The sequence below is a fragment of the Platichthys flesus genome, chromosome 11, assembly GCF_949316205.1.
Source record: "Platichthys flesus chromosome 11, fPlaFle2.1, whole genome shotgun sequence".
Taxonomy (NCBI): Eukaryota; Metazoa; Chordata; class Actinopteri; order Pleuronectiformes; family Pleuronectidae; genus Platichthys; species Platichthys flesus.
The window spans coordinates 406,059-478,147 of record NC_084955.1 but is presented as its reverse complement, the minus strand read 5'-3'; the positions used below and the strand labels follow the sequence as shown (position 1 = coordinate 478,147).

Here is a 72,089-nt window from a genome sequence, read left to right as displayed (position 1 = left end):
CCACGTAGTTTGTTCGGGCTATGCCCGACCGGGCTCCGTGGCAAACCCGGCCACCAGGCGCTCGCCATCGAGCCCTCCGTCTGGGCATAGCTCCAGACGGGGCCCCCGGGCTTCCTCCGGGCCGGGTCACATCTCCTCTCCTTCCGTTATTCATTGAAGTTTTTTGAGCCATTTTTAGTCTGGCCCCTCACCTGAGACCACTCTGCCATGAGAGACCCTACCAGGAGCACAAGGCTCCAGACAAGACAGCCCTCAGGTTCATAGGGACACGCAAACCTCTCCACCACGATAAGGTGACGGTTCCATAAACACATGCGCACCGATAAGGTGGTGCACAGACGCTTCCTAAACATCAACTGTTTGGTCCAAAGAAACCAACTGATACAAAACAATGTTGGTATTACGCCTGTGGTCTGTCCCCTCGCTCATGAATGAAAATGGCTTTGAACAGGGTAAGAGGCCAGAGCTCACCTTTCTCATCTCTCATTCAGCCACACTCTTCCAGACTTTTGTCCAGTCTTGCACTGCTGATAATAGATTGTGACATCTTCAGGCTGCTTAAGTATATTTTATAAGGAAAGTATGTTCCATGTTTTTCCTTTTCATTACCACAATGTAATTAAACTTAACAAACTAGGTGTAGAAATCTGATTTAGTGCTTACTTTGGACTTGGTAAAATGAGGCTCCTTCATTGTTGTGTCTTGGCCACTGCCAATAGCACAACAACCCATGTTGTTGTGCTCATTGATCTTTCACAAGTTACCTCAATCTGTTTATTGCTAAATAATATTAGCAGGTATACAAATCCTACTAATATCTCAAATAAAGTGAAAACCGCTTATAATGATCATGGATATAGTTATCAATTATTTATATGGATACAAAATATATACAAATATAAAGTTCATTTATCGGCAGTAAACTGAAGCAACAAAACGTTACGAATCTTTCCGTTTTGTTAAATAGCCTTTAACCAAAAATCTTTATTAATATGACCCTAAAGAAATGTTTGTCAGGTGAGAAAGTAAGGTCAAATGTTGTTACCTGCTGCATTGAGCAAAGCAACCCAATACTTAATTAGAATGCAGAAGATTCACATAGATTCACATCTTCATACCTCATATCGAACTGTAAATTCTTTGGTTGTTATGTTTCCCATCTGTTTGACAGTACAAAGAAGGACAGAAGACAATAGAGAGACAGAGATGGAGAAGGGGTTATGAATGGACAGAGAAAAAGAGAGCAAAGCCAGGTGAACATATATTCAATTCCACACAGTTATAAATCCCTGTTAGCCATTTTTTTACCTACAGTCATTACAGTGGACTTATCAATGATTTTATGTAACTAAACAATTTGGCTTCTCCCCAACCTCTTCTTAAATGTTTTTACTTCATAAATATTGTGCTTTATTCATGACCAGACTACTGGTATATATTTTTTTCTATTTCCATGCAATATGTTTATGTGTTATTGTCAGCAAAGAGCAGGAGAGGAGAATGGAAATAGAGCAGGATGGACAGAGAAAAGGAGAGCTTGAACCAGGTAAAAAAGTGGACCGATAGTCAGGATCACATCGTAAAGGTCACCTAAGTGCACTTTATGTATCAAGAAAATGTACATATTTCATGAGTCAGTCGCCTTCAAATTATAAGGATGAGGGAAGGGATCTTTGTATGTATTTGTTAATTATATGTGTTATGATGTACATTTGGGTTTCTGTAACGGCAAATAGGATAATATGGGGGAAGTGACGTCCCGCGGGGGGTTCTTTTGTTTTTGGTGCGGGTTGGCGGAGCGACCAGAGGTTCGAGGGATCGGCGACCACTTACAACCTTCATGGGATTTCCTGAAGAAGCGGGATTATTGCCTGAGGGATTTTTAAGGGATTACGGCAAGAATTGAACATTTTCTGGGCTCCTGGAAGGGGTGAGGACATCGTGGACACTGTTGGGACGGTTTGCGACAACTCACCACGCCACACCTGCTTATCTTTTGTTTGGGGCGACGTCGCTTCGGGATTTTGTGATGAACTTGGGGTGGGGAAGTATTGATTGGTGGCGGGTTATGTTATGATCCGGTGGTGGGGAAATATTGATGTTTGGGTTTTGTATTAATAGCGTGTTTATGTTTTCATGTCCGACTTTGTTTGCGGGGACGTGTCGAGGTGATATGTGGGGTGTTGGTAAATACAGATAATCGTACGCAACTTGTCTTGATTTATTTCGTTTATATATATATTACTTTAAGTGTGCTGGGACCTCTGACAGGAATATTGCTCTAACCAGGGAGTATTCGTTTGTTATAAGTTGGGCAGGCGGCGCGCGCCGTAAGCACCGGGACTAATCCACCCGTGCCTTGAAAATAATGCGTAGTAATTTAATTTTCCCCTGGGGTTTTAAACAGGGCGAATTGTTACAACATTGTCATAAAGACACGTTAGCTACTGTTGTCCATACATTCTTTGCAGTGGATATCACAATAATTGTTACAATACTAAGCAGTGTAATGATAAACTGTCAGCTAATGTGGATTCTTCCCAAACACTTACATATATTTATATTATAAATGCTCTATGTGTTGGCTTCATTTATTATCACATATGTTGTTTTGTATTTCCATACATTATATTTATGTATTATTGTTAGGGCAAAGAGGGAAAAGGTAGATGGAGAGTATGAAGCTACAAGCTTGGCACATCTATTTTTTCCCATCCTTCTTTGCAGGACGTCTCAAGCTCCATCAGGTTGGATGGGGAGCGGCAGTGCACAGCCATTTTCATATCTCTCCAGAGATGATCAATCGGTTCAAGTCTGGGCTCTGGCTGGGCCACTCGAGGACATTCACCGAGTTGTCCTGAAGCCACTCCTTTGTTAGCTTGGCCATTTGCTTAAGGTGGTTGTCCTGTTGGAAGATGAACCTTCACTCCAGTCTGCGGTCCAGAGCGCTCTGGAGCAGGTTTTCGTCAAGGATGTCTCTGTACATTGCTACATTCATCTTTCCCTCGATCCTGACTTGTCTCCCAGTTCCTGCTGCTGAAAAACACCCTCACAGCATGAAACTGCCACCAACACTGTTGTGATGGTATTGGCCAGGTGATGAGCGGTGACTGATTTCCTCAAGACATGACGCTTGGCATTCATGCAAAAGTGTTCAATCTTTGTTTCACCAGACCCAAGATTTTTTGTTTCTCATGATCTGAGAGTCCTTCAGGTGACTCTTGGCAAACTCCAGGCGGGCTGTCATGTGCCTTTTACTGAGGAGTGTCTTCCGTCTGGCCACTCTACCATACAGGCCTGATTGGTGGAGTAATGCAGAGATGGTTGTCCTTCTGGAAGGTTCTCCTCTTATCACAGTGCAACACTTCATGGCTTGGTTTGTGCTCTGACTTGCACTGTCAGCTGTGGGACCTTATATAGAAAGGTGTGTGCTTTTCCAAATCATGTCCAATCAACTGAATTGACACAATTGTGGAGTCCACTCAAGTTGTACAAACATCTTAAGGATGATCAGTGGATACAGGATGCACCTGAGCTCAAATTTGAGTGTCACAGTAAAGGCTGTGAATACTTATGTACATGGGATTTTTTCGTTTTTTATTTTTAGTAACTTTGCAAAAATATCTTAAAACACTTTTTTACTTTGTCATTATTGGTTATTGTGAAGGAAATAAATGAATTTAATCCGTTTGTGAATAAGGCTGTAATATAACAAAATGCGGTAAAAGTGAAGCACTGTGAATACTTTCCAGATGCACTGTACATTATGTCAGTGGACTTCATTCTAAACAGGAAATGGCATATGCAAAAGAAAATTCAGATTCATAAAAGAATGCGCACTCACACCTGAAGGCAATGGTCACTTCATAAATCACAATCTACTTGGAAATGTTCTTACTTGGATTTGCCTCTGTAACTATCTGGCAGTTTAGATTTTGTAAAACTGTTTTCTGTTTAACTGGTAGATCGCTGTTATTTTATGTTTGAGTTGTTTTCATGTTTGCGTTCTGTGTTTCTGTTTCCTGCTTTATTTTGTAGTCTCTGTTCCTTGTGTGTTATTTCTTTCTTCACTTCCTGTTGGTGATGGTCTTCCCAGTCCTCATGTGTTTCACCTGTGTTTAATTGGCCCTGCCTTCCCTCTCTGTATATAAGCCTCTGTCCTTCCCTTTGTCCGTGTTGGATTGTTCTTGTGTTGTTGCTGTTGTTGCTGTTCTTGTTCTGGTTCCGCTTCCGCTTCCGCTTCCGCTTGTCATTCTTGTCGGTGTTTCTTGGTGTTTTCCTTTCCGGAGTTCCTTCCCTCTCCTGATCTCCTGAGCCTTGTGTAAGTTTCCTTGGGTTTTTGTCCTCTTGTTCTTGTCTTTGCAGTTTTTCCACTTTATTAGTGTTTGTTTTGTGTTTTTGGCTAGTTAAGATTATTTTTATATTAGATACTCTTTTTGTTAGATACCTTTTGCTCCTGGGTCCATCTCCTTTCCTCAAACCGTAATAGCCTCATACTTTACATATTACGTGCTGACCAGTGGGTTTCCACGGTGAGTCATTACAGAGTCACGGCATTGCGAAACTTTCTCACACTGACATCATCGTGTTTATTGATCAGGTGGAGTTGAAGAGCTATATTTAAGGGTCAGCAGTGATGTCAATATTAAAGAAAATGCACTGATATTCTGCTGCGGCTTTGGATAATGCAGTGAGTGGGAGTGAGGACGATAGAAAGAAAGGAGCCTGTGTAACAGAGTTAAAAATGTACTGTGTTTATTTTTATTTATAATTTGTATTTGTGAATTTTATTTTGTTAACATTACCTGCGGAAGTGATGTTGCTGTGCACCACCTTTTGTTCTCCCCGAAGTTTTTACTTCCTGTCGGCTTTTTTTTTTCCCTCAGTGTATTTTTTTCTAAGTGAGGGTAAGTCACCTGTGGATAACCTCCGTGCTGTTTTAGTTTCTTCGATAAATGGCCGGTGTAAATTTCATGTGTGTGTATATATAAGTACATTGCGCTGTTTTGAGTGTTTATATGTTTTGGCAAATGCTGTAATTTAACGTTCACGGAGATGTAATGCAGCTGCCATTTTGTTTTTGCGCCAATTAATTTGGCAGCCTTTGAAGTAAATTTATTTTATTTTGTAGATTGTGTAACTGAGAAAAAGGTTTTCACAGCGACTCTATTGGTTTCTGCAGGTATCTGGGTTTCCATTTTGATTTAATTACTGTTACCCAACAATATCTTACTGGTGTGTGTATTTTATGTAATTGATAAGGGTGTGTATACTGTGTTTTATGTATTGTAAGAAAAGTAGGAGTGTATTTGTCTCACTGAAGATTGTTGAACAGAACGGTTTTCACAGCGACTCAGTTAGTTTCAGCAGGTGAATAAAGAACCTCAAACAGAGTTCTAAATCACGTGTCCACATCTGTTAGACCGGGAAAAAAAAAAAGATCCAATTCAAAGCCGGAGGCAAAAAAAAACACGGCCTCAGAATATGTGGGAACTTTTTGTATTTTATGTTCATGTTTTAATCATCCAAAACTGCAGGATTAATAAATTCAGAGACAGCTGTGATGTCCTCAATCTGTAGAATTTTACAGAATTATTATAATATACTCGTGTTCGTCGGCCGATCTTTGTGATACTCAGCTCAGCACACAGATCACTAGAATCTATATTAGCTGATCCGACAACAATGAACCCTCGCATCATTCTAATCCTGCCAGTTGCGTGCATCCATCACGCAGAATAACGCATCAGTGTCACAAAAGTATTTATTTATTTAGAGCAACCGAACCGATTACCTCACATCAGTGGATCCAAACCTCCACTCTGGGATATTATTTAGAAAGTGAATAGGATTTCTTGTAAGTGATCTCCAGTGCACTGGTGTGATTTGATGATACACGCACAGTGTTAGAAGATAATATAAAAAACTGTTAATGACTCAGCTCTGCAACTCAGCTGTTTAATGGAATCTGAACATGATTTGCTGTAAGTTGTTTTATATATTTTTCAATTAAAAGGTTTGTGTGGAACAGAGGTTGCGCGAGCACAATTAAAGCTGTTGGTTTTAATGTAAATTATGAATTGGATCAAGAATCTGCTTCAGTTCACCACCTCACGTCTGAGTTTGTTTTTATAAATCCCAATGTTTGCGTGGGAAGTGGCGTACGCACTTTTTCAGGCCACGTTTTGTGTGTACGCAACGGTTATAAATGAGATCCCAATTCTACAGGAGTTTGTGGATTGGTGGGACAGCTCTTGCTTGGAACCAAAGGTCAGCCAAACCAAGAGATGTTTTAACCTTTTCAAACAGGCAGTTGGAACTGGCAGCAGCTGTAATCACCAGAGCAGAGCTACAGGCCAACAGTTATGTATCAATCAATAAATCTGACTTTATTTGTTTAGCAGGTTTTCAATATTGGTTATACAATCAAATTTGATGGATTGATTGAACATCGCAGGAACTGGACTGAGGAAACGCAAGTAAACTTTATATCCTGAAGGTCACATGTGGGTGGCTCTCTTACAGCTTAACTCCGCCCTCCAGGAGCCGGTTTCTTATAGTCGTTAATGTAGACAAAGATCTATGGCACTGTTCATCCAGGAGGCTGATTTCACACTATCATAGCCCACCACCTGCCACACTGCACTCCTCCACTGAGCAGCTAACTGCAGGGGAAAGTTTGACAGCAGGCTGGCGAGTTGGAGCTAGAGCCTGTGGCCATAGCTAGGCTCTCTACCTGATCCACTGGAGACAAGCTGAACAATACTCAGCTACTCTGATAAAAGAGGTGCAAAAACGTAAAGCGCAAAAGGACAGAAAATAGACAAAACAAGAGTTTGTCTGTTACAAATTTACAAAGACTCTTCAAACACTCTCCACAATGAAACACCACCAGACTACAGTGTAAACAGGCAAAGGTTTACTCCTGATGAACTTTGATGATAAATAATTTAACAAGCAATATAAATCAACCCTGAGAGGATCACAAAAAGTCAGTTTTTTTTTATTCATGGGAAATTATAAACTTACAACGTGACATAATTTCCATCACAGGCCGTCATTCTCTCATTTGGTTTTACTGATTCCCAAAGCAAAAGTCCTAACACACATCAAAGAGTGCAACAGAGACAAAACTTCAACTAATATTCCACAAGCAGCCTTAATAGTGTGAGCTGTCCTACCTTGAAACTGCAGTTTATTCCTGCATTTTTAGAGACAAAACATCAAAAGCTCTGGCCACAGCTACGTATCTAGTTAACTAATGTGACTGAATGGTCTCATAGGGTGATAATGATTTTAAAACTCACCTGACTTTGTTTTGCCTTATTATAACATTATCATCTGTGCTGTTTTATGCCAAAGTCCCAAATGAATTGTTGTGACTGCTGTGCAAGATAAAGGCCAAATACCCCATACTTTGTATTCTATGGCTAAATCTGGTAAGTGAGAGTAGTTGCCAAGGATCATTGCTCTCTTATAGAGAATCAGAAGCAGAAGTATTTTATTGCCAAGTAGGTTTACACCTATAAGGAATTTGCTCTGGTTGTTGGTGCATACAATGAACATGAACATAGAAACATCAAAACGCAATAAATACAACATACATAGGAAAAGCAATAAAAAATATAAACCAGTATATATTTACTCACTATTTACTTCTTATTTACTCACTTTTTTCCAATATTTATACAAAGTGAAATTTATTTTGACATAAACATTTCTGAATAAAAATATACAGAAGTTAAAGGATGAAAAAGTGAAAAGTGAAATGTAAAATGCAAACAGTGAACAGTGTCAGATGCAATATGTGTAATGCAATATAATATAATGTGATATAATGTGTTAATCTCTCACATCCTTGAGGTGTGGGGGCGGAATAAAAGTCTGAGTCAGGTGGGGTCCCGGGCCTTGTTAATAAGGCCAACTGCAGCCGGGAAGAAGCTGGTATTGTGGCTGGAGGTTTTGGTCCTGATGGAACGCAGCCTCCTGCCCGAGGGAAGAACCTCAAAGAGTTTGTGACCCGGGTGGGAAGGATTAGCCACAATCTTGCCTGCACGCCTTAGGGAACTAGAGGCAAACAGGTCCTGTAGAGATGGCAGATTGCAGCCGATCACCTTCTCAGCAGAATGGATGATCCGCTGCAGCCTCCTTTGGTCGTTAGCGGTGGCAGCAGCGAACCAGATGGTGATGGAGGAGGTGAGGATGGACTCGATGATGCAGGTGTAGAAGTACACACCATCATTGTCTTTGGCAGGTTGAATTTCTTCAGCTGCGGAGGAAGTACATCCTCTGTTGACCTCTTTTGGTGATGGAGCTGATGTTCAGCTCCCATTTGAGGTCCTGGGAGATGATGGTGCCCAGGAAGCTGAAGGACTCTGCAGTGGCGACTGGGGCGTCTCTCAGGGTGATGGGGTTGGGTGGTGGAGGAGTCCAGGTGCTGGAGGATGAAGTGAGGGCCATGTTGACTGCATCGTCTACAGACCAGTTGGCTCTGTAGGCAAACTGCAGGGGGTCCAGGAGAGGGTCAGTGATGGCTTTGAGGTAGAAAAGCACGAGGCGCTCAAATGCCTTCATCACCACAGAGGTCAGGGCGACAGGTCTGTTATCGTTGAGTCCAGCGATCTTAGTTTTTTTTTGGGACAGGGATGATGGTGGAGGTCTTGAACCAGGCTGGTACGTGACATGTCTCCAGTGAGGTGTTAAAAATGACAGTAAAAACCGGAGACAGCGGATCAGCACAGTGCTTCTGTCTCCTGAAGAGTCTGTCCTGAAGAGTCTGTTGACGTCCCTCTCCAGGATGGAGAGAGTCGTCACTGTGGTAGAGGAGGGGGGGGGGGGGGGGGGACTCAGAGATTGGAAGTTGTGGAGAGGCGCAGGCCCTTGCTTTGGTTGGGGAGCTGCAGCTGATGGGCTGGAGTGTGGTGTCATGGGGGATGGTTTCAGGACTTTCCCATTGTCTTTTGTAATGGAATATTTAATTACATTTCACAGCAAAGACAATTATCAATTCTGGTTCATACAATTCTACCTAGCTGCGGCTAGGTGCCAGAGCACCCTTGTCACTTAGTCAAACTTGGGTCAATGGCACAGAACAATGGAATCACATTTGATTTATACTAAATAAGCCCCTCCTTTCACAGAGGTAGAATGTCCAACCAATCAGCTCTCTGCGTGTTGTCTTCAGGCTTAGATTTGGTCACCTTCAATCTGAATGAGGACCCCTTCGACAATCTCACTACACATTTACATCAGGCTCTGCTTAGACTCAGTGAACCCCCGTCTCTGCTGGATGACCCATAAAAGACTCTAGGTGTGAAAACCTTCGTCTCAACAGAGGCACAGAGGAATCTCCAACGAATACACATCTGAGTCTGCCAAGCTGACCCCCACATGTTTTCAGTCTTAAACACACAGGAACACATCAGAATAATATTTCCATCTATAACTGTCATTCCTTGCATGAAACTTAACTAAATATAAAATCTCCCATCACAATCCTCCCTTTTGAGACTATAGTCTCAAACATCTATATAACATCTTATCATTATATTTAGGAAGAGTCCAGGATACATAGAACATGTTGTCCAATCATAGACTTGATTAAGGAAGTAACCACAGTCTTAAAAAAAACAAACAATATAACAGTTTGTAAGCTTGTACATAATTGAAAAAACAATTATTCAAAAGAAACCATGACCCTTAATTCCCACCCATCAGGAATATGTCCTTGTTCTCTCTCTGGACAATAGATCATTTTACATTTTTAAACAATATGCACCATATTATCGAATGTTCACTGTGCCACACTTCATATGTGTCGAAGTCCTCCTTCAGCTGACGTACATCTTATTTCAGAGCTTCCTGTAGATGCAGAGTTTCATTTCCTAATGTCCTTGAACTAACTCTTAGAGCCAGCTCATCTGTGTGTGTGTTCTTCACAGTGCCCCCCCATGGGACGAGCTCTCCAGGCTCTTCCTTGTGGAGACTCTCAACTGTGGAATGCTTATCCCGCACACAATGAATTGCATCTTGTAAAAGAGCTCTGGTCTGTTATCATCATGGTCGCCTACCATGAAGCTCTTCAGGCTCTGTCAGTCAATCAGGAAAGTCAAACATAAGTTCTATTTGCTCTAACTTAGATGCTCAGGAATTTTATTATTCCTCCTGCCAAAGTAACAAGTTGGTGGCAAGACGGTAATGAAACATTCATAGTAGGGAAACCATTTTTCCCTGAACTGCTCCTCAGTCGTCCAAATCATCTGTCGTTGTTCCCCTGTCTGTGCGGTTGTGACAGCAGTGACCCTCTTCAATGTGTTTTCCTCACATTGCAACACCAATCAATTGAAGGCTCACACACTGGCACAAGCACTATCCGTCCTGTAGAATCCACCCGTGGCTATTGAAATCCTCCTGCGTTGGCTCGCATGTCTCCAGGTTGCCCTCTCAGCGACCTTCTTTTGTAATCCGTCTGGTGAGAAGCATTTGGCTTGCACTTGTTCCATCAACGTCCTCTTCCAATCTTTTCTCCTCACGTCCTTCAGTACAATCCAGTCTCCTGGTTCCTTCGCATGCAGCTCCCTTTCCATGGATTTCCAATAGATTCTCCTTCATCTGCCTGTGGATTTTAAAGAGTACAGGGAACGTTCACAAAATATCAACCAGTTCGTTTTTCAATGTACTGTTAAGTTTTAATTTCACTGCCATCTCTATCCACTGTTTCATCCCTGGCGGGATGTGGCACGATGTTGCCTTGTGTTGATACCCCGATACTCACCAGCATCCTTAATGCTGCGCTTACAAATTGGGTACAATTATCAGTGGACATTCTTTGAGACTCTCCCATCATGGATAAGTTCTCCCGAGCAGTGTCTCTTTCACTGCTGAAGAATCCTGTTTAGATGTAGGGAACACTTCTGCTTGCATAGAAATCATTTCAATGGAAATAAAACAGTATATATTTATTTCCCTTAACTTTACCTAATTAAATTTAATCTTTATCAAATCTCTTTATGAATGATTCAATTGTTTATTTGGAGTTGGATGTTCACCTTGTGGGATCCAGATTTCTTACCTATTTATTATGTAACTCAAATTACACAACTCTGCTAAAAAGTTAAAAAAAGTTTTAGTAAATATTATTAAGTGTTACTTCTGTACACTCAATACACCTATATCTAATTTATTTCATATGTAACTCCTCCCTTTTGACACTTAGACACCAGTCTTGTGTCAATCCAACCTAATAAAGAAACATATTCAAAATTAAATTATCAAAATCATCTTTATGACCCACATTGAAACCCATCAACAACCAAATAAATTCTTGTTAATCAAGACCACTTAATTCCTAAATGTATTAAATCTAAATTCTAAAAAAATGTAAGTTCCTATGTAACTTTGCTTACAGCTCCTATAAGCCATATTAAATGTCAATATTCAAAATTGTGTGAAATGAAGTCGGTTCATGATCTCTCAGTCAGCCCCAGATCACATGCAAAACCCCATGCAACCCTGCAACCAGTGTAAATCTTGACACTCTTGTCTCTAGCATATTTGCATCTCTTTGGTCAATGCACATAATGTGAAGGGGGTTGATTTCCTCTGTGTCCCACAGTCTTTGTTATCACACTGCAGAAACCTTTGAAGCTGAACAGTCACAAAACACTTCACGTTTACATTTATCAGTTTATTACCATTTAAATCCAAATCTAGGAGAAAAGCTTTAGTTTAGTCTAAAACCTCTTCTACTGATGTAGCTTAGAGTTTCCTAGTTAAAAACTTTCTATCTGTAATAGTAATGTCTATCATCTAAAAAACAATACTGTATCCTAGCTGAACCACCTAGCTGTTGAAAAGTTATAATTTTTTCTCAAGCAATATCATTGTTACAGCATATGACTCATTTACATGGCGGCTGTGGCTGAGGGGTAGAGTGGTCGTCCTCCAACCTGAAGGTCGGCGGTTCGATCTGAACCATCTGCATGCCGAAGTGTCCTTGGGCAAGATGCTGAACCCTGAATGGCCCCTATAGTATAACAAAAGTGCTGCAAGTAGATGCACTGTATGAATGTGTGTGTGAATGGGTGAATGTGAAACTGTAGTGTAAAGCGCTTTGAGTGGTCATCAAGACTAGAAAAGCTCTACTTAAGTACAAAACCATTTACCAATTCACAGTATCACATATCACAGTTCTCTCAGAAGCTATCATAGGTCTGAGACATGTCTGAAGCTTTGCCTCCCTTGGTTTATCCTTGAAGAAGAGAATTTGTATGTTAAAACAGAAATGAGTCATGTTCTACAAGAAGATTTACAGAATATTCTTTCCTATTGCTTCTGGTCCTCTGATCAGAGAAGCTTAAACCTAAACTCAGCTACAAATCATTTGAGTGTCTGGTTCTTAGTCTTCCACGCCAATCCAGGAAACACCAAAAGCCAATCATATTTGCCGTAGTTTACCGTGCTCCCAGGGCTTATACTGAATTTTTAAAGGAATTCCCTGAGTTTTTATCAAACTTAGTCCTAAAGACCGATAAAATTATTATTGCTGGTGACTTTAATATTCATGTTGATAATAATAAAGATTGCCTTAGCGTAGCATTTACTTCAATACTAGACTCTATTGGTTTCAGTCAGTGTGTCCACAAACCTACTCATTGTGGTAACCACACACTTGACCTTGTATTATCGTACGGTGTCGGAATTGAAAATTTAACAGTACTTCCGCGCACTCCAGTTCTATCAGACCATAATTTAATAACCTTTGATTTTTCAATAACTGAATATATGCCACTAATAAAAAAATAATTTTCTAGATGTCTACCTGATAGTGCTGTAGCTAAATTTAAGGAAATAATCCCAATTACATTTAAACCCGTATTAGCAGTAGATATAAACAACAAATTCTTTAAAACCCTGAGCTCCATTGAGATCGACCACCTCGTTGAAAGCTCTGCAGACTCATTACGATTAACATTAGACTCAATAGCGCCTCTAAAAAAGAAAAATGTCAAACATAGTAAATTAGCTCCGTGGTATAATTCCCAGACAAATGAGTTAAAACAATTATCAAGAAAACTAGAAAGGAAGTGGCCCTCCTGCAACAATGTTGAAAATCGAATAGACTGGAAGAATAGTGTTAAAGAATATAAAAAGTCTCTCCACAAAGCAAGAGCGCCTACTATTCAAAACTAATAGAAGAGAATAAAAACAACCCCAGGTTTCTCTTCAGCACTGTAGCCAGGCTGACAGAGAGTCAAACCTTCACCGAACCTAGTATTCCTCGATCCCTAAATAGCAATATCTTTATGACCTTTATTAATGATAAAATTCAAACTATTAGAAATAAAATCAACCATCTCCTGCCCTCAATTGGCACTAATACCCTCCCAACAACAGAGATCTCAGAAACGGCTGAGAATCCTACCCATTACTTAGACAGCTTCTCTCTGATCACCCGTGATCAGTTTACCAAATTAATCTCAGGTTCTAAACCAACAACCTGTATCTTAGATTCCATTCCTACCAAATTACTTAAAGAAATTCTGCCCCTAATTGATAGTTTGTTACTTAACATTATCAATCTGTCATTATCATCAGGTTATGTACCACTGTCTTTTAAAATAGCTGTCATCAAACCCCTACTCAAAAAACCCACCCTAGACCCAGAGGTTTTAGCCAATTACAGACCAATATCTAATCTCCCCTTCATTTCTAAAATCTTAGAAAAAGTTGTTGCCAATCAGCTGTGTGAGTTTCTCCAGGAAAATAATATATATGAAGACTTTCAATCGGGGTTTAGAGCCAATCACAGTACAGAGACAGCCTTGGCAAAAGTCACTAATGACCTTTTAATAGCCTCAGATCAGGGACTTGTGTCTGTCCTCGTTCTTGATCTCAGTGCAGCATTCGACACAATTGACCATCAAATTTTATTACAAAGACTCAAACAGTTACTTAACATTAATGGAACCGCCCTTAACTGGTTTAAATCGTATTTTTCTGATCGCTCCCAATTTGTGCAAATTAATGATGAGTCATCTGGGCGCACCAAAGTTAATCATGGTGTTCCACAGGGCCCTGTGCTCGGCCCAATTTTATTCTCATTATATATGCTTCCACTAGGAAACATTATCAGGACACACTCGGTAAATTTCCACTTCTATGCGGATGACACCCAGTTATATTTGTCAATAAAACCTGAACAAAGTAAATAATTAACTAAACTTCGAACATGTCTCAAGGACATAAAAACCTGGATGACCCGCAATTTTCTCTTATTAAACTCAGACAAAACAGAGGTTATAATACTTGGCCCCAAACACCTTAGAGATGCATTATCTAATGATATAGCTGCGCTAGACGACATTGCCCTTGCTTCCAATGAAACAGTCAGGAACTTGGGAGTGATCTTCGATCCTGATTTATCCTTTAATAGTCACTTAAAACAAATTTCTAGGACCGCTTTTTTCCACTTGCGTAATATTTCAAAAATTAGACATGTCCTTTCACAAAAAGATGCAGAAAAACTAGTCCATGCCTTTGTTACATCGAGACTGGACTATTGTAATTCATTATTATCAGGCTCCAGCAGTAAGTCGTTAAAGACTCTACAGCTTGTCCAAAATGCCGCAGCACGTGTCCTGACGAGAACAAAGAGAAGAGAGCACATTTCTCCAATATTAGCAGCCCTACACTGGCTTCCAGTTAAATCTAGAATAGAAGTTAGAATTCTCCTCCTAACCTTCAAGGCCCTTAAAAACATTGCGCCTTTTTACCTTAAAGAGCTGTTAGTACCTTATAAACCCACTAGAGGGCTTCGCTCCCAGAATTCAAGCCTACTTGTCGTCCCTAAATTCTCTAAAAGTAGAGTAGGAGCCAGAGCTTTTAGCCATCAAGCCCCTCGGCTGTGGAATAATCTACCACTTTCAGTTCGGGAGGCAGTCACCATCTGTTCGTTTAAAAGTAGGCTCAAAACCTTCCTTTTTGATAAAGCTTATAGTTAGAGGTAATTAGTGCGCCAGAACGTTACTTGTTCTATTTTATGACACATGACACACGAGCTTCTCTTTCCAGCTTCTCCTTCCTCTTCTCCATCCCTATCCCTCTTCCCCGGAATCCCTTTGCTTTATCACCCGCAGATCCAGGGCCTCTGTGGCCGCACCATGGATTGCGGTTTGTGGATCGCGCACCGGGGGTCGCGGTGTTGAATCCAGTGTGGCGGATTCTGAATCATGTGGGCTGATCATGGTGATGGTGGCGGACCCTGTGTCGCGTTGGCATTGGGCACGGGCGGTGGACCAGGACCGCGGTGGTGGCTTGTGATGGGTCCTGGTGGGTGGCGGTGGACGGTGACTGAGGACTGGAGTGGCGTCTGGTCTGGATGGTGGATCGTGGTCTAGATGGTTGCTGAGCATGGAGTGTGCTTGCAGCGGGACTGCTTGGCATGTCATGTTGGGGTTGTCCTTCGGGATGTCTACTCTCATCAAATGCTGCTAGAGACTTTGATTATTGATGATGTTCTCCTGCGCGTGGCATCTATTGCACTTCTGTCCGTCCTGGGAGAGGGATCCCTCACATGTGGCTCTCTCTGAGGTTTCCACATATTTTTACCCTGTTAAAAGGTTTTTTTTTATGTTTTTTCTTGCTCTTGCTGAGGGTTAAGGACAGAGGATGTCACACCCTGTTAAAGCCCTATGAGATGAATTGTAATTTGTGAATATGGGCTATACAAATAAAATTTGATTGATTGATTGAATACCATTTTTGTGACCGCTTTCACAAACATGATGGTATCTGTATCAACTTAGAAAAGATCATTAATTGTTTACAACAAAAACTAAAAATATCAATCCAGTACCTGAAAGATACTCAACATTCAAAAATGCGTTAAAAAACTCCTTATTTAATTTATCTATACAGAAAATCGGTTGCGATTAACTGTTAATCCTCTTTAAAATCTTTTAATGTGCTTCAATGTATTTTATTGGGATTAAATGTCTTTTTCCTCTATTTAATCCAAATTACAAAACCTTTACTCTTGTTTACGGTTTTATTCATCTTTCATATGAATCAGAAGTTGATTACAAATCTTTTAGCCAATGAGTCTATCAAAGACTACTTAGATAACATAGTATTTACTAGTCCAAATTTCAAACTTACATTATCCTCAATTTGCTTTTTAAACTAAGTTCTCTTACCAAATGGTTAATTTCTTCTAAGACATCGGTTCCCAAACTGGGGTACATGTACCCCCAGGGGTACGCGAAGTGGTTCAGGGGGTATGCGGGGAGAACATTTTATTTGCTTACATTTTATTCCCTTACATTGTCAAACTGAGCTATAAATAATCATGCAATATTAGATAGTCTGAATATCCAAGTTGCTTGCCAAAAATACTCTTGTATACACATATTCAGCTAAATAATTTCGTCAATGACATTATTTTGTCATCAACGTTATTCTGTTGCGTTCACTGCAAACACTGCGAAGCTACACGTCTCCATGAGCGCCTGAGGAGTATACTGCTCTTCTTCAAGTAGGAGGACGGAATATCCGAGTTGCCTGGAATGCAGCACAGTGAGGATGCTAAGGAAGCAGCCCGTAGCTATACTCTTAAGCCCGCTGAGAAAGCAGCAGCTAGCCGCTGAGAACTAGCTAGATTTGACAGTTCTCGACCTCTCAGTCTGGTTGTTGTCACGTCCTCACTCCTGGAACCCCTCACCCAGACGTGGTTCTGTCCGGGTTCCCTTCCATGTGGACTGAGGGTCCGTGTGGAGCTCCAAAGCTAGCCCCTTTGAACCTGGACAGAGCCGGGTCTCGGTGAGGGGTTCTGGGAGTGAGGGCGTGACAACCCCCTGTTTGAGAGGTCGAGAACCGTCAAATAGAGCTAGCTCTCAGAGGCTAGCTGCTGCTCTCTCAGCTGGGCTTAATAGAGCAGCAGCGAATATTTTCAAGTGTAACCATTGAACGGATCCCGTTTAACTGCCACAAGAGTTGTTCATCTTGTAATAAAGATCTCAATGAGGAAACAGGCTGTGTTTTTTCTATTTTCCCTGCATTTTAATATAGCCTATAAAGAGTGGATTTTTATATAAAAATATTAACGATTAATCAAATTGTTAATTTTCCCGACGATCGATTAAGACAATTTAATCGAATAGCCATCCCTAGTCAAAACATTGGCACAGCGGTAAGCTCCCTCGTCAGAATTTTTGTTTTGGGGGGAGGGGCTACGTAGCTGGAGATTGAATGTCTGAAGGGGTACGGGACTGTAAAAAGTTTGGGAACCACTGTTCTAAGAAAATAAATGTTATGATCTAATTTATTTCTCCCCCTGCTCTTCGCACGAGGATGTTACTTTAGACCTGAGAAAGGTGTCTGGGATCATTCTTTGATATGCTAGTGTTAAATCCCCCGCTCTCTCTCTCCTTTAAATAAATGCAGATGTCATTTCGACTTTTGTTCTCACAACTGCCCTGCTGTATCAAAATTTAGCATACTCTCCAATCTATTTTTCCCCATAGATTTTATCAAGCAGCTTGGTGACAACAAAATTAATGTTTAAATCTTGTATTTAACCTCTAAACACATTATAAAGAAACAATGATAAAAAATGCATCGCTCTATAACTTTTGCACATGTTTTCCCATCATTTATGAGCTATCTAACAAAGATTCTGAGAGTGATATCACATTCTTCACATATATTTAATGTTGATTCTAATCCCTGAATCTACAAATATATTTGATGTCTCTGCCAATCACTCGGATTTGTTTGTTTTAAATTTAGTTTATATAAATCTTGTGAAAGTATTTAGCTAAGGCACAATGGGCCTCTCTATACTGATTTCTAATTTAGCTCTTATAATGTTAATCATCTGCTCTATGTAACATTAATTCACATGGTGTATGCAACTGTATTCTTACTTAGATGAAGTTTTGTTGAACCTCTCTCTCTCTCTTATGGTCTGTTCCTGGTTTTTCACTGTTCCCAGCTCAGACGCTGGTCAGTCGCCTTTGTTGTGCTGATTCATAGGGCGCTCTCTCGAACCAATGCCCCATTTTTTTGCATTTAAAACAACGGCAGATGTTCCTTGTCCTCGTCCTCTTCGTCTCCCTCTTCCGCGGGCTTGGCTTCTCCAAGCTGTTAGCTGTGCCATTTTCAGCGTCTCTGAAAAAGTTGCACATCCTCCACATGTAAAATGGTGGAAGCTGAAAACATTCTCACCTTTTCCTCCACAACAACGTTGAATTCCGGAAGTGTGGATTGGGACGGTTGAAGCTGATGCATGCTCTGTCTGCAGCGGTTTCCCTCTTAGTGGCGATGCATCCAGATCAGAACTTAATTGGAGATCATGGGACCTTGAGATTATTTCAGTTAAAACATCCTGTATCCTGTCCCTGATATTCACTTAAGTGAACCAACATTCAAATGCTCTCAAGTCTGGCAAAAATATCTCCACATCTATCCCTTCGTCCTGTACCTCTTTGCTTCGTTCTTGTTCCACGAGCAATTTGATATTGAGTTCCTGCAACTGATTTAAGCTTAAAACTCCTGTTACAGGAAAATCAAAGTCTCTCACCCACACGCTAAACTGTTTAACACTATAATAACCATATTTAAGAACCATATCCTGTACGGTAGGAGAAGAAATCTGTGGTGAATTCATCTCTCTATAGTATGTTTTAACAGTAACGTCTTAACTCTAACTTGTTTATCAATTTAAACTCTAATTTATTTAGTAAAATACTAAACTTTGGGGACTAAAGTTCCACTGTAATGGAAAATGACCCTAAAAGCTACCTTATTTATCTTTAAAAACCAATTAGTTTCCTTATTTCTTAAAAAATGTCAATTTTAAATTTATTTTAAGATTTGTTTTAGGCTATTTCCTTTTTACTTCTATTATTATTGTTCTTTAAAAGGCCTACTTATATCCCAAATATACTTAAAAATATACTCACCTTGCTCCAGTGTTGAGAATTTCAAGAATTCCTTTGCACTCCTCCCTTTTTCTTTTTCAGCTGTAAATTCTCAGAGTATTCTCATCAAACCTTACATGTTACTTGTACAGAAACTCACACACGAAATCATCATCATTTGTGTAACGTTCACAGTAACCTTATACCTTCAACCAATCTCAAAAACACTTCTTTAAGAGACAATGAGAAAAAATATCCTCTCCAGTATAATACGTCCAGTTGAAATCACCTCCTGTAATTTCCAAGTTTGATTCCTTAAAACACTTCTAAAAACCCTGCATGAATCAGGCTGCCTCAGAGAAAAAACTTGATTTCACATTTCTCTTAAGCAAAACCCAGGAATTTATCCGATTTTTCAACATATTGTTATGCTGAGACAATCCGGACCTGGCCACGGTCCCTCTGTCACAGCTTTTCCTCTATTTAAAAACAATAATAATAGTATATATAGTTATATATTAATCTTCTGCTAATTTACAATAACTATGAGCACGCCGCAGCGCTCAATCTTAAAGTAATTCAGCATTAAACTCTTTTGTTAACCCCTGTTAACAATTTGATCTTTGTTCTTCGAAAAGACCTTAACCTTGAAGCTTCTCTGGATCCTGCACCGATTTTGTAACTCAAAACCTTGCCATGCAAAGACGTCTGTTCCTCACTAAATGACTGTATCTCTTAACCCTTGACCTTTTTCTAAAGATCTAAAACAAGAATTTTACTTACCAGAACGAAATTGCTTGCCAATCCCCCTCAGTTCTTTCGGTCATCTTAGTGAGTACTACTCGCTCTCAGGACATCAGGCCCTCTGTAAAATTAAGGTTTAGTCCGAGACGTACTGCCCCGATGCAGTTACTTACCCTCAGCTCCAATAGCCAGGGTTCACTCACATGATGGCCTCCGCCGACAAACGCCAAATGTAATGGAATATTTAATTACATGTCACAGCAAAGACAATTATCAATTCTGGTTCATACAATTCTACCTAGCTGCGGCTAGGTGCCAGAGCACCCTTGTCACTTAGTCAAACTTGGGTCAATGGCACAGAACAATGGAATCACATTTGATTTATACTAAATAAGCCCCTCCTTTCACAGAGGTAGAATGTCCAACCAATCAGGTCTCTGCGTGTTGTCTTCAGGCTTAGATTTGGTCCCCTTCAATCTGAATGAGGACCCCTTCGAAAGTCTCACTACACATTTACATCAGGCTCTGCTTAGACTCAGTGAATCCCCATCTCTGCTGGATGACCCATAAAAGACTCTAGGTGTGAAAACCTTTTGTCTCAACAGAGGCACAGAGGAATCTCCAACGAATACACATCTGAGTCTGCCAAGCTGACCCCCACATGTTTTCAGTCTTAAACACACAGGAACGTTGGCCAGGCGTGAGTCGTTAGTGGAGTGGGGGCTCTGGCCTTGCAATTTGTAATCTGCCTAAAGGCTGAATTATACACCTGCGACTGCAACCGCGGAAGGCCACGCAGTTGCATCGACGGACTCGTATTGGTTTATACTTCTTTAAAACGTGCTGCGCGTGTTGCAATGCAATTCACTGCCTGGACACTTTTTTTTTTTTTTTTTTAACGGACAAATCGGCCAGTCAGTGACTGGTTATACAAGTGGTCATACTTTCGGATCTCTTCTGCCAAGTGCTCTTCTATTTGGTCCATATTCGTTCTTCTAAATCTTCCGTGAGTTCCGCGTATTGTGGGGCATGACACCAGAAACTAGACTCCGGACGGAATGTAGTAAGCAGACCAATCACAAGCCTTGTGGGCTGCGTGAGGCTCGCATCGCTTTATCGTGTAGTTAGAAAAATTGGCGGACGCACGCAAGCCCGCAGAGGGCACGAAAGGGGCGTATTTCGTGCCCTGTATTTCGACTCTATAAACCTGACACTGTCCCCGCTCCTGAACGCCTCTTCCTTCTCCAACCTTAACTTTTTGAGTTTAGCTGTGAACCAGGGTTTGTCATTATTGTAAATCACCCTGGTGTGTTATGGAACACAGCTGTCCTCTCAGAAGCTGATATAAGAAGTCACAGCCTCTGTGTACTCATCCAGACTATTTGTAGCAGTCCTGAACACATCACCAATCATTGGTGGTTGATGACCTGGGACACTAGCCCTCTCTCAGAGACTCCATTAAGCAGCATATATATAAATGAATTTCAGAGATATATATAAAAGTCAGACATAATATAGTCGACTCATGCATTGAGTTGTGAAATAAATATTATATAGAGTGACTGACAGAAGCTACTAAGCATTCAAAATGATTCGGGAAGTTTGGGTAACAACCACACATGCCGATCAGCTACTACATCAAAACCAGTTGCCAGTTTTAATATTGGGGCTGTTTTGGTGTACCTCACTATGTCTGGTTTGGGCAACCTCTCATTATGGTTGAAATGCATGCCTGCTTGAGAGACCTTTAGGAAAAGCAGTTTTTGCAGTTCACAAGTGTTACAGATGGGAACACATACAAAACAGAAAGATAATTCTGTGTCTTTGGATTCTCAGAAAGCATCCACTGTGGCTGAGGGGGTAGAGTGGTCGTCTTCCAACCTGAAGGTCGGCAGTTCGATCCCCAGTCTGACCCATCTGCATGCAGAAGTGTCCCTGGGCAAGGTGCTGAACCCTGAATGGCCCCCCATAGAATAACAAAGTGCTGCGAATAGATGTACTGTATGAATGTTTGTGTGAATGGGTGAATGTAAAACTGTACTGTAAAGCGATTTGAGTGGTCATCAAGACTAGAAAAGCTCTACTTAAGTACAAAACCATTTACCATTTACCAAGGTGCTAACTTTGAGAGTCAGTTATAAGTGAGGTTTTCAGGACTTAGGAAATTGTACAATTTAAGTGTGGGACGATTTGCTTGCACTATAGATGGCATGACAAGTTGTTCGCCAGATTTCTTGTCTAGCTATATATACCGTGACAACCTATAGCACGGATGTTGCATCTCACACCAATCCTGAAAGAAGCAATGGTCATTGGCCTCAACCATGCAACAGAGTAACAAAACAGACATTTACAACTGAAAATTGAATGGATACAAAAAGTGGACCTGGCAAGAAAGTGCTCTTGACCAACAGAAAAGAGAAATTTACCTCATAGGTAAGGATGTTTTTTTGTGACCAATGGCTCAGGACATCTCTTGGGTAACTGACATAATCAGCCAGTAAACTGTGGGGACCAACACAGATATTGTTGCTTACCATTCTGTTTTATGACTGACGCGACCCTTGAATATACTACACACTATTTCACATTATTTTTTAGACATCATCCACCTCACCCGCTATAGTCATTGTAGTATGCATACACAGGTTAGGTAAAGATTTGATGGCATAGTAGCACCAATAAAGAGGCTGATACAATTTATGTTCAGGCAGGACGTTGTTCAGGACAAGTTGTTCAGGACAAATGATTGTTGTGTTTCCAGCTCTTGACTCAAATTTAAATCATAAACCCTACGTCGTAAGGGTCTGTAAGTATTTTACGATGCTGTTATGTTCAATTGTTTTCATTTCTACCTCTTGACTGGGCTTGTGCTACACTACATAGCATATGTGTTGGTGTGTTTGAACCTGAATGACAATTGTTATTCACCATCTATGCTGGACATAGTCTTGTTTGTACTGAGATGAGAAGTAAGTGCATGAGAAGTAATTTTCTCCTCGTACAGCCAAATTTTTTGTCTCTAAACAATAATATAGATATGTACAGTTATGGATTTTGAATTATAGCATTTTATTCGGGATGTTCTCCTGAGCTCTGATGTCTCCCTCTCTCACGTCGCACCTGGTGTAATCAGTGACTCACACACGCAAGGGGAGGGGGGGCCAAAGGGGGAAAGGGGGACAATGAGATCTATTTTTAGACTTCACAGGTTATAATCAACACTGCAGGTAGTGCATTCAGTAGAGCAGATCATAATCAGCAGATCAGACCATCTATTGGTCAGACTGAAAATGATGTTTGAGTAAACGGTCCCAAATTGCAAACACTTCATCAGATTCCTGACCTGAACAGATACATTAGTGTGTATTCATGGTAGTGATAGCGCCACCTGCTGATCACGTCCCTCTCTCTCTTAAACCAGTCTCTCTCTCTCTCTCTCTCTCTCTCTCTCTCTCTCTCTCTCTCTCTCTCTCTCTCTCTCTTATTTACACCAGCCAGTCTCTCTCTCTCTCTCTCTGGGTCTCTCTCCCTCTGGGTCTCTCTCTCTCAAATTGACACAGCTTGTTTCTCTTCCCCCCCAAAAAAATTATTTAGTCTGGAACCGGCAAATTCTCAGCACCCATTCGAAATTTCTCGGCAGGAGGAATTTTCTAGTTGCCTATTGCTACTGTGATGTAAATCTTGTAGGGTTAAGGAATGAAGTCTTTCTATATTTATTGTCAACACCAGAGGCATCAGGCAGATTGGGTAGAGGAGCCATACAGATGTAAACAAGTTAACAACTGTAATGTCATCATCAAATCTGAGTTGTTCTTCCAAAAAAGGCCAACTATAAATCTTAACTCTCAAGGTTGCCTCATATCTTTAGATTATATTTAAGCTTGTGTATTGGACAAATATGTTTAAACATTTGCTCGTCTTGCCAAACCATTGTTGTGTCATCTCGATTTGTCTCGAAGAATGAAGATTGAAGACAGTGAAGAGTTACATATTATCTACCCTCCTCGAGTTGCAATCTTTTCAGCTTCCCTTATTAAAAGTTGTGTCCTACAGATACTGCAATAGACAATTTGGATAATTTTCTGACCTTACTCTGAACTGTCATCCTGGGCAAGAGAGGCCTAATAACAGCCACAAATCAGCTTGATGATGCAGTTGCCTCAGTTAAGATTTGGTATTGTAAGGGAAATGTAACATATGGTATACTTTGATTGATCAATATTGAATCTCTAACAAATGTCACTTTGATGTTGCTATTTCCTGTTGAACTGAGTTCAACAGGAAATAGTGTTAGCCTGAATACTCCAGTCACAGTAATCTAATTAGTCTGGATGTAAAGAACTACTTTGATGTTATGTGACTTTCTCACCGACAAATTCACCTAACAAAGACTTTAAACCGCGGGGGATTTATGGTGGTAGTAGACATTAAGACAGATGTTACACTCCAGGGGTCTGAGATAAAGCAGGAACAGGATATACTTTCACCTATTTCCTGAATATCAAAGAGGCTGATCGATAAGTTTTGTTCCTCTCTAGGAGGAGCTGTAAGATGTTTGAAGTGCTCCCTTTTTGCATGTCATTAACTGTTTAACCACCCCCTCCCGAATGGGTGGGTTAGCCAAATGTATAAATACCAACTACTGTCTTCTGTCTGGGTGCATATGACAAACTCAACTTTGTTGTATGTACCATGCTCGAGCATTAAAAGTGTGACAATACTGTAAGAGAATTGTGTCTCGTTTCCTCCTTGCTAAAGGTGGGATTATGTAGAAATTGCCGCGACAGTATCTAAATCCAGCGATGTTACTGAAGCAACACTGCTACAGCACCTACATGAATTGCATTCATCTGCAGCTTAAACAGACAATTCATACAAGGTGCTTCAAGAACAGGATGTTCAATCACAGTCACCTCCTTTGCTTCTATCAGCCACACTTGCCCTTGCCCTATGACTTTCCCAAACAAGTGTTGCTCAAAGACTGTGACACAACTTGAACATACAAGTTAGCAAATAAAGAAAAGTAATATTACATATTTACTTATTACGTCACTGATTTCTCTTTAAATGCCCTCTTGCTGCTGTAAAATTGCAAATCTTCTCAGTGTGGGAAATAAAAGATAAACTTATGTTTATTTTAGTATATCCAAGTTATCTTATATTTATGAAAAAGAAAATATAATAGGACCAGTGCAAAAGAAAAATTGAGAGGTTGAGGCTGCAGAGGGGAGGTTTTCTACAGCAAACCACACAGGGCAGGGGTGTTGCACATGACTTGACCAATCCAATAAAAAAAAACATTTCGTACCAAGGTGGAGGGGTTGTACACTGCAATTTATTGTTTCTTTGATGTGTGTTGTAGCTCATTCCATTAAATTTAGAATAATTCTAATCTATGCAACAACAGAAGCCATTTCTTCATGTGATTCGACAGCTTTACTGTGTCTCATAAGATAAATATTGGATATATACACAATTATAGTATACTCTTGCCACCTTGGTTTTACTGTACACACAATACTTTGCTTGTCAGGAGGAGTACTCAGCCAACGATAATAGTTACATATTTGTGTCCACTGTGGCTCTGTAGGAGCTATTTCCACTTTGAAGAAAAAAACTTTGAGTGACGTCAGAATCAGAATCAGAATTCTTTTATTTGCCAAGTATGTTTGCACATACAGGAAATTGCTTTGGTGTCGTTCGTTGGTGCACTCAACATAAAACAACAATTTAAAAACAACAATATAGAACAAAATATATACAGTAAAAGAGTTATGGGCGCGTGCGGTGCTAAGGTGCAGAGATTGGTGACAGTGCCAGTAATATATCAATTATAAATTATGTGCAGGGGGGGGGGGGGCAGAGTCAGTATGATGCAGGGGGCTTGTTTGTGAGCCCCACTGCCATGGGGAATAAACTGTTCAGATGGCGCAAGGTTTTAGTCCTGATGGCCCGGAACCTTTCTCCAGACGGAATTCTCTCGAATAGGTCGTGACCGGGATGATCTTGCGTGCTCTCCTACTGGTCCTGGAGTGGAACAGGTCTAGGAGAGCCGGCAGGTCACAGCCGATATCCTTCTTGGCTGACCGAATGAGCCACTGTAGGCAAACTGCGGTGGGTCGAGGAGGTGGTTGGTTGTGGCTTTGAGGTGGGTCAGCACGAGGCGCTCAAAGGTCTTCATTAATACAGAGGTCAGGGCGACTGGTCTGTAGTCATTAAGGCCTGTGATCCTCTGCTTCTTGGGGACGGGGATGATAGTGGTTAAAGAATTTGTTGTTTATATCTACTGCTAATACGGGTTTAAATGTAATTGGGATTATTTCCTTAAATTTAGCTACAGCACTATCAGGTAGACATCTAGAAAATACATTTTTTTATTAGTGGCATATATTCAGTTATTGAAAAATCAAAGGTTATTAAATTATGGTCTGATAGAACTGGATTGCGTGGAAGTACTGTTCAATTTTCAATTCCTACCCCGTACGATAATACAAGGTCAAGTGTGTGGTTACCACAATGAGTAAGTTTGTGCACACACTGACTGAAACCAATAGAGTCTAGTATTGAAATAAATGCTACGCTAAGGCAATCTTTATTATTATCAACATTAATATTAAAGTCACCAACAATTATAACTTTATCGGTCTTTAGGACTAAAAACTCAGGGAACTCCTTTAAAAATTCAGTATAAGCCCTGGGAGCACGGTAAACTACAACAAATATGATTGGCTGTTGGTGGTTCCTGGATTGGCGTGGAAGACTAAGAACCAGACATTCAAATGATTTGTAGCTGAGTTTAGGTTTAGGATTAATTGATAGACTGGAGTTAAAAATAGCAGCAACTCCACCTCCTCGCCCAATTTCTCTAGGAACCTGTGAATTGATATGACTGGGGGGAGTAGATTCATTTAGACTGACGTATTCATCAGGATGCAGCCACGTCTCAGTGAGGGACAATAAATCTATGTTGTAATCGGAGTCTATTTCATTAACTAAAAGAGCCTTTTTGGCCAGTGATCTAATGTTTAAAAGACCACTTTTAAAAGTCTGGGTTTCCTGTGTTGTTTCAGAGGTTGTTTTAATTTGTATTAAATTTTTGTGTGGAGTTCTCGCTCTGTTATTGTTTAATTTCAATGGTTTAATCGGACGGTGAACAGACACAATCTCTATGGGGTTGTGTGACTGATCCAGAGGGAGCGCAGAGAAGTGTTTAGCACTGCAGCTCTGCTTCCTGGTCCCAACTATGGGTTGTCATGTTATAGACTGAGTAATATTCCTAGATAAGAGAGCTGCTCCATCCCAAATGGGATGAACGCCGTCTCTCCTAACAAGACCAGGTTTTCTCAAAAATTGCTTAAGATTAACAATGTAAAAACTGAATGTGGCAGACAAGATCAATTTCACCGTTACACATCAACACCATGGGTGGCTGTGGCTGAGAGGTAGAGCATTCAACCAGCAAGTCGGTAGTGCGATCCCCAGTCTTCCCCATCTGCATGCCGAAGTGTCCTTGGGTACGATGTTGAACCCTGAATTGCCACTCATATATGCACTGTTTGAATGGGTGATAATATAATATAACAAACAATTATGCTGCACTGAACTGTAGGTAAAGTACAAAAAAGGTCAAATAACGAGACCTATAATTATGACTTGTGAACAAATATCATTCACGTCTTACTGTCCCTAGTCACGTAAAAGTGAAGAAGGTAACCAAATCCATTCTGTTTCCTCTTCTGAGCCTATGCAGGTCACGTGAAAAATTATCCAAAGATTCGTATCCGAAGACCCAGTCAAAATGAACGAATAATTTCTGTTTTCTCTAGCTACCAGTACTGAGCCTATGCAGGTCACGTGGAAAACGATCCAAAGACTCGTACCGGCAGATGAACGAATCGGTCACCTCCCGACGTGTCTTGGATCAATGATTCGTTCATCTGCCAACAGAGTCTTCAGATCAATGATTTGTTCTTCTGCCGGATACAAGTCTTTGGATGCTTTTTCACATAACCTGCATCAGTCTATGCAACAGTCCCGATGCGTGGCCACAAGAAAATGAACGAATCTCTATTTCAGAGGACTTGTTACTCCCAAGTCCTTTTAAGGATTCGTTCAAAATAAACGAATCGTTCACAAACGACACATCACTAGTTGCCAGAACTCGAGATTTTCGATGCATTGATAAGAGCTATTTCTCCTGGTAAGCAACTCTGCAGCTATTTGGAAGGGGAAATTAACCTGACATTGCCCACATTGAGACGTATAACCCGGTCTTACTATCAGGGGAATAGTGCGACTGATCTCTATAAACAGCTCACCTCTGAGGTGCATGGCATCAAACCCCACAGACATTTACTGAAACAAACTCTTCTTTTCATGCAGTGAACACTCTTTTAAGACTGGCCAACTGTTTCAAGCACATGTCATTAATGTTATACCAACTACCAAGAGGCTTCCTGATTAGCTGTTAATACCGCTGAACCCACAGTAACAATAGCATCATGTCCAAGTAATTTATTTTGCAAGACCTACTATACCTGAAAATAACACAGGCGCATTAAGTCTTGCCTTTTGCAGTTTAGCTTTGTTACTCTTTGACTAATAAGGGCCTGGCACCAGTGATAATGCTGCATAATAATGTGGGTTGTCATATGCTGCTCTTTGCTGTTTGACTGCACAGTGTCATGAACTGTCTATTAATAATAGCTTGCACAGATTGTGTCCCCTAGTACAAGCTACCACTATAATGTCACACACACACACAGGTTCACTTTGTCGTGCTTTGTCTCATTAAATATTGCAGCCTGCATCTCTGCACCAAGTCATACATAGGCGCTAAATTCTTTTAAGATGGAGCTCCTCCTTACTGACAGAATATTTTTAAAGTGGAAAAGTCTCTCTGCTTCAGGCTGCTGCTTCTTTTAACCTGTTGAGCGGGCTGCATGCTGTGTCTATACTGTCAGATCTGAAGAAGGGAGTGGGAGGGAGTTAACCCTTCCTCCTTCTCTCTCTCTCTCTCTCTCTCTCTCTCTCTCTCTCTCTCCCCTCCCTTTTTTACAGCTCAGCATCACGATGCATAATCCACAGGTCTGGTGTTCCACAGAAGCATTATCCAGTCCATCTGAGCCACTTGTGGAAATGATTTGAGTCACAGCTCCACTGAGAGGTGAGTAATGTTTTGAATATCTTATCTCTCATGATGGATTTGTAGCAAATGTATTTATTTTTGTATTTTTGAAACACACTAAACTGGGTCTTACAGTGAATTGCTGGTAGCTACATCGATGGTTAGTCACAGTATTTTATTATGTTTTTTCAAATAGAAAACCTGCTTGTAATTTTATGTCAGTACCTCATTCTACAGATCCTCACAGTGTCCATTGAAAAGGGGGCCAATGGTTATATACTTTCATTCTCCTTGCTTTGGCTATGATTTGTCTTAAAATGTGCAGGACTGACTTCCCAGCCTTGATCTGATAAAGCCTTATTTTGACATGCTCTGCTATTTCCTATGGAGGCACAAACAAAGGGAGGTTCATCGGCTGTTCAGTCTTATGACATCTTGCCAAGTAAACTGTGCATTAACAGTATTTTGGAACAGAACTGAGGGGAGGGTTGTTACATGTCAGCTCAATGAATGCTGAATCCTGATTGATTAGCAATGAGAAAACTTAACAGATACCACCGTCATTGACAGGAAATGCTCTATTTTTTGTCAGTTATAAGAGCTGTAATAATGGTCTGAAAAAAAAGTTTTTCCTACAAAGATTCGCCTCTGTAGTGCAGCAGCAGTGGGCACTACTCAGTTTGAGAGGAAATGTCGTTTCACTGACTGACTCAATAGTCTGGGCTCCTGGGAAACATATCTTGTAATCATATTGTGTTGTGTTATGACAAGTCCTGCACGTCTCTCATCAATATTAAGCTGTGTATATTTGGTGTTATTTTTGTGGGTTTATATCAGAAACTTGATTGCCCCAGAATATAAATCAAACAAGTAACCTGCAATTACATTTTTCGAAATTATTTTCCTATGAGGGTTGCTTTGGCTCAGAAAAAAGGTTCAAAAGGAAAAAAAGAACGCTAACTAAAGGGTTTTTATTTTGGGCAGTCCATTATCTACCAAGCGCTATGTATCAGTCCAAAGTATGTGATTATGTTATATATATATATATATGTATATATATATATATATATATACATATATATACACACAAATGTGTCATTGTGTTTCACTGTGGACAAAAATGTTTAAATTCATGGTTGTAACTTGTGTTAATGCAGTTTACTATTAAAGACTAACAGGCCCTATCTTATACCCAGGAGTTGGAGGTGAAATGTTATGTGTCTAGTGTCTTTTCGGGTTGTTTAGATTGCAAATGCACATATTAGTCCTAAAACGAGGTGTGGTAGGACCAGCAAAATGTTGGCACAATGCAGTCTTGAGGCAGCAAAAAGTTACTGCTCAATTGACCAGCAATAACCCAATCTTAAGTCAGTGGTTCTGTGTTACATTATCAAATTATTAAAGGCACATTATCAAAGCAGTATTTTCTCAAGTAGGTGCATAATATGCCTACAACATACAGCTTAGGCAGGTGCAAAAAATGCCTACAGCAGGGCTAAGCTTTAGAAGATAGATCAGTGGCTCAGGTGACAGAAAGGATAATTTAATAACCAGAAGGTTGGCAGTTTGTTCCCCGTCTATTCCATTCTGCATGTCTTTGAGCAAGATACTGAACCCTGTGGGACTGATGTATGATAGAGAAAGTGTTGCACATACATGAAATGTGTGTAAATTGGTGAATGGCAGAACTGTACTGTTAAGTGCATCAAGTGATTATCAAGACCAGAAAAACAGTCGATCATTTACACACACAGGTGAATTTTGATACTTTGTGCCAGAGCTTTTTTCTTTGCTTTGTAGAGAAGTGTTATATCTTACAATCTGGAAAATCCGTCCTTATACTGTCAATCCACCAAGGTGGAAGTGTACCTAGCTTTTAAAGGTGCTGAGAGCAGTGTGAGAGGTTTATTGCATGTTTCACCCTAAAACAAACACGAATAAGAGACTAAAAACAATCCTTTTGAACAATCTCTCTAGCATTAAACTAGAAAAAGTGCATCTGGACATGCTCGAAATGCACTAGTACCAATGCGATTAAGACCATGCACTCAATCCATAGAATCGTAATGTCTTTGATAGATTACCAATGGCAAGCTTTGAAAAATAGTTGATGACCATCGCTTTTTGCTATCATCCATGTCATTCTCATTGGAGTCAGTCACATCATGGGATCAACTGCAAACTGAGATCTCAGTGTTGTTCACAGTTCATGCAGTCCATGTTGATCAAAGCAAGAGATGCTTAGCATGAGCTGATGACAGGCATTCAGAATGAGAATAAAATGTTACAAATAATAGAATGCAAAATCAGGTTTATATCAATGTAATATATGAAGCAACAAAAGTTTATTATTAGAGTCAGAAAAAAGAAGTCAATAGATTTTACTTTCATATTCTACTGGTCGGAAAAAGGTCCTATTTTAAAGGTGTTAAATAAAAAATAAAGCTTTATAATTTGTATTTTACCTCCAATTATATATTGTAGCTACCTCGCTTACAGAGGACAAGGAACTTCTTTGTCGTTTAACACTTTCATTAATCTTTACACAAACATGTCACTTAGCGCTTCACTCCGTCACTCGTACCATCAACCAACAACCTTCACTTCCTCATTGACTCCGCCAGTCTGTCTCTGTGGAGGGCAACTTTCCTTCCTCTCAGCGTTAGTTGGACCCTGTACAGGACTTCACTCAGCCTCTCCAGGACCCTGCATGGCCCCATCCATTTGCTGTCCAGCTTTGGGCACCTGCCTGTCTTTCTCTGTGGGTTGAACACCCAGACATATTCGCCGGCTTTGAAATGTCGTCCTCTGGTGTGTACATCGTAGTTCCTCTTCTGCCTTGCCCCTGCACTCTGCAGCTGTCCCCTGCCAAACTTGTGAGCGGAATCCAGGCGATCCTGTAACTTCCTGAAATATTCAGGCCCCGGAGGATCCAGCGGGGTGACTGGAGGTCTGCCCATCATCATCTCAGCCGGAGTCCAGATTTCTCTGCCTAGCATGACTAGGGCGGGAGAGCAGGATGTGGAGTCTTGGGCAGTATGCCATCAGCACGAGGGGAACATGGTTGTCCCAGTCCTTTTGGTATTTACCGGTCACTATGGCAGGTTGTTGCGCCACTGTACGGTTGAACCGCTCGATCAGACTGTCGCTCTGTGGGTGGAGGGGTGTGGTGCATGTCTTATGGGAACCTAGCTTTTTGCACATGGTTTGCAAACACACAGGACTCAAAGTTCCTGCCCTGGTCGGTGTGGATAACCTCAGGTGCCCCGTACCGGCTGAACAATCCTTCCACCAACAAATTTAAGATGCTTTCTGCCTCCTGGTCAGGCAGGCTGTATGCTTCTTGCCACTTGGTGAAGTGGTCCATGACGGTGAGGACATAGCGGTTACCCCTTTCTGAGCGGGGAAATGGCCCCAGAACATAAACCCAGACTCTCTCCATGGGTTCCCCTGTCGGAAACTGTTGTAGTTCAGCATCGGTCTGAGGGGCCTTTGCGTGCGGTGCAGCAGTCGCAGCGGCGAAAATAGTCTTCCACATCTCGCCTGTGTTGGCCTCACTAGAATCCCTGTCGGAGCCGGCGGAGAGTCTTAGAGATCCCAAAGTGACCAGATCCAGTAGCTCCGTGTACCGCCCATAGCACACTCTCCTTCAGGGCCCCTGGAACCACCACCTGCCACCGGGTCTCTCCTGTAGCTGGTTCCTTCCACCCCCTTTGTAGAACACCATTACACAGGGGCTGGGTCTCAAACACTGACCATAGTCCTTTTGTGGCTCGAGAAAACACAGATATTTCCTCACACCGCGGTTTGTGTCGTGCTGCCACCCACATGCATACTGGCTTGATGTTACCATCCTCCTCTTGGTTCTTCGTCCACTCCTCTGCATCCATAGCCACTAGTCGCTGATCGGCAGACGGACCCCCAGGTCCCACAGCTGCACATTTCACCTCAGTCTTTATGCATTCGCACTCCTGTGCCTCCCTTTTGTCGCAGTAGCGGCAGCCGTCGCTATGGAAGGGCTTACGCAGCATGGCAACGCATTCGTGAAGTCATAAGCCTCGATCCAGCGTGCCAGCTGGCCTTCAGCCTCCTTGAAGGACATTAGCCACTGTAAAGCGGAATGATCGGTCCGGACAGTGAAATGGAGTCCCCCAAGAGAGTTTTTAAAGTGCCAGGTGGCGCTGACCACAGCACCGCAGTTCCCGCCTGGTGAAACAGTAGCGATGTTCAGCTTTGTTAAATGTCCTGCTATAGTATGCCACCACTCTTTCTCCCCAAGGTGTCAACTGGGTCAATACAGCACCTGAGCTGACGTTGCTGGCATCCGTGTCACGAACGAAAGGGAGAGTAAGGTCAGGTGGGGAGAGGATCAGTGCCTCCAGCAGGGCTTCCTGCAGCGAAGTAAACGCTGTCTGACACTTTTCTGTCCATAACAACTCCTCCCCTTTCTTCAGCAGGCAAAACAAGGGCGCAGCTATGCAGGAAAACCCCTTCACAAACCTTCTGTAATAGGAGGACAGTCCGAGGAAACTCTTTAAATCCTGGACAGAACTGGGATTGGGCCAGTTCTTCACTGCTTTTACTTTCCCTTCCATGGTGCCAACACCGCCCTCACCAACTGTGTGACCAAGGAAAGTCACTTCCTGTCTCATGAAGCAACACTTCTGGGGATGCAGTTTTAGTCCTGCCGCTGCCACCCTCTCCAACACATGTTTGAGGGACCTGAGGGCACCAGGATATCGTCCAGATATACGACACACTCTCGACGGGGAATATCAGCCATCATCTTGTCCATCAGCCTCTCAAATGTGGTGGGGGCATTGCAGAGGCCAAATGGGAGAACCTTAAACTGCAACAAACATCCGTTCGTGATAAAGGCAGCTTTGGGTGTGGCATCAGGGGCGGGGGGGACTTGCCAATTATCCGCTGCGCAGATCCAGCGAGGAGAACCAGGAAGACCCTGCCACTGCATCAAGGGCCTCATCAATGTCTGGAAGGGGATAGGAATCCTTCTTGGTCACTTTGTTGAGGGGCCTGAAGACAACACAGAATCGAAAATCGTCCTGGAGGGCTCAATGAGTCCAGCATGTTAAAACTTCCACAGAGTTTTATTTGCGGCTACTTGTGTGGCCAGGGGCAGGCGTCGTGGTCTCATCCTGATGGGCTGTGCCTATCCACTGTCGATGTTGTGTTCGATGAGATCAGTCCGACCAACATCGTTCTCTGACAAAGAAAAACAGTCCTTGAACTCCAGCAGAAGCTGTAGCAGTAGACCCGGTTCATTGTGGGTTAGTCCTTCACAGTTGTTCTGCAAGACCCCCTTCACCACTAGTGTTCTCTCTTCTCCCTCAGGCTGTGTAGCGGGGGTTGGTCGTAGATGCACGCCAGTGGGTGTTGGGGTGGGTGATGGTGCAGCCAGTGTCCCTGTTGTAATGTTGTCGGTCGCAAGACAGCCTGGCTGGGGCGGTCGCCAATACATCTGGATAGTGTGTACATCTGGAAAAGTGAGGGTCCCCCTCCTTGTACTAATGACACAATCCTATGCCCCAAGAACATCCAGCCCCAGTATACAAACTTCGAGGTTCGCCACCCACACTGGACAGCTGGCAGATCTCTTCCCTAACCCCAGAGTCACTAATGTTTCCCCCACCTTAGGTGTTCACTCACGGTGACTGTCTGAAGTTTCTTCTTCACCAACGCCTAAAACAGGAAAAAATGTTTTTTCGGGCAGTTCAACGCTGGAGTGCTGAATCCATTAGCACTCTCCAGGACTGCTTTGAAACATCTGTGTTGCAGCTGATGGGGACATTAACGAATACACAGATACTGTCTCTTCATATATCTCCAAATGCATAGATGATGTTGTCCCTAGGGTCAGTGTCAGGACTTTCCCAAACCAAAAGCCCTGGGTAAATGGTAATGTCCGTGCTAATCTCAGAGCACGGTCCTCTGCCCATAAATCTGGTGACCAGGAGGCGTTGAGGAAGTCCAGATGTGACCTCCATATTCAACCTCTCCCTACAACTGTCAACAGTCCCCACCTGCTTCAAGCAGGCCACCATCATCCCCATACCTAAGAAATCAACCATCACCTACTTAAACGACTACCGCCTGTAGCACTGACCTCCACCATCATGAAGTGCTTCGAGCGGCTGGTCAAAACCCACATATGTTCCACCCTTCCTGACACCCTTGACCCCTTCCAATTTGCACACCGCCCCAACCGATCGACGGACGATGCCATCGCCCTGACAACACACACCACCCTCTTCCACCTGGAAAAGGCCAACACATATGTGAGGATGCTGTTCGTGGACTACAGCTCCTACAGCACAAACAGCTTCTACCCCCAGGCCATCAGGCTTCTGAACAATCAACACTGACCCCCTTAACAGTCACCATGTACATTCTGTTCCCACACTCAGACATATACACTTACTCCAAATATACTTATCTTATTTAATATTCCCCACTTCTTCACCCTGAAAACTGTTGCTTCATTTGAATTTATTGACTATGTTATATGTTATACATATATTCATATTATTTTATTTAATATTCCCCACTCCTTCACCCTGTTAACTGCTGCTTTATTTAACTTTGAATTTAATTTGACTATGTTATACATATATTCATATTACTTAATTTAATATTCACTTGACTGTTATATGTTATATGTTACAATATTATGTGTAAGTCGCCTACTGCGTAGATGTTTGCCTGCCATGTCATAAGAATTTCACTGCTCTGATGACGCTGACATTGATGCATGTGACAATAAACTTTGATTAGATTTGATTTGAAATCTGTACTTTGGTCTGTAACTGAGAGCCACTTTACCGAGTCAAATTCCCTGTTTGTGCAAACTTACTTGGCCAATAAACCTGATTCTGATGAATCCACATTTGAGATTTTGGTCTTTACATGTGTAGTTCCCACCGTAAAGCATGGAGGAGGAGGTGTGGTGGTGTGGGGGTGCTTTCCTGGTGATTTTGTTGGGGATTTATTCAAAATTCAAGGCATACTTAACCAGCATGGCTACAACAGCATTCTGCAGTGACATGCCATCCCATCTTGTTTGCGCTTAGTTCAGGGGCTCTCAAACTTTTGCAAGCCGGGCCCCCCCAAAGCTGGTTAACGGTAGTTGCCCCCCCCCCCCTCGCAGCGCCCGCCACCACCGCCCTCAACTACACCACAACATATAGATAAATAGATAGCTTGGAGACAGTGCTATGCTTGGAGATGGTGGATTGTTTTTGCTTTTGTTTTTGCAGGAGGCTCTGAAGAAGTCCACAGGCTTCTCTTTCAAGTCAGGGTGTTTGGTGTCGTGGTGCCTTTTTAATTTGCATGGCTTAATGCTGTCATTTACCAGCACCTCGGGACACACAAAACACACTGAGGACGTTGCTCAGTCGCGCCAATGACGGTGTAACCAAACTGACAATCTCGTCATATTTGCGAAGCTTTAGCTTCTTCGCAACTGGCGCATCGGTTGCATGACTTTTACGAATCAGTTGCATCAAATAAAACACCAGCACTAGTAGACAAGTGCTGGTGTTTTATTTGTTGCAACACAGTGGATGATTGAAGATTTAAAGGTAGGTGTTAAGGAGAAAAGGGCTAGCTGCAGTTGGAAGAGGTTGGCTAGCTAGAAGGCTAGCTCTTGGGGCTATGAGTTTTCTAAAAAAGACTGTGGAGCAAATTATTCCTTAGATTAGGCTACGAATAGGCCTACTGCAAGACAACTGCAGGAAGGTATTACTAAGGAAGGAGTGAGTCTTTGCTCTCTGCAACTCGTGTTCAAATGATAACACTCCTGGAACAAAAAAATTGATTTGCTAGTGTCAGTCCAGCCCCTTGCATCTCGCCACTGAGGGAGCTTTCACTAACCAGTGACAGGTCGTCTGTCTTTTTTTTCTTTTTTTTTTTTTTGTCTGTGACATTGCGCCCCCCCTGGAGAGTGTCCACGCCCCACTTTGAGAACCACTGCTGTAAATTATACACCCACCCTGCTATTGTGTGTGACATTAGGGTCACTGGAGTTGGGGTATGATTGGATGTTGAGCTGTCTGGTGAGAGAAATTAGGACCACATTGTAGGTGTCTTATATTTAGTGGTGAAAAAATTCAAAAGTATTTTTCACTTCTATTTCAAGAAATCTGTCGTCTTTGGCCAGATTCCGCATATTGACATCCTCAAAAGAGTGTACCTTGTCCTTGTACCTTTGAGCCTTATATAAGCTGTGCCCATCTAGAGTTTTAAATCTGGAGGAGTAATTTTAGTTTAGCCAAGATTGAAAACCTCTTCTGAACATTTTTCTTTCAGGTTGAACTACTCTTTCTTCGTTACTCAACTGTTTCAATAGTTTGACACAAGTAAATGGTTTATAGGAGTTTTTTAGATGATAGCTATGTAGAGTGATATGCTTGTTACTTCAATCTGCAAAGTGTCGGCATGTTCATTTATCCTAAATAAGAGATGAGCCGAACTGGTCCAATTCAAGTATTTATTAAAATGCAATAAAAGTATAAAACATAGCTATGGGCAATTACAAACAGCCTCGGCTGAATCAGTTAGCAAAAAGTAGTCAATAATGGCCCCGAACAGGAGGCGCTTGTAAGATTTATACCAGTAGAAATTATGCGATAGGTTAAAATAGAGTCACCGCCAGTCAATTTGGCTCTCTCTGGTTGGTGCACAGGCTGAGTCATCGCCTCTGGTCACTGGAATCCAGGAAGTGACCAGGAGACGCTCTCCGTCCTGCTCCTACTCTGATAGTTGCTAGGCAACTCTCCCTACCCTGACAGTTCGAAGTTGTGTTCCATAAACTAGCCTCGAGTAGACAATATTGTGTTCCTACTCTATCGGCTGTACCAACGAAATCATAACATAAAAATGTATATACAGTAGGGGAGAGCGGGGTAATGTGAGACATTGTTTACATTTGCCCCCCTCTAGGCGAGCTAAAATGATATTTCAGTAAAATTTACACATTTCCAATTAATTCAGGATGTTTCCTAGCAATGGAAATGATCAGAATGTCGTGAGGACAAAGGGCAGTGAAAATATGATTGTTTTTTAAAAAGTGGTCTTGTGTCTCACTTCACCCCTAAGCTTGGGACAGACCAGAGAAATCAAGGTTGTAAAATGATCCACTTACTTTTTCCACTTTAAAACTACCATAACAACACATGTTGTAATAGTTAAAATCCGGACAGCTGGATTGACAATTAAACATACTAGGAACAGAATCATGGGCATTGGTCAATTAAGCACATTTATGACTATTATGATTCATCTGATCTCTTGCTAACCCTAGCTTACCTGCACAGTGTTTCTCTGTCCAATTGGCAGGGACAGGGATATTGTTTATCTCTGCGTATTCAAATGCCAGTTCACGGCACTTAACTGGAGCAAGGCCATGGAACTGGTCAGCTAGTTGTTTCAAGTGTTTGGCAAGCTCCTCCTCCATCACATCTGTGAATATTCTCTTTGCCTCAGCTACTGCACCCCAGGCTACTGATTTTACTTCCCCTTTCTCTTTTTCTTTATGAATCTTTTGAGAGTGGTCAATATTTCTATCCCTTCAAGCTTTTCTTAAGGACTTCTTTCCTTGCATGACCTCAGCGGCTGCACTCTCCATCTCTGCGAGGGGTGTTTGGGCCCAGGTATCTTCCTGGAGTAGTTTCTTGGCATGAAGGCTTTTCTACAATGTTTCTGACATAAAACAAAACCCATATGTAATGTAATATTACACTAAAATATGTGTAAGACTAAACTTCACTTGTGCTTCATGTCTCACTTTACCCCACAGCATTTGTCTCACTTTACTCCACAGCCACCATTAAAAAAAAAACACAACATCTCTTACCAATTCATTCTAATCTTCAGCTAGCATCAATCACATGGTTTTATATGTTGGAAGTTCATCAACATATTTGATATAAGTTGTTCTACCTGAATCAATTTGTTTTGACACAACAGTTGATTAAGTTCAAAGCAAGAACATTTACTTTTACATGCAAAAAACACATTTATGTGAAAAAACATACTTACCACAGCACCAGCACCAACTTCTCCTTCATGGCAAAGGAGGGGCTTGAAAACAGAATGGTCACATGATCATAAGTGTGTTCCGTGGCCTAGATATAGGGGGTGTCTCACCTTACCCGATGTCTCACATTACCCCACTCTCCCTTACTGTCCAAAAGTTTTAGGCAGGTGTGAAAAAATGCTGTAAACTAAGAATGATTTCAAAAATGTAAGTGTTCTTTAATTGAATGGTTTTATTTAGTTGTTAATGTTTTTTTCTACTTACTTCTCCAATTCCATCTAATAGACACTTTTTATCCACCTCATCCTTGAAATGTCTCAATTTTGTAAATGATATGCAATTACAAATGCAACTAGAAGATAAACATTTGAGATCACTGGAGTGTGTGTTCATTAGTCTGATCATGAGTTTAGTTTGGAAGTGTGGGTTTGATGGCACAATTGCCTGCAGGGGAGAGTTAACACACATCTTTCAGATTTGATCTTTTCAAATCTTATCAGCTGTTGGTCATAAACACTGAGGCTTTTTTGTGTCCCTCTCACTTCCCACAGGGGTGTCAGGGCCTTTTTAACCCCATTCTTGCATAACCATATCGGAATGGTCAAAAGTAACTTTGATGTCATCATGTTTGATCAGCTGAGACTAAATTCTTCCCATTGCTGTTCTGTTTTGAAAAATCTTGTAAAGGCCATTAATGCCCTACAGCCACTCAAAATAAATCATGATAAGGCATTGTCACTTGATTATTACACTTAAATATTAGGAGCAAGTTATATAACTTGGACTTTGTTCACATTAAAATGTTCCGTGACTTTTTTGCTTTGCATATCACTTTGCAGAGAGACAGATATGGAAATAAATCTGTATGATTATGCACTGACAGTAAAACAAAAGAGGATTGATCCATGTGAAATAGTCCCTACATACTTGCTCCTGCTGTCATGCTAAAACGGGCTTTGAATATATTGTTCCGAGCACTTGCCCGGGAGGGAGTTCTAGTTCTACATGACTGAAGAAGAGCAGTCAGTTTGAATCGACCTAGATAGATCTCATAATAACAAACAATCTGTTAGCTCACATCATGTGAAGTTTTGTTTTGTTAATGAATTACAACACTCTGGCTTAATTTTTTTTATCTAAGCACACTTAATAAATGTGCTCCCTAAAAATATTTAGGATAAAGCATTGCTTTTATCCTTGGTTCTCTGCAAAAATGTCCAAAGCTCTAACTTTTTGCGATGCAGCTTGCAGACTTACTGAGCATCTGGCAGCTAAAAGATATTTACTGTAGGACTCAGTGAAAATCAACCACATTGCTACAAGAGAGTATAAGAGAATACTAGACTTTATCAGTAATTACCTTTTTTGTGTTCTAATCTTTAGGATGTGTAAATAGGCAACTGTTTGTCAACAAGTTGAAAAGGTAATGTTTTCAGGGACCAAGTATGCAGGATGAAGGCAGGCAGGTGCAGAGAAGAATATTGAATTAATGTAAATCAATCAATTTGCAGGTGCTCACATAGGCAGGCACAACATCCAAACTAAGAAATATTATATGAAACATTAATCAATCAAATTCAATCAAATGTGATTTGTTTAGCCCATATTCACAAATCAAATATTGTCTCAATAATCCTCAATTAAAGCAATTGAAAAAAAGGACGATTTGACAAAGAAGAGTGGGAGCACAGAAGCTGTGTCCCAAATCAGGGGCTGCATAGAACCAAGACTTCAATTGAAGACTGATTGTGTCTCAGTGTTGTAATTAGGCTTTCCCAAATCAAAGGCTCCGACAAACACAGCCAACAAATGAGTCTTTCCGTTCCAGAGCAACCAAGATCCAACAGGTGGATCACTCTCAGGCAAACCTATCACAGGATTCATTGTGTGTTGTTGAAAAAGCTTTATATTTCACATATCAGGATAAGCTGATGACCCAAAAAGTAGATTTTCCATAGACTGTTTTGTTCAGCCTTCATGGTTTGAGTAGAACATGTCCTCTGCCCCAGAGGGACAGAAACGAGACTTAATACACATCCCCCTTGTGAATTTTGCAGGGATATAAACACATGAGAAACACATCCGGGTGGGTCAGACAATCCCAAAAGTGAGGCAACAAAACTAAGATAGCAAGCAAAAGAACCAAGAGGTCCAAAAGTATGTGATATAAAAAATAAAACAGGAAATAATAAGAATCACACAAGTCCAAAGAGTCACTTTATGTGACCCTAGAGGGGCACAAGACACAAGTTCACCATGTCAACTTTGGAATAGTTTTGTAAGTAATTAGTGAGTGAAGGTTTTATGTTGTTTTGATCTTGGTTGATAAATGAAGTGGGGAGGGACAAAAACATCATATCTGAGCTTTGGAGTCAAAACTAAGATCACATATTCCACATGAAAACCATTATCTGAACTATGATGCCAATAACTTTGATATTTGTTTCTTTGCAGCCTGCTTGAAAAATGCCTTTCAAAATAGAGCACCAGTGACCTGGACCAGAGCCACAGTAAAGATGAATGAGTCTCATGAGGTTTTCTATCAGGAGGAGGTAGTGATGGGTAACTCCACATGGGCATACACTTACTATCACCAAAACTACACCCTGCCACCTCCACTGATACCAGACAAGAGGAGTACCTCTAAACTTGCAGCATGCGAGCAGGTCCACATTGCTGTAGAGGTTTGTATTTTTGATGGTACAGAATGTTTTTTGTACTTTAATTTTAAGAATTATACTTTAAAATAATCTGAGCCCTACAGCACTACATCATATCAGCAATTTCCAAGTTCCAATCCTGTGCTTTTATTTTGAAGGGGATTTTCTATGCAGCGGAGTGCCGTCTTCTCACACTCCTTAATAGCGTAGCTGAGCGTTTTGTTCTTTTATACTGTCAGACCTCAGCCTAAAAAAGAATACGAGAGATGGATATCGAATCGGGACATCACACCCAAATATTTCCCTTCACACCTCCAAACTTTACTCTCGACAGCACCCCCTTCTGTTAGAACCCCTTCTAAACAAGAGTCCCAACCAACACCCTGCTTATCACAGGACCTACACATCAACCTTGCATAATAAAGCCACTGAATAAAATAGCTTACAATAGTAATTTTTTAAAGAGTGTGAATAGAGTCAGTCTTTTTGAAACTACTTCTCAGTAGCTGGACTTTTTTATTTCTCGTTTGTGCATGAAAGCACTGTTGAGTCTGTTAAAAAAGGCTGAAGTTACTGAATTGTTATGTACGTTGTATATTCTTGTGTCCTTAAGATGCCCTTTTTGTTTTTTAATTAAAATGCAACTAATTGAGTGTAAAATGGAATATTTCCCTGTCTAGCATCACTACCTGCTGATCCTTTTTGTTTATCATTACAATTGTTTTTTTTTGCGTTGGCATACTGTGATATTCTGTACTATATCAGGTTCAAACTGCACCATCTTTTCATTCAATAAATTTGAGAAGTTTCGATCCTCGATTTGGGTCCTGAAGCCAGACCAGTTGAGAACCAATGTATTATATTATATGCCTCAGTCAATTAAAGATTCAGTGTGTGAAATTTAGTGACATATAACTTCATCTAGTGGTGAAGTTGTATATTTAGGAAGAATACCTCCTCCTCTTCCAAACATGAAAGAAAACCTGTGGTAGCCTTCAGTTGTCATAAAAACTCAAAAGGTTTTTAGTTTGCCTAATTTGGATGACTGTAAAACACTTGTCATCACATCTGCAGAGAGGATCCGCTCCCGATGTGCATTTGAAGTGTTTAAATATAATTCTAGGGTAAGGGAGACAACAGTTCATACACTTTAGATGATTACACACTATTGAAAATATAACTGGGATGATTTTATATTCATTTCTGCAAGTAGATCCCTTTCACCCAAATCGTACACACTGGCACTTTAACTGTTACTATTACTTTTGCTTTTCTGCTGCAGATATTACTTTAGTACTCACATCAGCTGTTTTTTGTTTGTTTTTGACTTGTAACCCATTATAGCCGAGCAATTATCGCCTGTGATCCCACCTTGCAAAGTTCAATGTGTCTGTTAGCTGGAAGCAGTGCAACAAAAGGGCAACCTTTCCCTTCTCAGATCAATTTGAATAATTTAAATTAGTTCAGGTATAAGGTAAAACACTCCAGTACATTTTAGGAAGAATTAAAAAATAATACTCTCCACAGTAGTATGTTTTTATTCTTTTTCTCCTCTACATTTTTCTTGTGACCCTGATGGGGACCTCAGCTCTCACGTTGAAAACCACTACTGCTACACTTCTGCTACACAATCTGTTAATGTTTACTATTCTCATTGTTGCATTGTGTTTTTTCTTCCTCAGGTCTTTCTAATCCTGGGGATTATCTCCCTGCTGGAGAATATCCTCGTTATCACAGCCATAGTAAAGAACAAGAACCTCCACTCACCCATGTACTTCTTTGTCTGCAGGTGAGTTCAACATGGCACATCAAATATCGGCACCAAAACAAGTGATGATAGATTTGAGTTATCAATGTTTACATGTTTGGCAACATGTAAACATTGATAACATTGGCAACATGTAAACTGCAGTTTTAGTGAAAAAATTAAATTTTCACATGTGGTTATTAAGTCAACTTTAAATTCACATTAAGATGCCCTCTATGGGGCAGAAAATCTGTAGGACATTTGTTATTTTTTAGAAGGGAGATCCAATTATGTGTGTTTCACAGTCTCTTCACTTTACGTAATTAATTTCCTCCTTATTATTCTCTTGCTCCCTCTGTTTTTTTAACTGTCTACCTTTCTCTGTAACTTAAATTGTGTAAGATTATATAAAAAAAAATTGTGTTTGAATTTGAATCAATAATATGTATCTCAAACAGTATATGATCATAGGCAACTTTTGTTCAACTATATTATAACATGATAATTATGTAATTTTATATAATGTTATATTATGTTAATTTGTGATGTGCTTCAATGGAGCCTCAGTTTTCACTGTTCTGTAGTAATGGATACATAATACTCTTTTATTGCAATGAGGTGAGTCAGTTTATAATTGTGTTGAAGATAACAGGAACTTACTGTTAGTCCAATTCTAATGTGATCAAAGTTTGATGTAACCCTGTGTGGTTGTTGCAGTTTGGCAGTAGCAGACATGCTGGTGAGTGTGTCCAATGCCTGGGAGACCGTCATCATTTACCTTCTGAACAACAGACAGCTGGTGGTGGAAGACCACTTCATTCGGCAGATGGACAATGTGTTTGACTCCATGATCTGCATCTCTGTTGTTGCGTCGATGTGCAGCTTACTGGCCATCGCTGTGGACAGGTAATCAGGGAGGGAGGGAGAGAACATATAAAACATTATAGAATACAATTGGAAAGCACTTAAACTCTAATGTATAGAGTATAGATTTAGTTATTTAATCATTATTGGCATTAGTATTGTTATAAAATCCAGGTCACTTCAGTTCATGCATACAAACTATTACTATTACTTTTTTCTTATTATTTCTGCAAGAGATCCTCTCCAAAGCTTTTGTGGGGAATATAAACTTTAATGAAAAGCACTGTGCATTACTGAATTCCTCTACTTTTTCCTGAAACATGGCACAAGGTTGTTCTTTCAATCCAGTCAATGTGTAAAGAATTTGAAAAAAATGACTTAAATGAGCTTGCCTAATAATAGAGGTTGTGAAATGTAATTAGCTAACAACTGTGCATACTGGTGCTCATAATAAACTGGATCTTTAGTTCTCCCGTTGAATAATAATTGCTTAAAACAAAGATATCTTTTTGGAGAGTATCCTGACATTTTACACTAATCACCAGGAACTCAGATGCACAACTGCTACTATTTCTGTAAAATTCAATATTTGAATCATGTGGCAAAATGCTCCCTAATCAAATTGTCAGTGGTTTGCGGAGGACAATGCATATTAAAAGTGTGTGAATGTGGAAAAATTATTTAGGGGCACCCGTGGGAATGCTGTTGACATTTGCAGCTAATTTACTATACTTCTAATTAGATTTGATGGCAGGACAAAATGAAACTTTTGTCGTATGTGTGTGTTCCGCTCCCTTTGTAAAGTCAAAACACCACTTTGTAACAACACTGGAAACTTGCAAGAGTCGTTTTGTGTGTTCAAAAGTGCACCTGTTACATCAATTTCACATTCTCTCAGGTAATCCTATTGGAATTAAGCCTTAATGCACATTTGACAACAAATTATCAGAACTAAACCCGATTTGTCACAGAGTGACAAATAAATTTAAACAGATAGTAAAGCTGCAGTATTTGTTCTTTTAGCAAAAATATATCATTCTGGTCCTCCAGCCACCCTCTGATCCATGTTGTACTTTAGATTTCATTTTCTGCTGTATATGTTTTGGGTATTTTTGTTGCTCCCTGTGCATAATTCAAAATGCTTATCGCTTCTATTTTCCAAAACAATATAAATATATTTAATTAGTTTCATGATGATGGGACATATATTTAAAGAGTTATGGCCAATTTCCCCGCTAAGCTCCACCTTTGGCAACAGGTTTTGACTAAAAGCTATTTTTTTGACCAATCCTGCTCAATTACAATAGATATGTGTACTGGTTTTGGAATTGATTCATTTCAGCTTTTTATTTATGCAAATTATAAAAAATCCATCAGGGTAGACAGTTATGGTTAAAAAGGCTTTTTTGAAGCACATCTTGATTAGGAATGTATGCAACATTTTAAGTTTATCATACACACTCTGTGAGGGAAGTGGCCTGTCAAATGTTCTAGTGCCACCATTGGCAATAGACCCTTTGGGGTCATATTTTTTGGGCATTACTCTTATATCATTCCCAATGAATGTGCCAATTTTCCTGTTTCTAACCCAAAATATTTTGAAGAAATTCCGAAAAATAGGCAAATATTGAATGGGTCACGCCCCCTTTGCCAATCTATCCAGTACTTTAGTTTGCCCAGGAGCATTCGTACCAAATTTGGTGAAATTCGGTACAGTGGTTAATGTGCTACGAATTTTGGGAGTTTTTGGTGCATCTATGGGCAAAACTTATTATTTAAACATATCTATTGGACAATTTGTTGATCAATTCTGGCCAATAGCAGCCACGAGTTTTGAACCAATCCTGCTAATTTAAATTAGAAATGTGTATCTAGGATATAAAAACAAAAAGGAGATGTCACATTACAATATTTCGATTCATGCAAATTAGGAAAGATCTATCATGGTGGACTTTTATGGTCCAATTGGCCGTATTGATGAGCACTATTGGCTTGTTGCTGATTGAGGTCATGTTTTTTGGAAACACACACATCAATTCCAGTCATTTTGCCAAGGTTCATGCTTCTACCTCATTCCGCATTGAGGCAGCTGACACCAACTAATAATAGCAAGGCGGAGCAAACATTTTTTTTCCTCAGCTGTGCACGTGTACCATCCTAGCAAAATGTGTACTCGTGATGAATGAAAATCCCCATTGGATAGCTGTGTCCACATCATTCCATTATAGGCCAGCCACACACAGAGCTCCTCCTCTACAGAGAGCCTATAAAAAGTGCACTGCTGCTAGGCAAGCAGCGCCACACAACACAATATGTTTTTTTACTTTAACAGGTAGTAAAAATTCCCTCTGATCAGTCACACACACAAACATCTCCCTGTTTTAATTTATTTTTTAATTTTTTAAGTAAAAAGTATGAAAACCTGTATTTTACTTATTTATACTGAATGTGATGTGTTCATTGATTCACTGAAGTTTATTCAATGAAGTTTATAAAAAACTTGTTCTGAATAGTTATGTTAATCTTATAAAAAAAAACATTGACCTGAAGCTCAATTCTGCTGTTCTGTAAATAATTTAGTAGTAAGTATAGCAACTTCTGTTCAACCCATATCCATATTAGGCTAAAAAAAATTACTTTTGCTAAGGTTTTGCCCATTTCCGGTTCAAGCCCAGACAACTTCCTAGTACGGGTACAGATAACATAGATGGTTGAACAGATAAAGTTAAACTATTGAAGGTCAAGATGTGTCAAAAGTAAAAAATTGTAGATTTACAAATACAAGTCCTTTACTCAATAAAAAGTATCTAAGTACAGGCTCTGAAATGTTCGTAAGTACAAAAGTAAAAAGTAAACATTTTAAATTATACATGCTGCAAAATTTCAGACAGAATAATAAAGACTGAACTGAACCGAGGCGCTGCATGAGCACCTGGATAATTGTTTACAGTGAATAAATGGATTGGGAATGTGCTCAGCCCCGCCGGAGTCGGTCACTGCCCTGGCGGACCACCAAAAGACAATCAAACTTATTCTAGAGGAAGTAAAAGTAGTAAACAAGGTCTCTGTAGATGAACTCGTTAGTCTCTTCCGACCAAGTTTCACATGTATCAGGTAATCGGGCTAGTCGCAGGACACCAAAATGTAAGACATGACAATTCCTTTACAGCTAGAGGGTGCTTTGACTATTATTAAATATAATCATATGTATCTGTTCAGGGAAGGACCTTTGTTGTACATGTAAAGTACAATATACCTGTATTTGTGAAAACGCCCAAAATCATGCCAAATTTGAACATTCAATCAAAAATGACTAACTTTCTACAAGTTAACCTTGTTAAGCCAAATAAGCCAAATTGGGAATAATTAATATAGGCTTGGGTTCTCACGATTTCAAACTGGATACCAAGACTCAAGAAAATACAAATTTTCGATATGACGGGGAAAATTACAAAAAATGTCAAATTTTTCTACTAAAGTTTTGAACAATATCATCAACATCACTGTTTTTGTCCAGTTGGTGGTCATCTCTTCTCAGCTTCAATCAGGGACTTTGAGAGAATCATGACACTTTAAGACACAAACAATTAAGTTATTTGGTTAAATTAACAATGTCCATAAATGTTACAGACGATCAGGATTGATAAAGTTTGAGGCCTAGCTTCCACATTAACTTTAGTTGTTTTATTATTAGCCATAGCTGCTATCCGCTAGCTTAATGATAACTTAAACGACTGCTATTGTGGTGATAGCCTAATTGATTATAGTTAAACGGCTAACGTTAACACTGGGGTGTCCAAAGTTTGGAGCCACCTAGTGTTTAAACTAAGAAGTGCAATACAGTGGGCCATAGTTGATTATATATTTAGACTTTGATACGGGCCAATTAAAAATGGCAGTTTGGACACCTCTGCGTTAACATGTGCCATCAGCCAGTTTAATGTTTGGAATAACTGTAAGTGAATTCAATGTTTTTGAATGGGGAGCTTTACTTTTCAAATTTCATAATTAGATGGTCTTTATGAGGCTTATCATTACATTACATTACATTACATTTCATTTAGCTGACGCTTTTATCCAAAGCGACTTACAATAAGTGCATTCTAACCCGAGGGTACATACCAAGGACGACAAGAATCAAGAAAATACAATTTCTTCAAATAAAGCAAAACTACAAAGTGCTATAAGTAAGTGCCATTTAAGTGCTACTAAAGTGTTAGTTTCAAAAAGTTGTTAGTTTTTTTTTTTTTTTTTTTTTATTCAAGGTAAAGTCGGAAGAGGTATGTTTTTAGTTTTCGGCGGAAGATGTGTAGACTTTCTGATGTCCGGATGTCAATGGGGAGCTCATTCCACCATTTAGGAGCCAGGACGGAAAACAGTCGTGTTTTTGATGGGTGTTTAGCTCGCAGTGAGGGAGCAACGAGCTGATTGGCCGAAGCAGAGCGGAGTGAACGGGGTGAGGTGTAACGTTTGACCATGTCCTGGATGTAGACTGGACCGGATCCGTTCACAGCATGGTACGCAAGTACTAGTGTTTTGAACCGGATGCGAGCAGCCACTGGTAACCAGTGAAGGGAGCGGAGGAGAGGAGTAGTGTGAGTGAATTTAGGTTGGTTAAAAAACAGTCGAGCTGCTGCATTCTGGATGAGCTGCAAAGGTCGGATGGCAGTAGCAGGTAGACCTGCCAGGAGCGAGTATTCTCCTGATGTTGTACAGCATGAATCTACAGGACCGTGTTGTTGCAGAAATGTTGGCAGTAAGGGAGAGTTGGCTGTCGAGTGTTACGCCCAGGTTCTTAGCCGTCTGAGTGGGGGTTAACACAGAGTTGTCAAAGTTAATAGTCAGGTCGTGGATGGGAGAGTCTTTCCCTGGAAGGAAAAGAAGTTCAGTTTTGTCAAGGTTAATCTTCAGGTGGTGTTGAGACATCCACTGAGAGATGTCGGTCAGACAGGCAGTGATTCGTGCTGCTACCTGTGTTTCTGATCGGGGAAAAGACAGGATTAGTTGGGTGTCATCGGCATAGCTATGGTAGGAAAAGCCGTGTGAGTGAATGACAGAGTCGAGGGAGTTGGTGTACAAAGAGAAGAGGAGAGGACCTAGGTCCATTGAGGTAGGAAGAGAGCAGGGAGAGAGCAGAGTCTGAGACACTGAGGTCCTGAAGGGAGGAAATAAGGATCTGGTGGTTCACTGTGTCGAATGCAGCAGAGGGGTCTAGAAGGATGAGGACAGAGGAGAGAGAGGCTGCTCTAACAGTGTGAAGCTGCTGAGAGACAGCAAGGAGGGCAGTCTCAGTTGAGTGACCTGCCTTGAAACCAGACTGGTGAGGGTCAAGAAGATTATTGTGGTTAAGATAGGAGGAAAGTTGATTAAAGATAGCACGCTCAAGAATTTTGGAAACAAAGGGAAGGAGAGAGACAGGTCTGTAGTTATTTACTTCAGACGGGTCCAGAGTGGGTTTCTTCCGGAGAGGATTTACTCTTGCCTCCTTCAGAGAATTAGGGAAGCAGCCAGTTGACAGGGAAGTGTTGATTAGATGGGTAAGAAAAATCCAAATTTTTTGTACTTGGTCGCCACCACTTTGTCGCATTGTTTGCTTATCAACATTATTAGCCTTTTCGTGGTCGTTTGCCTTGTAGGCAAAATGCCTTCAAATGGCACTCTAGCTTTTTTCATTTTCAATTAAAACTAGTCAACATGTCCTTCAGCAGCACCACTTGCCATGTTACGTTTTATAGTGGTGACAAAAGCTCAGCAGTGCTGTGTGAAGTTTTTGCCCAATCCTATTTCACCCCTTGACCCTACCTTTAATATTCAAATATCATCTGTGCTATTGCGGGTGAATCAATAACATTGCAAATTGAAAGGTTTGGATGCTCTGCATTATGAATCATCAAAAGCACACTGCTTCAGGCTGCTAGCAAGTGGTCTGTAGGCAACCCTGCCACGTTGCTTTGTAATTTGAGAAGTAATTCAGTAACATCACTGCCATACACGGGTTCAATCAAGTGCATCGTGTGTCTTCAAAGAGGGGCAATGCGACATGACATTATGTAAAATTCGGGATTATCATGCAAAAAAAAGATCACTTGCATCCTAATCTTGGTAATGCTATAGCGCTTGAAGGCAATTTTTTGGGGGTTATTGTGAAAAAAGGAATTATATATTAAAATGATTTTAAACAAAGATATCACAAACAATATCGTAGTTTTAAAATCCTTGCGGGTCTTTCTCCCAGCTTGCCGGTGATTCGCAAGGCATTCTGTGTACCCCTCCGTTTGAAGTCCGGGTCGGAAAAATCTCTGTTTGGAGGAGTATAAAGCCATATGCCTTGGCCTACCCCTCCATCCAAACAGGTATTGGGAAAGACTACCACTACACGTTAATGTACAAAATGAGGAGGAAGGGCTAAGGGGTGAAATGGGATTGGGCCTTTGTGACAATTGATTAATATGTCAGTATTGATTTTTTTGACAACCCTAATATGGGCATTACAAATAAAATGTTATGATGATATAAATTTAATGAATGATCAGTCATAAATTCACGATTCACCGGATATCCGTTATCAATGTAAAATAACACGGCAACAAGCAGATACGTAAGTATGACATTGACTTACTAATATCTACTGGGAATGGAATTTTAACAAGGACAACAAAACAAGAAATATGCTAAATGTATCTGTATCAATAGAATAGAAAGGTGATAATTTGGATGACGGTGAAAAACAATACGTTAAAGTGTGATAACGTTACCATCAACTATGAAAGTAAATTTAGAGATTATCCTTCTGGTAACAACATCAACCCAATCATTAGTGCAGAATCAGATGATTGGACGGAGCCTAGTTGAATGAGTGCTGCTGTGACCTTCTTGGCTGGAACTCAGGCCATGGTTCAGTGGCTGGTAACATCACATCGGGTCTAGATGGTGTGTTTTTGAGATAACCTCAGTTTTTCAGCAGGGAGTTTTGCTGGGGGTCTCAACTTGATGTGAGTGAGGGCTCGTCTGCGCCTCTCTCGACTCTTAAAGAGATATGGTGCAGGCTTGCAGTCCGCATATAAGTAACAGGTTGGCTTCTTGACCAGGGATGATTAATTCATTTTTATGCTTCACTTCTTAATACAAACTGTAGAAAAAACTGGCATTGGTGATTCGACAATAAAAAGTAAAATAAAAGATAAACAATACAAAAACTTGATGCAAAATTCTTCAGATCAGCAGGCTGTTGATTTGTTTATTTGAAAAAAAAAGCAAAAAAACCTACATGAGAGATATTTGAAGGAGGAGTAAAAAGTGAAGTCAAATGTAAAGGAGATGGTGAATTCAGCAAGTATAGGTTGTAGGGAATCATTGATGGAAATGGTAAATGGTTTGTTTTTCTAAAGTGCTATTTCTAGTCTTGATGAACACTCAAAGCACAAATGGTAAATATATAATGCACGTAAGATGAATATCTCAGGCCTCAAGATTCTAAATTAAACTGTCTTTGTCTTTGAACAGTGTAGAGATTTTATCAGATTGAAATCCATTGGATTAATGGTCTGTGATATCTCCTGAAGATAAGCATGTACACTGCTCAAAAAAATTAAAGGAACACTTTTTTATCAGGGTATGGCATGAATTCAATTGCACTTCTTTGATAATTATCTGGTCAGTTAAGTAGCAGAGGGGGTTGTTAATCAGTTTCAGCTGCCTTGGTGTTGATGGAATTAACAACAGGTGCACTAGAGGGGCAACAATGAGACAACCCCCAAAAAAGGAGTGGTTTTGCATGTGTTGGCCATTTCAAGTTTCTCCCTCTTGATCACTTCGACTGGTTTTCCATTAGTGTTGGCTTTAGCTAGAGTCATTATCTCTACTGGGAGCATGAGGCGATTTCTTAACCCTAAAGAAGTTGCACAGATTGTCCAACTCCTCCAGGATGGCACATCCATGCGTGCCGTTGCAAGGAGATTTGATGTGTCTACCAGCATAATTTCCAGGACATGGAGGAGATCCCAGGAGACAGGCAGTTACTCTAGGAGAGCTGGACAGGGCTGTAGAAGGTCCTCAACCCATCAGCAGGACCGATATCTGCTGCTTTGTGCAAGGAGGAACAGGTTGAGCACTGCCCGAGCCCTACAGAAGGACCTCCAGCAGGCCACTGGTGTGAATGTCTTTGCCCAAACAGTCAGAAACAGACTTCATGAGGGTGGCCTTAAGGCACGACGTCCTGTAGTGTGCCCTGTGCTCACTGCCCAGCACCGTGGAGCTCGATTGGCATTTGCTATAGAACACCAGAATTGGCATGTCCGCCACTGGCACCCTGTGCTTTTCACAGATGAGAGCAGGTTCACCCTGAGCACCTGTGATAGACGTGAAAGGGTCTGGAGAAGCCAAGGAGAACGCTATGCTGCCTGCAAAATCGTTCAGCATGACCGGTTTGGTGGTGGGTCAGTGATGGTCTGGGGAGGCATATCCATGGAGGGACGCACAGACCTCTACAGGCTAGAGAACGGCAGTCTTACTGCCATTAGGTATCGGGATGAAATCCTTGAACCCATGGTCAGACCCTATGCTGGTGCAGTAGGTCCTGGGTTCCTCGTGATGCATGGTAATGCCGGCCTCATGTGGCAAGGGTATGCATGCAGTACCTGGAGGATGAAGAAATTGATGCAATTGAATGGCCCCCACGATCGCCTGACCTAAACCGGATAGAACACCTCTGGGACATTATGTTTTGGTACATTAGACGCCGCCAGGTTGCTCCTCAGACTTTACAGGAGCTCACTGATGCCCTTAGACAGATCTGGGAGGACATCCCACAAAACACCATCCATTGTCTCATTAGGATGATGCCGCGACGTTGTCAAGCATGCATACAAGCACGTGGGGGCCACACAAGATATTGAGAAGCATTTTAAGTTGCAGAAATTTAATTTTGGCAAAATGGACAAGCTTGCCACATCACTTTTTCACTAGGATTTTCGGGGTGTCTATAAAATGTAGCCCTCTGTAGGCTGAAAACTTTTATTTCCATCAAAGATGTGGCATCCTTTTGCTCCTAAGACATTAAACTGTCCATAGCAGTATAAATATCCAACATGCTTTTTTTTTCACAATGAGATCTGATGTGTTTTCAAACTGTTCCTTTAATTTTTTTGAGCAGTGTATCTCTGAGAATGTGGAGAGGCAGAGGAAATCCTGGTTGCATGTATGACGGGTTATCATTGCACCCCTTTGGCCAGCTCCACCTGAATAATCAGCTGTGCCAATCATGTATCTTTATGTCTATTTTGGAAGAGTAGCAACCCTTGTTTTTGGTTTCCTGTCCGAAATGTACATTCAATGTTATTGAACATCTTCTAAACATTTTATCTGCAGTGACTACAGCTTATTATAATGATAATAACTTTTACTTATATATTATTATTTACAATATAGCAGAATTTCAAGAATCAAAAAATAAAATTTTAGCATAAGAAGCAAGATAAGATAAACTAAAATGAAAGACAAACACCAACTGTTAACATTCAGCCATCCACTAAAAGTGAGTCTTAAGAAGATATTAAAAAGAGGATTTTAGGTTACCTGAGCAAAGGCCTTTAGTGCCCAGTGGAGATTTTGGAAACTGTTAGCAGGGCCCTGTTGGAGGATCTCAGGAAGCGTTCAGTGTAAGCGCTGGCGTAATGTAACCGCTTCTCTTAGTGCCCAATAGCTTAGCAACAGCCTCTTTCAATTTTTTGCTTACTAATATCAGAATAAACTGCATTGCAATATTCAAGACTGGAAGAAATATTGGCGTCCATGACATTTTCTTGTCTGTAGAGGACAGGAAAGAACTGATCTTCTCTAATTCTCTCAGTTGGAAAAAGCAGGACTGCACCACTTTGGTCACGTGAGTATCAAGTAACAAACCAGAATCATATAGATAAGTCACCCAGGAGATACTGCCAGCAAGGGTAATTATGATGAATATCCGATTTGGAGTAATTTAACTGCCAAAAGTTTTGAGTCATCCAATTTCTCTCGTCAGCAAGGCAGGACACAATGCAAGACGCATCAGTTTAGCCAGACTGTAGGGGGATATACAGCTGTATATCATCTACTGTATCAAAGGCAGAGCTGAAGTCATTGAGGATAAAATAATTAAAATTAAGAAACAGCCTGTGTGTGCTGCAAGCAATAAGTCCTTGGTGTCATTAACTAGAGCAGTGTTCTGTGCTATGTAGAGAACGGAAGCCAGATTGGGATTTGATTTGATTGCTTTTACAGTTACAGTTTTAAAATATTTCTGGGATTATGACCCTATTTGGCTTGAGAAAAGATTCATCCTTGCCTCTTTAAAAGTACACTGATAGGCATCAGGTTTTATAGAGAGGCATGTGAAACACTGTCTTTGTTGTTCTTCCATTTTTGCTTAGCCTTCGTGCAATCAATCAATCAATCAAATTTTATTTGTATAGCCCATATTCACAAATTACAATTCATCTCATAGGGCTTTAACAGGGTGTGACATCCTCTGTCCTTAACCCTCAGCAAGAGTAAGGAAAAACTACAAAAAACCCTTTTAACAGGGTAAAAATATGTAGAAACCTCAGAGAGAGCCACATGTGAGGGATCCCTCTCCCAGGACGGACAGAAGTGCAATAGATGCCACGTGCAGGAGAACATCATCAATAATCAAAGTCTCTAGCAGCATTGATGAAGCACAGTCCATGCTCAGCAACCATCTAGACCACGATCCACCATCCAGACCAGACGCCACTTCAGTCCTCAGTCACCGTCCACCGCCGCCCACCAGGAGGACCCATCACAAGCCACCACTGCGGTCCTGGTCCACCGCCCGTGCCCAATGCCAACGCGACACAGGGTCCGCCACCAGCACCACGATCAGCCCACATGACTCAGAATCCGCCACACTGGATCCAACACCGCGACCCCCGGTGCGCGATCCACAAACCGTAATCCATGGTGCGGCCACAGAGGCCCTGGATCTGCGGGTGATAAAGCAAAGGGATTCCGGGGAAGGGGGATAGGGATGGAGAAGAGGAAGGAGAAGCTGGAAAGAGAAGCTCCGTGTGTCATGTGTCATAAAATAGAACAAGTAACGTTCTGGCGCACTAATTAGCTCTAACTATAAGCTTTATCAAAAAGAAAGGTTTTGAGCCTACTTTTAAACGAACAGATGGTGACTGCCTCCCGAACTGAAAGTGGTAGATTATTCCACAGCCGAGGGGCTTGATGGCTAAAAGCTCTGGCTCCTACTCTACTTTTAGAGAATTTAGGGACGACAAGTAGGCTTGAATTCTGGGAGCGGAGTGCTCTAGTGGGTTTATAAGGTATTAACAGCTCTTTAAGGTATAAAGGCGCTATATTATTAAGGGCCTTGAAGGTGAGGAGGAGAATTTTAAATTCTATTCTAGATTTAACTGGAAGCCAGTGTAGCGTTGCTAATATTGGAGAAATGTGCTCTCTTCTCTTTGTTCTCGTCAGGACACGTGCTGCAGCATTTTGGACAAGCTGTAGAGTCTTTAACGACTTCCTGCTGGAGCCTGATAATAATGAATTACAATAGTCCAGTTTCGATGTAACAAAGGCGTGGACTAGTTTTTCTGCATCTTTTTGTGAAAGGACATGTCTAATTTTTGAAATATTACGCAAGTGGAAAAAAGCGGTCCTAGAAATTTGTTTTAAGTGACTATTAAAGGATAAATCAGGATCGAAGATCACTCCCAAGTTCCTGACTGTTTCATTTGAAGCAAGGGCAATGTCGTCTAGCGCAGCTATATCATTAGATAATGCATCTCTAAGGTGTTTGGGGCCAAGTATTATAACCTCTGTTTTGTCTGAGTTTAATAAGAGAAAATTGCGGGTCATCCAGGTGCAATGTCTACTGAGAGATTCACTTCTTAATTTAACCATGACAGAGAAGGTTGCTGCTTTCTATATCTGACAGGTGTTATAGAATTTGAGATATTTCTGCAAAAAGGTGCCCAAAAACAATAATTAAAAGCAAATTTCTGTAATTCTTCAGTGGCTTGTTAAGGATGCTAGTAAATTAAAGGTCACATCAGAAATCAATATTATCAATATCAATGTTAATATCTGCAGGTACATCACTATCTTCTATGCACTGAGGTACCACAACATAATGACAGTGAAGAGAGCTGGCTGCATCATCGGGGGAATATGGACCTTCTGCACGGGCTGTGGTATCATCTTCATTATCTACTCAGACTCCACCCCCGTCATCGTCTGCCTGGTCTCCATGTTCTTCGCAATGCTACTCATCATGGCCTCCCTCTACAGCCACATGTTTATGCTGGCCCGCTCGCACGCGAAGCGCATCGCCGCACTGCCTGGCTACAACTCCATCCACCAGCGAGCCAGCATGAAGGGGGCCATCACACTGACCATACTGTTGGGGATCTTCATTGTCTGCTGGGCACCCTTCTTTCTCCACCTTATCCTAATGATCTCCTGTCCGCGCAACATCTACTGTGTGTGCTTCATGTCCCACTTCAACATGTACCTCATCCTTATCATGTGCAATTCTGTGATTGACCCCCTCATTTATGCCTTCAGAAGTCAGGAGATGAGGAAAACTTTTAAAGAGATAATCTGCTGTTGCAGTCTGAGGAATGCATGCAACAGCATCTGCACTCTAAAGTACTAAGAGACACAGACTGAGAACACCAGTGACAAGATGGATAAGATGGACTGACTGAAACTGACACTGTAACCTAAGTTAGGAAGATTTTATCAACAACAAAATAGTTTATTGCACTTTTAGCAAAAACAGTATAAGGTTAAACAAATTATTTTTCCTAACCCTTATGGAACTGTGTAGAAATGTATTTAACTAATTACTAATTCACTGTCTCCTAATGAATGTGGCATGAACACTAAGAACTAAAACAAAGACTCCTTAATCAGGAATGTAATTTAAAGCTGCTACATGGAAATTTTAATTTCGGTAAATGGTCTTTATTTTTTATAGCGCTTTTGTGATGCCCACTCAATTTTAGATCTGCACGATCTAATTCCATTGTTACTATGATCATGCTGTTTGCTGTTTTTGATGACGTCATGCAGCCTTTCAAGTGCTCCCTGAGACGAAGCTTGTTGGTGAATGTATACTGTTATTATGAAGTCCCATGTAAAAATAATGTTTGGCACCTTGCCATGAGGGGATATAGGTCTGGACAGCAGTGTTGCTTGTGCAACAGCAATGCACAAGCTGTTGTTCATGTTAACGCACACAACTCCTCCTCTGCCCTTGTTAGGTCTAATTGTTTATAGCAGGGGTGTCAAACATACCGCCGGCCGGATACGGCCCGCTAGGGGGTCCAGCTCGGCCCGCCGGATACATGCTCTAAATAAAAAATAATACAAATAAATTTGAAATAAAAAATGAAAAAAGTCAAACTGCCGTCTCACTCTATGCCAGTGATTCTCAAACTGGTGGGGTTCAGAGGCATAACAGGTGGGGCGCGAGACCGGGAGGGGGAAATGTGAGGCTGAACTAATGTTTAGACGTCAGCATCTCTTTAACGGTGGTACAGTAAACAAATCGGTCCATCGCCGTAGCCAGGGATTGGCACTGGCGCCCTGTACAGTGTTGTGCATGTCGTGAATATTTTTGGCGAACAATGAACTCACGTTCAAGTTAATTTGTTAAATCAGCATCATATCAGGCCAGCATGAAATACCAGGTGCGGCAAATGTGTGGGTGTGCCGCCACCCTGAGCGATGCGACATCGTCCAGGGCAGAGGGGCTTGGCGGCGGCGGTGAAAAAAAAAACGGGGGGCACGAAGCCATTATGCCATGATTTTGCTGGTCTGGCCCTCTTGAGCTCAAAGTGGTCAGTATGCGGCCCCATAACTAAAATGAGTTTGAGACCCCTGTTTGAGAAAACTATTTTCTCTGTGATTGTCTCATTTGCTGTTGTAGGTCATAAAGAGGCAGACTTATTCAAATTATACCATTTCATAGCAATTTAATACTCCTTGTAGGGGCTTTAAACAACCAGCCAGGAAAAGAGTGGGGAGCCTGACGATACAAATTTGATCCAGAGTTCACGAGACATGTAGACTCACACACAAACACACACAATCCTAGGTGAAATGATGGAATACTAACTTAAACGTTTACCGAATTGGTAACATACATTACCAGTCAATTTGAACACACCTTCTCACTAATGGTTTTTCTTTATTTTTCTTTCTTTCTACATTGATAATTAATATTGAAGACATCAAAACTACGAAGGAACACATGGAATTATGTGGTAAACAAAAAAGTGTTAAACAAACGAGAATATGTTTTATATTTATATATGTTCGTCACCTGAAATCGTTTACAATTAACAGGTTTGCCTTGTCAAGTGTTAATTTGTGGAATTTCTTGCCTTAATGTGTTTGAGACCATCAGTTGTGTTGTGCAGAGGCAGCACAGCTCTATACAGTAAATAGGCCTATTCGACTACAGTTCTAATCCATATTATGGCAAGAACCACTCAACTAACTAGAGAGAAACGACAGTCCATCATTACTTTAATACAGGAAGGTCAGTAAATCAGGAAAACTTAAAGAACTTTGAATGTATCCTCAAGTTCATTCGCGAAAACCATCAAACGCTATGATAAAACTGGCTCTCATAAGGAGCGCCCCAGGACAGGAAGACCAAGAATTACCTCTGCTGCCGAGGATAAGTTCATTAGAGTTACCAGCCTCAGAAACCACAAATGAACAGCACGTCAGATCAGAAGCATCATAAATGCTTAATAGAGTTCAAGTAGCAGACACACCTCAACATCAGCTGTCCAGGGGAGACTGCGTGAATCAGGCCTTCATGGTCAAATTGCTGCAAAGTAGACACCACTACTGAGGAAGAACAGGGTAGAAGGTGTGTCCAAACTTTTGACTGGTACTGTATCCGGTGCCAATTATTTCTTCAAAGCCATTTTTGTTAACAGAGCCAGAGAGTCCATTTTATTTATTGTTTTGGTTATGTGTGGTTTATCTTATGTTTTAAAGTATGTATTTAGGATAGTTTCATATTTTTTCAATCAATCAATCAATCAATCAAATTTTATTTGTATAGCCCATATTCACAAATTACAATTCATCTCATAGGGCTTTAACAGGGTGTGACATCCTCTGTCCTTAACCCTCAGCAAGAGTAAGGAAAAATTTTTAATTTTTTATTTTAATTGAAATGTCAAACTGAATATCCTTAAGAATTAAGTTAATTGCTCTGTGAAAGGGTGTAGCCTGCTTGCATGATTGTGCTACTGCATGATCAGTCAAGAAAATGTTTAATAGGTGTATTATTGGATTCCAAAAATTGGTTGCGCGCACTTGCAACCAATGTAAAAAGTTAGTCAGGAACCCTGATGTGATCTATTTGTTATGAAAAATAATAATTTAGTATACCCTTGAAGGATGTTATGAAAAATAAAATGGCCCTTGATAGATAAAAGGTTCCCCATCCTTGAGCTAGGACATCATTATTTCAATTGAAAATATATATGCTCTGCCTTTCATTCTAGCTGTATTCTTGTGCTTTAACTTTTGTTTAAAATTCAGTGATTGGTTATGATTTTTCAAGAATCTTTATATTTTGGGGTCCATTGTTTGGAGCCCACTGTATACAGACATGTGACATATTAACCTGAAAAATGAGTGGAGAAGCAGGGTGACAAAGACAAATTTATAAGGCACACATGTTGACCAAACTCCTCACTCAGACACTTTATATTGGCTTATCCTTTAATTTTCATTTTTTTCCCACTATCATTAGAAAACCTTGGACACTGGTGGGTAGAAGTACTCATACACTATATTTTAACAATGCATCAGAGTACACATGAAGGCTACCAAGTGAAGCTTTGGAGCATTTGTATTGCTCGGATAGCAAAAGCATGAGTCAACATCAATTGAGTTTAAAACATTTTTTATCAAGTCTGTAATGTGTGAACTCTACAGATTTTAAAAAGTAGCTATGTGTGGAAATTAGAGCATGAGTACAAAGCTCAGAGGGACAACAGCATTGTGGGTAAATGCAGAGTTGATGCAAACTGATCCCTGTGCTGGATTAAATGTTTACAACGCTAACAACCTGAGAAACAAGTCAGACATTATTTGTCCATTGCCTCAGATTTACATTATGTCACCTAATTTGTTATTTGTTTGAAGGGAAATAAAGTACGCTATGGTTGAACATTTGGATTACTTCAACTGTTAATTTATTTTCTGCTGCTCCTGATACCTACCCCCAACAATCTGCACCACAAATGCAAACCTTTTTTTACAATCAGATTCCTGACATCTGCCAAAGCTCAGAAGCCCAGCAGAATTTGAATGCAGTCACTTGTCTTCTTTGCTATCAATTATATCTGTTGTATTCTGTATTCCCCCTGTGCTGCCTTCCCGCTCACACTATGTTAAACTAATGTAAGTAAAGATGTCATAGGTTTAAACTTGGAATGTAACAATGTGAATGTATAAATAGATGCAGTGCTCTGTGTGTGTGGGTCTGGTTCCTGACTCTCAACTGAGAAGCTAGACTGAACTTTATCATAAAACTCTTTTTTGGTATAAAATGTATCTCTGCTGTGTGGTCACTATTAAAATGTTTGTAGTGTTTATATATATATATATAATTAATTGCAAAGAAAAGCAAGTCATTTGTATTGTTTGTATTTTCAGACTGGTCAATAGCATTTTAATTCATACACAAAAACAGTTAATGAGATGATTTTTGGAACAAACTGACATTGTTTAGTTGTAAATGTTGCTTGAATATGTACATTAAGTATACTCGTATACTTTATATTCACTGTGTTAGATATATTTTACACACATAGATATATATACAATTGGGTTTCTGTGGCTGAGGTGTGGTTGTCCTCCAACCAGCATGTCGGCGGTATGATTCTCAGTCTTTCCCATCTGCATGCCGACGTGTCTTTGGGCAATATACTGAACCCCTTAATGGCCGCTCATAGATGTTGAATGCACTAATTGTAAGTTGCTTTGGATAAAAAACTACATGTTATGTAATATAAATATATGCAAAAAAGTTAACATAAAGTGCCCTGCATGTACAGACAACATAAAATATAGAACATAGAATATAAGGCAGAAACAAATTTTCTCTATGAGCATGGCTTCCAATTTGAACAAAGCAGCATCTTTCTGAAGGTTTGTCTGAGCTCTGCGCTGCGGAAGGCATAGATGCCTGGGTCAATAAGGGCGTGACTCATCACCAGCACCATGTGCAGCTGGAATAGCGATCGGTAGCACTCACAGTATGGGTTCGTCGGGCACACCATGATGATGATAAGGTGTACAAAAAACGGCGCCCAACACACCATGAATGTCCCGAACAGGATGGTGAGAGTCAGGGCCCCTCTCATGCTGCAGCACCTCCATTGACACTTCCCCACGCCACTGGTGGGCAAAGCTGCAATCTTCAGGGCATGGATGCGAGCCAGCATGAACATGTAGACATAGAGGAAGCAGATAATCACCAAGGAGACGACGAAGAAGACAACAAAGCAGATCATGGTGAACTTGGCGGCAAAGAACCTCACCATAAGTATGGCTGACACCCCACACATTGTCCAGATGATACCCAAGACTGCCCTGGTGCGTTGCATTGTCATAATGTTGTGATATCGCAGTGCATGGAAGATGGTGATGTAACTGGAAATGAAAACAAAGATTTAAATCTTCCTAAATCATGATCATTACATTGGGTGTCATGTGGCAGCTTTAAACCTTCAGTAACTTGACTTTTGTGGCCATGTGTTGTAGTGGACTTTTTTTCTTCTTGTAAGCTGATACATATAACTGTTTTCGGCCAAAAAAGGCCTTTTACATGTTTATGTCTGACTCCCCACAGATATGTTGAGACGAAGTTCCAGTTAGTCCTGATGTTATGAATTAATGTTTATGTAAGAAAAAAATAGAAATAGAGGTTAACTATTTTCATGCACCAAAATAGATAGTAGGGCCACATTCCTTGACAGTCACTTAATCCATTATGATTTACACAGTTTAAAGCATCATGATGTAAAATAGGGCTTGAGCAAGCCCGTTTTGAGCATTTACGCTTCACTTCCCGTGTCCATCACGCAACGCCTAACCACGCTCACAAATCATGTATTAAGGTATTATGTAAATCTAATTAAGATTGCAAAACGAGGCTTACTTCCTGTTGTTAGTAGGTGGCGCTATCACTCTCCCTACATACAGACTTATTGATATGTTCAGGCTGAGACTCTGATCATGTGACAGAATTTTGAAGCCGATTAGACCAGTGATTTTCAACCTTTTTTGAGCCGCGGCACATTTTTTACATTTACAAATTCCCTGGGCACACCACCAACCAAAATGACACCAAATGACACTCTATGGCCTAACAAAGTACATATAATACATATAGTTAGTAATATAGTTTCTAAATGTATTAAAAAGCACTATTTTAAAGTATTTTAGCCCTTTATTACTCTTACCTTTAATGAGCACAAATTGAATCAAATTTATGAAAAAATCTTTGATTTAACTAAACTTTATTTAACGGAGACATATTATGCCCATTTTACCAGTTGATGTGGTTCCTTGGGGTCCTAATGAAATGTCTGTAAAAAAAATTGGTCAAAATACCACAAGGATCATTTAAAACAGCACCTTTTTACCCTGTCTAAAACAGCCCTCGTCAGATTGACCTGTTTTGAGTGCAGACAGCTACTCCCGCCGTTTACCCGCGCTTCATTGAATTTCTTCACTTTGACATTCAGAGCACTTGGCAGAAATCACATCGCGTCAACAACCACCGTGGGCCTTCGCGATGCTTTGTTTTAATTAAACGGTCGTATTCCCCTGGTCCGCACCAGTTCTAAGTCAGAAGCTAGGCGCCAGCTGAGGCGCACCGCCGGAGGGGGCCCCCGCACGAGCGGAAAGTTCCCCCAGCGGGCGCCGTAGCTGAGGGGATCAGCGAGAAGGGACCGACGCGCGTTGAGAGTCGCCGCAGCTGCCCCTCCGTACCCGGTACCCGCCTTCCGCACCGTCGACGGACACCGCCTGCGGTCCAAGAGAAAGAATGCCCCCGCAGCAGCGACACCGTGAGGCGCCGTGGACGAGGACAACCCCTACAAAATAAAACATTGAGGCGTGAGGCACGTGCCCAGCGGTTTGACCACAAATACCATTGAACATCGGTGAAAGTCAAGATTATTACCGATGTGCCGATGTCAGTAAACGAGGCAAATATAGGCCTCTACTGATGTACGGCCGATACATCGGTGCAACACTAGATATTAGATAATTTCCCGAGGCACACCTGACGATCTCTCACGAGAGATGGTCGAAAATCACTGGAATAGACAATACACAGTGGATTTAAAGAAAACTTCCTGTTTCACAGGGATCAGTAGGTGGTGCTATGACCCTGACTCAATATTGACTCATGGAGCTGTTTGGGCATGGACTCTGATCATGTGACAGAATTTTGAGGTTGATGGGACTATTCACAGTGAATCAGTAGGTGGTTCTATGACCCTGAGTTAAAATTGACATATAGAGCTGTTCAGGCCCGTAATCTGATCATGTGACAGAATTTGGGGGCTGATTGGACAATGCACAGTGGAGTCCTAAACAAACGCTGTTTTCACAGTGAATCAATAGGTGGTGCTATAACCCAGAATAAAAATTGACACATGGAGCTGTTCAGGCCCGGAATCTGATCATGTTACAGTTTTTGTTGGTGTTTGGACAAGAGAGTGGAGTGGAGGTGGAGTTATGACAACTTTGTCACCTTTGGCTAAGGATCAACCTTCCCTAAACACCAATGTTTGAGGAAATTTCACAATTCTGACCATGGACGTATGACTTGTCTGAGCTCATTTGAGCTATATATTATAAAGCAGCCAAGAGCAGTGCATCAAAGTATAAAATATGTCATTTCCTGTCGCAAGCAGGTGTCACTGTAATGATGAGTCAATATAAACATATTGATCTGATCAGAGCGGGACTGTAATCGTGTAGAAGAGTTTTGAGTCTGATTGGTTTATGCACAGAGGACTTATCACAAATCCCTCTTTTTTGGTGAATCATTAAACTTTGACGCCACGGTCACACCCTGTGACATACACTAAATTTTTGAATTATTTTTATCAATATAAAATGCCCGACTTGTTGAAATTTGGAATACATCAAAGTCTAAGACATGCAAAAAATACATTTCCTGTTGCCACTAGGGAACGCTGTGATTTTAAGTTATGATTTCTGTGTAAATGTTATCAGGTCGGGATTTTTGTCATACATATCCAGCTTGGATTAGATTGGACCATGTATGTCTGTGATACAACAACCTTGTGTTTTGATCGCAAGTAATCAATATTTGGTGCCACGCAACTGTCACACTGTGTGACTAAAACAACAACATCAAGGTAGTGTTAATCCCCATCATGTTTAGATGACACTCACCGAATTTGATCTGATGAAAGCTATAGGAGGTGCTCGTTAAAATACACGTGTAAAATGGCCATAATGGCCGCTAAATCCAAAATGTCAGACTTCCTATTTTTCATAATGCTCCTTGAAATTTTTTTGTTCATCTGGTCATGATACACATGGAGATCAGCTAAAGCAAACTCAGGGGCAGCATTCTAGGTGGTGTTGTTTTTTACCATTTTACCATGCCTATTTCAAATTACTCCAGAATATGTAAATTTTCATCACTTTAACATTTTCTGTCAAATTGGCCCATGTCTAGGCCTTGAAAAACTAAAATCATTTGCCTGAAAAATAATAATAATCACATCAGTTTCAATAGGGCCTTTGCATTGTCAGTGCTTGGGCCCTAATTAGTATTCTTGTTGATTGTATTCATACCATCACACTACTGGTCTTAAAGTATCAGACATTGTTCTATAACACTTTGGTGTGCATATCCCAGCCCTACCCACATACCGGTCTACAGCAATGGCCAGGAAACTCGAGATGGAGCCAACAAACGACATACACAGCAGGGAGTCCATCACATCATCCAACTTTGTCTCAGAGGAGCCTCTTTTCTCCAGCTGCCCCACGTCGGCCAACACAATCATCAAGGTTTCCCAGGTTTTAGTAAGGCTGGCGATGGTGTTGAACGCTGCCAGGCTGCAGATGAAGCAGTACATGGGCGAGTGAAGATCCCTATTTCGTATTACGGCTAACACAACCAGGAAGTTCTCACCCAGGCTCACTAATCCCATGGTAAGGAAGAGAAGGACCGGGACTTTCACTTCAGGGCAGTCTGTCTGGATAACTGGGGTCGTGTTCATAGTTCTGTTAGAGGAGACGTTCCAGAGCTGTCAGGATATTGAGGAGAGTAAATTAGGTCAAGATTTAGCTCAGAAATACAATTTGAGTTTACCAATTTTAAATCTTCTTTTAATCTTCAAATCAATGTGTGTAAGTGAAAAACATTAAGGGAACTTTATTATGTAAAACATTTAATTACATTGAAAACGAGAATAATACCAAATAAAAAGTAACAATTAACAATTATTAGGATCAAATCTTTTCCATGTTCATCAGTGAACCAAAAATAGATACAAGGACACATAAACATTTAATTGCTCCCCAAAATACCTCTTGCTGATATAGTGTGAGGGGCTGCTCTGCTGTTGCCTTTTAGTAATGTAATGTACTACGGTCTTCATCAACAACAAGAACAAACTATATTAACAGATAAAAAGCTAAGCTAATACAACATTAACAGTTAATGTGATTGTGGAAGTATAGCTTGACTGTTACTTTTAGATGGCTATTTTGCTTATTGCTACCATAAGAAATAAGCAAGCTATCAGGATTGATATTGACAGTAAACCAGCTACATTTTTCTCTAACCTTTCACTTAAGATATGTCATTATCTTGTCACATATACCAGCCTTATTTAGTGAATAAGTGAGTGAAAAAGCAGGTAACTGCAATACAGCAAGGTGAGCAGTATTGAGGAATTGTTGACCATTTTCACATTACATTACTATATATACCACTATATATTATGTATATAATGTTAAATGATGTGATATCTGTACAGGGTAATATTCCCTGTCTAATTCCAAATATACTCCATTCTCTCTTTGAGCAGTACCAAAGGTCAGGTTATAGATAAAGGACCAACCAATGCATTGTAATAGCTAGGTGTAATATAAAGAGTGACAGCAATTCTAGCCATTCATGGATGTGCTGTTAGAATGGGTGAATGGACATCTAAAAGTAACATATATATATATATACAAATTTAATACGATTTCATATATATATTAGAGCTGTGAAAAATAACGCGTTAGCGCGTTATGATTAAATTACAGGATTAATTTGTTTGTTTTTTTAACGCATTTAATGCATGCGCACAAGGACCTTCCAATATACCCACAATTCCGCCCACTCTGCACTAGTCGCCGCTCTAATGCAGTCAGACCGCAGCTGCCATTCAATCAAATAAACAACATGGATAATTCTGATGAACCTGAAAACCTTCTGGTTGGGAAGATCGTGTTCCATAAAAACAAAGATCGAACATTAAACTAAACCAAGGTGATATGTACACTCTGTGGGAAGACGTTATCGTTTCACAGTAGTAATACCCGCCTAAAGTACCACCGCAACGCAAAGCATGTGTCGGTTGGCGATGGGCATTCAAGTGCAATGAGCCAAACCAGCTTCACTCGCAGGACACATTGTGCAAAAGAAGCGGTCAACTTTACTGTCAGAGAATGTGAACAAGTTAGTTTGCCTCACCAACTGGCTAAAGAACGACTAGCTAAGAGGGCCTTGAGAGGCATTAGATTGTGTAATGGGGTGGTTAATGGTTGTTTTGACAAAAAAAATTCAACCATCCTATAAAAAGAATGGCTAAGAAGCTCAAATAATTTCTGTTTGATTTAAAAAGAAAAGAAAAAAGTTTTATCCAACCATACAATGGCTTAGAAGCCTATATTATTTTTAGGATGAAGATTATAGTAATGTTCCATATGGAATAGCAAAGAGAACCGCTAAAGAACTGCTGGGTTGCAGTACCATTGTTTTGTTTATTTACGATTATTAAAAGAAAACATGTTAAATATATATATATCCGTCTTTTGTCATAAATTGTTTGTTTTCACAAAAATATACTGAGAAATCGGTAATGTGATTAATCATGATTAATCCATAGAAACCTGTGATAATTTGATTAAAAATTTTAATCATTTCACAGACCTAATATATATATGAAATCTTATTAAAGTTGTTAACCCAGAATTTTGTGGAACTTTCATGCTGTGTTGGGGTTATAAATGCAATGTATTCATAAACTGGTTTAGGAAGAAAATCACATCGGAAATAAAAACTGTTCTTAAGATAAGGTGCAGCAGCCGCTCTAAAATTTCTGTCCAACAATGTTGTTGAAGATAATAAATTAGTTCTACTATTTATTTGTTATCACTTATGATGATAGATGAACAGAAAGACAGGCAGATATTTGTGCATGTCATTCTGGCTATCCATGCAATATTAAGGGGAAGACGGGAAATAAACTCCACAACCAGATGAACACACACCAGGTTTAGCAGCTGCCTCCTCTCTCAGCAACATTCTGATATTTGATATCAGACCGGACCTGTAATTGCATAAACATGATTTGATTGCCTAGCGTCTACTCTTTGAGTATTGTTTTAAACAAGATTTAATTGGTGGGGGGCCTGTGCTGCCACTTCAAAAGTTTTGCATTTTACTGCACACAGCACAAGCAAGGAAAAGTAACTGAACCCAAAAGCAATTAAGCAATGCATGACATCATCATCTGATTCAAAGTGCCTTTTCGTTGAAGCCTCCATCATGTACAGTACCGTTCAAAAGTTTGGGGTCACTTAGAAATGTCCTTATTTTTCAAAGAAATGCACTTTTTCTTTAAATGAAGATGACAATAAATTAATCAGAAATACACTCTATACATTGTTAATGAGGTAAATGACTATTATGGGTGGAAATGTCTGTTTTTTAATGAAATATCTACATAGGCCACTGTATAGAGACCCATTTCCAGCAAATTGCGAAGAACCTGAACTTTTTCTACAACGGTGTGTACTACTCCCTTCAGAGAACGGGCTCTATCCAGAGTAAAAAGAGAAGTGGGAGGCCCCGGTGCACAACTCAGTAAGAAGACAAGTATATTAGAGTCTCTAGTTTGATAAATAAACGCCTCACAGGTCCTCAACTGGCAGCTTCTTTAAATGGTACCCGCACAACACCAGTGTCATAGCTACAGTAAATAAGCGACTCCGGGATGCTGGGAGTGGCAAAGAAAAAGCCATAACTGGCCAATAAAAAGAAAAGATTGATATGGGCAAAAGAACACAGACATTGGACAGAGGAAGATTGGAAAAAAGTTATGGAAGACAAATCAAAGTTTGAGGTGTTTGGATCATACAGAAGAACATCTGTGAGACACAGAACAGGTGAAAAGATGCTGGAAGAGTGCCTGACGCCATCTGTCAAGCATGGTGGCGGTAATATGATGGTCCGGGGCGGCTTTGGTGCTGGAAAATGGCAGATTTGGACAAGATCAAGGGATTTTAAATGAGGAAGGCTATCACTCCATTGTGCAAAGCCATGCCATACCCTGTTGACAGCGCTTGATTGGAGCCAATTTCCTCCTACAACAGGACAATGACCCAAAGCACACCTCCAAATTATGCAATAACTATAAGAAGTGCCCATCGAGCCAATCCAACTTGTGGGTGGTACTTCAGGAAGAGTGGGGTGAAATTTCTGCAGATTAACTCAATAAACTAACAGCTAGAATGCCAAAAGTCTGCAATGCTGTAATTGTTGCAAATGGAGCATTCTTTGACGAAAGTAAAGTTTGAAGAAAAAAAATAATATTTCAAATAAAAATAATTATTTCTAACCTTATCAATGTCTTGACTGTATTTGCAACTCATTTGATAAATAAAAGTGTTACTTTTCATGGAAAACACAAAATTGTTAGCCTGGAAGTCCAGACGAATTCAGCCCCGCCCACAACATTTGAGGTCGGGAAGTTCGGTCTGGAGTCGCTCCGTTGGGGAGAAATTATGCCCAGTTCGAAATCATCTGGACCAATCAGACTGTCAGGGCGGGCTTTATACGATGATGGACAGATGATCAACGGTAACGTAATCAACCACGTCATCAAAGTGCCCTTGGGTTGAATTCGTTTTCAACAAACATGCCTGCTGCTGGAGAGCTGAGATGTGCAGATGCTGCCATTGAGTCTGTTTTAGAAGACATCGACAGTGATTCATTTTGAAAGAGGAACAGAGAATGTGGAGGCGACGCCAAAGCACCGCGCTAATCCTTATCACGCCGGCGCTTGGCTGTTCACACCGGACACTGAAGCGACGCTGAACCGCCGGGCAGCGCTAATAATATCACCCGTTGATCCAGTAGATTAAAAGCATATACTTACTTGTTGCTTCAACATTAAGCAACAGCGTCCCAACATTTGTCTTTCTTGGTGTTGTCTTTATACGAGGATCATACAACTCACTGTACTTCTCCACTTCAATTATTAATTTAATGTCATCCATGTTGAAGAACTTCGCTGTTTGCTCCGTAAAATGTCGGGTGTCGGGGGTAAATTACGTATTCTCCACTTAACCCTATGTGGAGAATACGTAGCCCCCTCTGTCTCTCTTTTTATCTGTATCACTGCTTGTGTGGCTGTAGTGGATAGGCAGAGGGGGACATTTAATAATGTCATTGGTCAAATTAAAACTCCAGGACAACAGAAGGGGACTTCAAAGTATGGGATACATATTTGACCATTTATATCACATTAAATATGTCATCAATATAGTTTAAGATCGTTTTTCAGTGTGTTTCCTGGTGCGATACACTTGCGTCAAGTGCAAAAAATAGACTCCACGCCGAAACGATCGCTGCACGGAGCGAGGTTGCCTTGGCGCAGGGCGGCGTTTCAGCCTCCGGTGTGACCCGCACAAATGTTTTAACATGGGAGTGGATGGGAGCCAGCTGTTATTTAAGGCTTGACGCTGCGCTGAAGGGTCGCTCGGCATCGCTTCAGCGTCCGCTGTGAACCCGGCGTTAGTAAATAACTCACAATGCGTTGCTTAACATACGTCACATACTACGTTGCTCTGACTGGTTGTAGGTCTATCCAATTGAGCGAAGAGGAATTTTATTTCCTGGTCAGTTGAAACACGCCCCATAATCACAGCCCAATGGAGCGGTATCAGACTCACATTCTGACTAGAATTGTGAGTCTGACAATGTCAGGCTACAAAATTGTCTGGGTGACCCAAACTTTTGAACGGTAGTGTATGAATGCTCCATAAGGCTGTAGTTTGGCATAATTGTTATTAATGCTTTTAAAAATAGCCAACATACTAAGACTGTGCATTAACATGCTCCTTGGAAGGTCCCATTTCCTGAGTTGTGAAGTTATTCCAAATTTGTTATGTTCAGGTGCTTTGAAGTTGGAATTTGGACAAATCATAATAGCTGTTAACATATTTTGTTGTATGTGTATTTAGTCAGTGTGTTTCCTCGTGCAGTTGCCAGAACATGGCCACTGCCGCTTATTAGGTTATTTTGTGAGGAACAATATCTGCACCAAACTTCATGGCTGATAGTATTTGTAACAATGTTTCGTAGCTTTGATAAAACTTTCATAGGCCCATCAGTAAAGAAACTATCGAACCAGATTCTTGTTAGACTCAATAAACCAACAAATACACCAACAAATACATTTTGAGTTAGGCTTCCTGGCTTGCTTGGTATTAGCTTTCACAGTCCCAATGGGTTTGGATGAGTTTAGATGCCAGTCCAAAAAAATGTCCACACTAAACTGGGAATGTTTGCATTGCACACATAAGAGCAATATAGAGCATTCTCTAAACTGAAACCACGAGATTGGGAAAAACAATGTTTTTTCAGATAAAATGTTATATAGCAGCATTAATATTTCCCTTCAGTGGGTCTACAGCCAAATCTTGAACCTACGCTGCAGAGAGATGCCCTAACCCAAGTGGTCGCAGCCATAAACATGACATGAAATATAGACATTATCCATAATCACTTCACTCATGCTTTCATTTCACAAGTTGCTTATGCAAACATTTCTTTCCTCTCCATGCCTCTCTCTATTTCTCTCTGTCCACCCCTTTCCCCATAACCAAAACACTTATCTGTCCAAGTCCTTTATTGTGAAACATCTCTGCATTTCTTTCCCTACATTACAGCTTCTTCTTTGCACTGTTAATTTCATGCTGAAGGTCAAACAGTGGGCTTTAAATGAAATTACATTATTATGGGGCTGGATGTTCCTTGTGATCATATGATCTATTTAGAAATGCTGCGTATTGAAGTAGCAGTCACACGTAGCTGTTATCATTTGGGCTCAGATACAGGTTGGATTTACACACTGAATGTCCCTCGGCATAGGACACACTGCTAGAGTCCAATGAGGCTGCAAATAAATAAACATATTTCCCGTTTATAGCACTAAGCTATAGCATAAAACAAGCTATGTTGTCTATGTTTCCTTTTTAAAATTATGATACCTTTTTGAACAGATGCTTAGTTGAGCCACAAACCCTCAACAATGAGCTCCTATTGAAAAATGATCAGAGCCTCATTAATCAGCCAGGACTTTACAAAATGAGAGAAGGAACCATAATGGACAGGGCTTAATTTACCAGTATTATAGAGAGTATACTGGTAAAATAAGCCCTGTCCATATAGCATTTGCTTGCTCTCTTACTCAGTAGCCCCACATCTTATCTGTTTTTTTCTAAAATGTATCCTTGATTCGTTTGTTTTCCTCTTCCAGATTAACTATATGGCAATCTGATAACTATAAAACTACATTAAGCTTTAAAAACAGCAACAGTAAATGCACTGACACTAATTAACTCCTATATAGCCAGAGACAAAACATAG

General features: G+C 40.6%; 2 protein-coding genes across 2 annotated transcripts; one reads left to right on the top strand and one right to left on the bottom strand.

Moving 5' to 3' along the window:
- The first annotated feature begins 41,318 nt into the window (after positions 1 to 41,318).
- LOC133965543 (melanocortin receptor 5-like) lies at positions 41,319 to 60,705 on the top strand. Its single transcript, XM_062400151.1, has 4 exons — positions 41,319 to 41,532; positions 43,191 to 43,297; positions 43,973 to 44,161; positions 56,216 to 60,705. The coding sequence occupies exons 1-4, from the start codon at positions 41,365 to 41,367 to the stop codon at positions 56,778 to 56,780; spliced, it is 1,029 nt and encodes a 342-aa protein (XP_062256135.1). The 5' UTR covers positions 41,319 to 41,364; the 3' UTR covers positions 56,781 to 60,705.
- A 561-nt stretch (positions 60,706 to 61,266) lies between these two features.
- mc2r (melanocortin 2 receptor) lies at positions 61,267 to 65,439 on the bottom strand. Its single transcript, XM_062399491.1, has 2 exons — positions 65,087 to 65,439; positions 61,267 to 61,816 (listed from the first exon to the last, which is right to left on the bottom strand). The coding sequence occupies exons 1-2, from the start codon at positions 65,437 to 65,439 to the stop codon at positions 61,267 to 61,269; spliced, it is 903 nt and encodes a 300-aa protein (XP_062255475.1).
- Positions 65,440 to 72,089: the final 6,650 nt, after the last annotated feature.

Excerpts from the sequence above, each read along its gene's own strand:
- LOC133965543 (XM_062400151.1), top strand. The coding sequence starts at position 41,365 with ATGAATGAGTCTCATGAGGTTTTCTATCAGGAGGAGGTAGTGATGGGT. Across the intron at positions 41,533-43,190 it reads AGGTCCACATTGCTGTAGAG|GTCTTTCTAATCCTGGGGAT; the intron begins GTTTGTATTTTT and ends TTTCTTCCTCAG. Across the intron at positions 44,162-56,215 it reads CTGGCCATCGCTGTGGACAG|GTACATCACTATCTTCTATG; the intron begins GTAATCAGGGAG and ends TAATATCTGCAG.
- mc2r (XM_062399491.1), bottom strand. The coding sequence starts at position 65,439 with ATGAACACGACCCCAGTTATCCAGACAGACTGCCCTGAAGTGAAAGTC. Across the intron at positions 61,817-65,086 it reads CTGGCCATTGCTGTAGACCG|TTACATCACCATCTTCCATG; the intron begins GTATGTGGGTAG and ends TTTCATTTCCAG.